The 63,721-nt window shown below is 36.9% G+C and overlaps 1 protein-coding gene across 2 annotated transcripts; it reads right to left on the bottom strand.

Moving 5' to 3' along the window:
- Positions 1-34,122: 34,122 nt before the first annotated feature.
- LOC147506505 (putative anion transporter 3, chloroplastic) lies at positions 34,123-36,389 on the bottom strand. Of its 2 annotated transcripts, XR_015220820.1 has the most exons (4): positions 36,096-36,389; positions 35,901-36,024; positions 35,665-35,802; positions 34,123-34,348 (listed from the first exon to the last, which is right to left on the bottom strand). XR_015220820.1 is itself a non-coding variant. In XM_086604264.1 (3 exons), exons 1-3 carry the CDS (start codon positions 36,189-36,191, stop codon positions 34,307-34,309), a joined length of 276 nt encoding a protein of 91 aa, XP_086460390.1. In that variant the 5' UTR covers positions 36,192-36,389; the 3' UTR covers positions 34,123-34,306. The 2 variants fall into 2 exon arrangements, 1 of the variants encoding a protein (XP_086460390.1); XM_086604264.1 differs by lacking the exon at positions 35,901-36,024.
- Positions 36,390-63,721: the final 27,332 nt, after the last annotated feature.

Here is a 63,721-nt window from a genome sequence, read left to right as displayed (position 1 = left end):
ATAATTAAGTATGATGTTGCATTAGTAAATGAGATATTTTGTGGTTAGAAATAACAACACTTTTGTCAATGTTGTACAGGAGAAAGTGACGTCACAAAAAAACCTATAGGCATTTGTTACCTTTAATTAGCTACCAACAACTAATAAACTTTCAAGGTTGTATTACATTGTCTTTACTAGTTGTACTCCCGTTCTACTAGACAAGTTACGACTTATGACCCTAAGATTTGGTACGTTAATTAGTAGGTTTATGTTTTTTGGTCTTATTGAATGTCTTTTATTTACTAAATTTGGTTTATTGAACTGTTCAACTAATGCTCAATGGACAGAGATGCTCGAATGACATTGATATTGAATACTTTTACATTGTCCTCTTTGTTTTACACCCTATAATCAGTGTGTGATGGCTAGTGTGCATTTTTCGCGAAAAGAAAAATAATAGCAATGCAAAATCATGAGGAGCGAAGTCTGTTATGAATAAGCAAGACCTATATATTCTTGTGGTGAGACAAAACTATATGGTCCAAGCACTAGTTCATTTTTAACCGATACAATGAAACCAAAAACAACATACTAATCCAAGTATAAAACCATATCTAGGCAAGGTAAAACAAACTCCTCTAAACAAAAGAAACAAACATTCAATCCATGTGCATTATATAATATCATAAAGGCTTGTATATAGTGCTCATTAAGCCTGCAAAACAAATAAAAAAAACCAAATTCTACCAATCCAAATAAGTCTCAAGAGACAAAACATCATGCAACTAATTATAAGTTTTCTCTTAAGTTTAGAAACTTAGTTTTGTAATATCGCTAAAGAAAGGCTACCACAAGCCTCCACCAGCCTCGAATGTTCAAAAGCTTTAATGGCCATGAAAATTTTCATTGTTTGAACCTTGAGTAGAATTCTTCAATTTGATTCGGTGGCTTTCCCTTGTAAAGACCAACAGTTTCACCGTGAATATTATACTTTTTGTGCTTCAAAATTTGCTAAAGTTTCAATGCATTTACAGTCCACTTTATGAAATTAAGTTCTTAGGATGTGATAGTTAATTTCTTAAATTTATTTATTAGGGGGCAGATTTATCTAGAGTACCACCATCGCTATTTAAATTTTAAACCGAGAATAGCTCAAAAGTTCTTGAATTTTATAACACTACATTACAAATAAAAGGGCTACACACATGGTCTATACTACGAATTGCACATGGTAAATTAGACCTACTAAGCACATGCACATTCTAACTTCACGATGGTTATTCTCTACCTTGCTACTCTTTTTTCTTTTTCTTTTTTATTTTTTTTTGTTTCTATATCTTTGGATTTTTTCTTTGGCACAACATGTATGTTATGAACTTGGTTTCCTAGCTTAAGATGCTTTTGTGGGCAAGTGTTGACTTGGTTTAAATTGTATTAGTTTGATTTAAATTGTTTTATTGTTAACTTGTAAGTGGCATGTAAATTGACATTGTATTGTAGACCGTTAGAGATGAATTCCATTGCATTAGAAATTAGAAAGGAGCTAGACATGAAACCCTCTTAACTGTGTGAATAAATAGGAATATTGATTTTGATGATGGAACCCTCTAATATGTAACTGCTCACTTAATGAATGTTTGGGCTCAAGGGTAAACCTTTCATCAATATCAACATTTCATTTTGAAGATATAAGAGGTTTCTGGCGACTGCTTTAACTTAACTTATGGGATTCTGGAGTCTTCAGATGTGTAGATGAGTATCATATAAACCATTTTTTAGAGAGACCAAAGATAAGCTTCCTTAAAAGGTCTATGTGATGTAATGTTTTCTTCTTCCGTTAATTTTAGAAGCTAAAGCGCTGGAATGTTTAAAGTAGATGGTGTATCTAACATAGCAGGTAAGGAGTCTGCCCAATCTCATCTTACTTGGTTAAGAAAAAGGAAAAGAACCATGAAGTTTCATAATATCAACGAAGTGAGCTTCTACGCTTTGCATTGCAATTAGTAGGCTCAACCCATCCATGACTGGTGCTAGTCATATAATATCACTGCAGCATCCAGAGTTTTTTATTTGTTGTGGTCTACATGTACTGTATAGGTGTAGTAGTCTGTTTCATTGTGCTTTCATTTATATATGTGTGCATTAAGTTGAACAATTCATATCAGAAATTACATTTATTTGGCCTGTACAAAGACACCTATCTTTGAAGACACATTTTTGGAATATAACTTGGGTTTTGTTTTCCTTAGGCTTGCTTTCAATATTTTGACCCCCCTTCAATTTTTATCAGCTTATATTATTGAAGCCTCACTTGTTTTATTGGCTTGTGAATTAGATGATGGGGCAAGTTAATCGAGAGAGGCTAGCAGAAAACCTTGGCGAGCTGCAGAGGAAAGAGGACACAAATGATAAATATGTAGTCTGCCTCAAAAGGGAAACACTGACTAGAAAGCCTTATGATAGAATTCAACCAATCCTAAAGAGGATGTCAAAGAAAAACCAATTCCTAAAGAGGATGTCAAAGAAGCTAATTCCTAAAGAGGATGTCAAAGAAGCTGTAAAGGAACAGAAAAACCAATTCTTTCTATGGATGCAATATCCTCAACTTTTTAGGAACTTAGTACCATTTAATGACTAAATGTTTTTGTTGATTTTATAGCATTTTATTCACAAATGCTATTATACAAAGGATAGCATGTTGATTCATAGCGTTTGCATAAATGCTATTGAATTGATTTCATAGCGTTTTTTTAGTGCTATCTATTGACTTTTTTCTAGTAGTGTACTAGAGAAATATATCAGACCTTGCCTTTAGTTAATCTACAACTACAAAAAAAAAAAACTCCAGACCTTTCTTAAATATAGCTATCAATTGTTCAAAAGTTCAATTCTAAAATATAGCTATCAATTGTTCAAAACTACTAAAGTTGCATTACAAGCAAACAAAAATTCAATTTTAATCTAAAAATATACAAGCTAGAGAACATGAAAAGGCTACCCGAAAGAAGTTTACAAACTTCAACCTATTTTCCTTGTTGCAAGTGCTTAAGTTGAGGACTGAACCAAGTTTTCAAACACACTCTATTACATTACCGTCCACTCTATTACATTAAGATGCATAGATCGAGGAATCAAGATAATTAGCCAAAAAAAAAAAAGACAAAAACTACCATGTTTTAGGAGTATAAACACTTGTATGCACACCTGCAAACTCATATATAATTGCAGAGTCCAAGGTCCGCATAATTATTTCTTGAATACACTTCATCTTTCTTAAGGACTTTTGAAGTTTTGAGTAGAGATGGGGTAATGTTAGGGTACCCGTAATGTTATCTTTACAAATTCAACAAGTTTCTTTTACAAAACTTAGCTAGAGTTGAATCTCGCACATCTTGAGACAGAGACCATGCATTTATTATTTTCCGTGAGGAAATCTAGGGAAACCATTTGTGACTTTAAATATAGGAATAAATATATGATAGCATACTAATGGGTACATCAGACCAATGTCCCCAAATGAAAACAACTGATCCATTTGACCAATTTCTAACCATATATACATGCTTCACCACATGACCAGAGTTGGAAGGTTAGCCATCAAGAGAAAATTTATGTAATGTATATTGTTTATGGCCCTGTATCACTTGATTTGGTCAACTTTTTATCTTCACATATTTTCGGTGGAGAGTTAATTAAGTTCTATCTATAATATGATGAGCATCAATGCTCTTCCAAGAAATGCAAAATATGAGATTACACTCTTTTAATGTTCTTCCTAATCTTTTATACCAATGGAGGTAATGGTATACACAATCCATCTGACTTCATGAAAAATAATTTATTCTTTAGACTCTTGTCCCATATGCAGAGGAAGTGAGTTTTGTTTTAGATTGTTTGTACTTTTATTATATCTTTTTCATGCTAAACCACCTATCATTTTGTGTACTTAACTGAATCTAGGATCAAGACTTTGAGGGAGAAAACTGGGTTAAATGAAATGGTCATGATCATCTCATCATGTTGAATTTCAGCAGAATCCCATTCTAATGGTGAAGTCACTTTCCGATGAAAGAGTGTATAAATTGCTTAACCAAAAAAAATCAATTTCATAAGTTGTAATTGCACAAGTATTGAGGATTCAAATAAAAAATAAAAAAGATGTGTCTTGACTCTTGAGGTTTCATAAGCTAGATACCATAGTAAAGTTCCCCGATTTCTAGCTCGCTCATCTACTCAATGCACTCCTGGACCTCGACAGCCTAAACTGAACATGAAACTTTCGGCAGTCATACATACATTGCATTCTCCCCATCACCCTTCACATGGACTTAAATTTTTTGAAAACCTCGGTATTTCTTGTTCTTTTCGTGTATTTAGTATTTGAATCACAGTGTTAACTAATGAGTAGGTGAAGAAAAAAAATACGTTGGAACTCTACTAAGACGGAGATGGAAAGGTGGGCCATAAGCCCGACTTCCCATCTTAGAGTATCATTTACCGTAATCCGCCCCCGCCGGACGAGATATAATGATTTGAAGCAAATACACCTCCAATCGAATCGGGAGGAGAGACCGATCCTATTGATTCGCATCTTTTGTGCCAAAAGGTTGTGAATGAGATCTCGAACGCAGGGCCTCCTACGTCTAAATCTGTTTTTTGGCGGAGAAGAGACTCAAGGAAATCTATTCTAAGCAAAGTGAAACCCCTATCGATGTCGTGATCCCGACAAAGCCTACACACAAACTTCCCTATCTCAAGTGCATCTCCGTGCGTGCAGTGCAGCCAACAAAAGAATAAAATTGCAGAGTCCAAGGTCCAAGGATTCATTTCATCGGTAAGGAGAGGGTGGTCGTAGATCAGGCTCAACCAACAAGAAAGAGAGGATCTCCTAAGCAAGGGCCTTTTTCTCGTGCCAAGCATAAGCTCGTGGTCTTCGCTGCCTTTGACGTTAAAAAAATAGCAACGAACAAGACGAATATCTTTGGTGGTATAGAAAGTGAAACATTCTTTCTTTTCGTTCGCCAGCGTGAAGAGTGAAAGTCAAGTTTAGAGAAAAGTAGTGAAAGCTCTTTTTCCTAAAAAAAAGTGGAGTAAAGGCTTATGCTTTGAAACTAAAAGATTTTAGCATGGAGGCCTACCGCGAAGCATGGGTGGCGAGGATCGGCCTTTTCATTTGGGTGAGGGTACCCTTCCCGAAAGCATTTCCTAAATGCAAGACGGATGACCAGCAGAATTGCATTCATTCATAGGTATCCTATCTCGGTTATAAAGAAAAATTATGATACATGAAGTATCCACTCATCCGAGCAGGATTCGAATTCTTTGCGGTGGGCGGGCGCAAGCACGCTTTAGAGTGCGATGTGAAATCTTTGGTGCCTATCATTGTCCATTAAGTGCCGACTCGGCTAAGCAAGAGGATTATTCAACTACTAACTGATGACAAGGGACTACTCTGCTTTTATCCACTACTGAACAGCTCTTTTTCGATAGAAAGCTTGACGACCCGCGTTCTTTAACCCGACCCGAATGGCATCACTTTGTTATAGAAGTTCCCCTTGGGCGTTCAGCCTTGGCCTGACTTTGGGCCGGGCCGCCGAGGCTGCAACCGGAGATAGCCCAAAATAGGGGGAGTACTTCGGATATCATGGAAGACATTTTGAGTAAAAGTTTATTCTTCCATCTCAAAGATAGTGCCTTTCTTGCCAGTGGGAAATCCCTTTGCGAGAAAGGTCGCCCCTCCATTTAATCCCATACAAGGGGTAAAAATCTATTCTGTTCTGCTGGAATTGAAGACTCGTTGGAAGAGGAGATTTGAGGTGTGAGTCAAGCAATCAAACGGATGCAAGCCAGGACAGGGCAATTGCCCAAGGTGCTTCAATCAAGTCTCTTTATTCTATGGATGGGAACAGCTCCGCAGAAACCCGACACCTCTTTGCACCGCTTATTGTCCGCTAGCTCTCTTAGCTCGACCACTGGACACCACACCACTCCTTCCTTCCTTCCGGCGGGAGAAGGGGGAGGGGCAGCGCCCTCGTTGTCGGACCGAACAAGAAACGGAGCTAGTCGTTGGAGGGAAGACGGGGCTCGTGGAGCAAAAAAAGGTAACAGGGGAACAATGAGTGGCGAAGAGCGCACTTGAATGCTATTCGAGCTGAACTAAGAACGCCTAGTTGCTTATTCAGAGTGAACTAGGATAAGCGCATTCTTCACACAAGATAGAAGGAAGCAAACAAAGCAAGCACAAAGAAAGCCGTTTTTTCTTAATTTAGTCAAAAAAGACTTTCACAGTCCGATAGGAGCTCATCAAACTGAACTTGTAGAGTGAGACACCGTGCTTTCGATATGGTTCATTTCAGTGCTTTTTTCTCGGTATGCTTCACCACGAGGGAGGGTTCACTTTCAAACACGTGGAACGGGTCGTAGTGGTCTCTGGATCTTCCATGACTCAATCGGGAGAGCGGTTTAGGGGACACGATCCGATCTGTCCGACGCTTCACTCACTTATCGTCTGCGAAAGTGTTATGTTATCGTTGGCTTTGGCTTCCCGGCGGTCTAATCCAAAGCGTAAAATCCTGATTCTCGCAATGTTTTTTTCATTAATTTACTCCGGATTCTTTCATTTCCTTGTAAAGATCATTTCCTTCACGAAAGCAGCTCGCTTCACCCGCCACTCCACCGAATAGTCCGATTTTTCCTCCACGCATCGGGCTCTCTTCGGTTCCTTCTCTGGTTCGGTGCAGAGTTCAACTCCATCAAACCTTAACTTACACTGTTCCTTCCTTCACTTTAGGTTTACCTAGAAGTCAAAGTCATGATCACCAAGAAATGGAGAAGATAAGGTCATACCAAGGGAAATTCTTTCTATAAGCCCTTTAAATCAATGATTTTATCACGAAGTTTGAGGCTTTGAAAGGAATGTATCCAAAGCCTAAACGCATAAAAGACGGGCCTATAGGATAGGCGTAAGTCGTTAACCAAGCACCAGAATGTACTTCTCTTTAAAGGCTCTCACACCATGCATATGGCCTGCCTTTGCTCTTACCATTGCCCTTTCACCTTCCAACAAGCAAAGCGGCAAAACCCGGTGTAACCAACTTGTTAACCTACCGGGCTGTCTATCGTAAACCCGCTTAATACACAAGCTCAAAGGGGATTGAGCTCGTGAACTATCTAGCAAATGGCTGGAATTTGTACTAATCCTAGAAAAAAGTCGGAATCAATGTGTTCCAATTCTGGCCTTGCAACCGACCATCCAATGGACCATGGACTAAACGGCCATCGCCGAAAGGACTATGTCCGTGGGACCGCCCTCTACCCACAAGGTACATCTGGCGCTATATGGGCAAATAGGTATCCACATCTTGCCCTTTTTTGCACCTTCCCGGGTGGTACACTCATTTAAACTTCTTCCTTAAGTTCTCCATTATAGAAAGCATTCGTCGACATCTAAGCGGTGGAGCTTCCACACCGCTTAGTTCTCGCTTCCATCACAAGAACAGATGACTATCGGCGGGGCCAAGCCAACTCAAAGGCTTAGCGAGCTTTTTAGTTGCCCGACCACTACATAAGCCGCTGGCGGAGAAAGCTCTTCGAGCTTCCCTTCATTTCGCTTCGGAGCCGCGACAAAGACATAGCTTTGGAAGTCGAGGGCCCGTACTACCTGCCTAACCCTTCGCTCCGAGGGACCGTAGATCGGAAAGCGCCTTCTAAACAGGTCGAGTAGACAATGCCAACAATGGAAAAGAAGACGAGAGCCAGCGAGGCTCGACTACGCTTCAGAGAAGGCTTTTAACCGCCTCCCCCTTAGTTCTTGCCATTCCTTTCCCATTTTTTCATTCATTTGCCTTGGCATCTCCTCTAATTCGATAGGGATTGAATACGGAGCTTGGCGGGAGATTTCTTTTTTCTTTTCTTCGTGCGTTAGTCGTAGCTTGCAAGGGGCTTCCACGTTGTAGCTCCTTTCCATGGCTTTAAGAATTCAACCTCTCTTGCCACCGGCTATAAGAACGAGAAAAGAAGAACCGCATCGCCCACCCCTTTCGATGGAAAGAAGCAGCTGCAAATGCTATCGCTGGTTCTTCCTTCCTATCCTATCCATCTATAAAAGTTGCTTGATTCGCCTTCACCGTAATCCTTGCTTTTACGAAAACGCCAGACGATCTATGCTCGTTTTGTAAGGCTCGCTTCGGACTACGCTAAGAATGAATCTTCAAACTACCAAGACTACGAAAACATGGCTCCTTCACCGAACCGCTAATGAACACTTTCGGCGAAAAGCACATCTCTCGTAAATTGGCTTTGACACCTATCAAAGAAGTGGATTGCACCAGCTCTTATAGATAAAAGACTGTCTTAGTGTATGTCCCACGACAAAAGGGACCGGAAGTAGTTGGAATCATCAACTTTATCGATCGAGAACCAATCCGAGGTTTCAACAACCGATTTTCTCAAATCTGACTACCCCTTTTCAAACGCCTTTATTAGGGAAGGAGCGCTTTAAAGCAAAAAGAGCTGTGTAATAGCGTTCCTTAGTGGATTTTAAACCCAATCGAAAAGAAACCTAACAATCTAAAGGAAAGAGATGCATATGCCTCTCCGGTTCCTAAAGGCGAAACCACGCCGATCTTTAGGTCATCCGGTGGCGTGATTGGTTTTGGTTTTTATATATGTCTGCTGCGGTATAAACTAGACAAGAAAAAGTTACTAACTGTTGGCTTTCAAATCACTAAACTTCATCAACTTTGCACAAACTAGACAGGTTTACATCGTTACTTACATGCATTATATAAAATCCTAATACAGTTGGAACAATCTACAAAACCAAAAATTTGATAATGAAAGCATCACAACGTTAGCCAAATTCTAGTCTCATTCTTTCAATCTGAAAACAAGATCTCATCAACATAGTAAAAAATTATATAATCTAAAATTTTGTTTAAGAGTTAAAGTAACTACATTACAGATTCAACACTTACATAACAATCACATATGAACACAATCTGACAATTTAATCAATGAATCATAAAATTAAACAAGAAAAACATAGAGAGAGATTGAAAGGTATACCATCATAAGAAGAGAAACAAGAGAGTTCCTGATTGTCAAGAAGAAGAGTTTCCATGGTAGAATAAACCATCTTGTTGAAAACAACAACAACAATGGTAGTACAAGTAGTAATGAAGAAGCCGCTCTCACTCTCCATTGCAAAGAAAAGGTTTCTACTTTCTAGTATACGAAAAAGAAAATGAAGGGGCAAAATTGGAAAGAACCGTGTTTGATAATTTCAAACGCATGTACATATCAAACACAATTGACAATCAAAGGGTCGATGCTAGTTGGGCAAAAATAAAAGTTTTCATTGGCATTATGTTAAAATATAAAGCAAAGCAATATATCTTACCTAATCGTAGAGAACCCCAATTCGAAAGCAGTTCTACTCGCTCCACAAATCACTGCAAAGAATACCAAAAATCCCACTTTTAAAGCTAAAACAATCAATCAAGACGAGAAAAAAAAAAAAAAATGATTTCAACTAGGGGGGGGAACAAAAAACGATTTCAACTAGGGGAACAAAAAACGAAGCTTTTGATTTTGTTGTAGCTTCAATGGCTTTTCAATTCTTTTTGTATAATTAGGTGATGAGCTTTTAAGACCGGGTGAGCCTTCGGATTATAAACAGAAAACTGCTACAATAAAATAATCAAAAAATAAAAACAAATATTTATTGAGAAATTGAAAAAAGCTGGGTCTACTAATAATGTCGCATAAGAGCCTGCGGCCAAGTTTCGTTTGGTGGAAACAGTTGGGTCTACTAAAAATATGACGATAAGAGCCTTTCGTGCTAGGTTTCACTTTTGAATGCATCAATGACCAAAGTCAGAACTGCGAAACTGCAGGATGAATGGTTGCTCCTTTTAGTCAGTTAAAATTGCATTTTTAAATTCAAATCCTACAATATACCCTTCCTAATTATTCCAACAATACTCCCATGAATCCATGAACTTGGAGGTGGGGGCAGAAGAGATCACCACGCCAAAAGGTTCATTGCCTATGCAAACTTACGGATATTCCAGTCTCAGAAACAGCAAGTTTATTATAATCATAAACATAAATTTCAGTCGGTAATTCCAACTTATAAAAATACTCACAGACTTCATACAAATTCATAAAAACCAAATCTTACCGATTAATCTTTCAAAATAGTGGAGGAGAGATAAGCTTTGAAGATGTGGAGAGAAAGAGAACGAGTTTTGGAGAAGGAGGAAAGAAGTTTCGGTGATGGAGAGAGACGGCAATCTAGGGTTTTAATATGTGTTTTTGTTTGATAGTATTTCTAATTCTGTTATGATTTGCAGCGGGAACATGAAAATTGTAGCGCGAAAAATATTTGCAGCCAAAAAGAATACATCCGCCCAAACCAAAGCCCATTGGCAACACCAAAAACGTCGTAAATTTAAGCAAACACTTTTGCAACGCTCAAGGCGTCGCTCTAGGTATTTCCCAAAATGAAAATTCTATTAAGACGGATGACCTTTAGCAACGCCGCCACGGTGTTGTAAAAGATGACTTGTTGCAGCAAATTTTAGCGTGGCAAAAAAGAGCGCGTTACAATGCGGACCTCTTTGGTATGGATTTTACTGAGCTCATTCAGACTAATCGCCCACATTATCTAGCTCTCTTAGGGGGAGCCAGAATCAAGTCAGACGTAGTTCACGATTTGGGATGAATGATTTGGTGTTGTCTCTTCTGGAGCACCTAGGGGAAAGATGGAGAGTGGAGAAGAAGCATAGAATTCTCCTCCTCTTTAGATCATGTCTTCTCTTGATTTTATAGTCCATCCACTTAATGTGGTATTGAATGAGCTTTAATGCAGATGTAATAAAGGGCATGGTTGTTGTTACAGAATTGTTGTAACGTCTGGATTTCCATCTTTGAGCATTACAAGACCTGGTTGTGGTCTTGGTATAAGTGACCTGGTTGCGGTCATGGTATGAGCGACCTGGCAAGTCTTGATATAGTGACGAGTTGTGCTGGACTCGTGTATAATATATGTTGGTTGTGTATATTAGTCCCTCACAAGTATCATATCTAAAGTTTATTTTTTCTGGAAACAATAAAACAATGACAACGAATTTGTGGACAGAGTTGTTCACAAACACCAGCTTCTCATTGGTCCAAATACTTTGTGGCCCAGATAAACAGTTTTTTTGGGCACGTAAACAGTTTTCCTAAGCAGCCTCTCCACCAATCAGGACATGAGGTCTTGTGAATATCATTACTAGTATTATTCACGCTCTATGAGCGTGTACTTATACGCATGAACGCTTATCAACCAAATTCTGTCAAAAACCGAAATATTATGTATCATATAAATTTATACTAGATTAATTTTCATATTTTTATATATACAACAAAAACTTTGTACATTATAGCATATTACATTATTATTATTACTTTATTTTGGCTCCCGAAAAAAAGTATTATATTATTTTTTAAACATGAAATAAAAGGATAGTTCACAAAAATTAAATAAATAAAAATGGAAACTAATAAAAAGATAGAAGAGGAAAAGGAAAAAAAAAAAAAAAAAAAAAAAAAAAAAAAAAAAAAAATAGAGTTTTAGGATTTGTAAAATTTATAGAAATAGAAATGGTAAAATAATTGGTTTTGTTAAAAAGTTAAATATGACATCAGCAAATGTGAAAGAAACATGTTGTGCGGAAATGTTGATATGGAGCCGTGGCAACAAATAGAACAACAATCTTAATTATATGTTTGACCCTACAATAGAACAATTATTACAATCTTATACTTTAGAAATTCATGATATAAAGTAAGGATAAAACCACCCAGAAAAAAGTGACCAAGAGTCACACATTTTTTATTATTTTTTCACTATTGTTATTGTAATACTGTAGGTAGAGGTGAGATTTTTAAATATTTACTAGCATTATGCATGTGCAGACGCACATGTGAGAGTAGCACGTTGTGATGCCAAAATCTTTTTATATGGAGCCCACGATTTTTTTGCAGGAAGCATGCAGCAACCAACTGTCCTTTTTTCGATTTCCTTTTATACCTTTACAATACAATACTTGTTACCGTATTGTGACAAAACAACTACTAAAATTTAATAATTTAAATAGAGAGAAAACCGTCCAAAAAAATGGACGAAGAGTTACACATAAACTATAATAAAATACTGTTGCGGGACTGTAGTTCAGGGTCAGGATTTTTAAATTAGTAAAAGATTTATAGTACTCTAGAAATTCATGATATAAAGTAAGGATAAAACTGTCCAAGAAAAAGTGACCAAGAGTCACACATTTTTTTTATTACTTTTTCACTATTGTAGTACTCTGTAGGTGGAAGTGGGATTTTTAAAATAGTAAAGATTGGGGATGTGTGGGAGTAGTTAATATGTTACAATCGCAATAGTTACTCGTTATCAAACTACCTTAGCTCAATGACTTCTGAAAATTATAAATTGGTAACATAATTATGTTGTCTTCATACTTAGTTCAACAAGAGATTGAATGTTGCATGGTTGTACCAATAGATTTGAGTTTTAAAGTGGCATCTATCCCAAGTCCAAGCCCAACTTTGTTAAATCAGATACGTAAGATCGATTGGGGGCAAAAGTTGTAGGCAAGGGATGAATTCAAGTGTAACTGGTGTATAGACCTGCTCACCTACCCTATTTTTCCCATTAAACCATGCTATCATTTTTGGTTTTGAGGACCTGTTCTTGCATTTTAAAACTCGATGGATACATTAAGTAGATTTCGGATGATACTCTTGGTTTAACATACGCTTGCGGTGAATGTGGGACTTTTTTCTATAACTTCGAGTATGCACAGAAACATCTAAGGAATGATCATCCGATCTTAATTAGGGATAAACTTTTGTTTGGTGGCAGACATTAGATGATTTTATGTTGTTAATTCTTTGTGTGTGCACCCAAGTAGGCTATGTTCATGACTTTCTCATGATTTTAAGGCTTAGAGCCTAGTATTGTTGTAGTGATGATTCTCCCTCTAATGATCATACGTACTCTTAGGGAGCTATGTAATTCTTTGAAGTTTAATCAACAGGTAGGCCGTAGGGATCTACCTCAACCCTTAAAAAAAAATTTAATACTGGATAAACGTATGATTTTATCCTATTGTAGAAACCCTATATATGGTTAGAGATACATTTTAATTGGAAAAAAAAATATTTAAAAAAAAATAAAAATAAAAATAAAACCCCACACACACACATTTCATATGTGTCTGTATAGATAGTTATTTACATATTTTACATTTAACACTTTTTATTTCTTCAATTGTTAGTGTAATAATAATCATATATGCATGTTAGATTTTCTTATGCGGAATTTGGTATATGAATAGAAGATAATATATATACATCATGCCAAAAATTTTGATTTTCTGCATTATACATAATTTCAAAAATAAATACAAAAACCCAAAAAATTCATAGTAGAGTAATTACGTAATTTACTAGTTACATAACCCATGTATTTCTCGTTCTATATCCAACAACCCACGCTCCAAACTTGTTTGGGGGGTGGAATATTTTCATCCTGAAGAACAAAATACAAGTGTATTGCTATTTTTGCTCATATTGCTATGGTTATCTCTTTTCTTATCTTTTCATACTTTGAGGACAAAACATATTTCTGTTTGGGGATGATATAGTAACATTTTGCAAAAATTGGGCATTTCTCATATTAGTATATTTCTTTCTTTCTTAAATTTTTTTTTTCAAAATGACCAAAAATATTTTTATGTTTAGTACTAAAAGTCTTGTTTCCTTTTTTGTGATGAATAAATAGTATAAAACTCTCATTATAGCAATAGAGTAAGGATTCGTTCTTCAAACTTAGACTAATATACGTACAATAGTTTCTGCATCTTTTCATGAATGACATGCATAAACATTTGATTGTATATAACAGTGAGTTTCCGAGACCAAAGTTAGAACAATTAAGTTCCATATCCTGTAAGAATCTTGCCAAAAGTCTCATCTGAATGATTATTGAGTGATGACACAAAGGATGTCTAAATAGAAAGACCACACGTCTACTTGCTTGAGCACCACTATAATACCCCCTATTTTTATATCTTATTTTTTTTTTAAATATATATAAAGTTAAATAATAATAATAATAATAATAATAATAATAATAATAATAATAATAATAATAATAATAATAATAATAATAATAATAAAAGAAAGGATAAAGATAAAAACGTGGGAAGGGGATGAGTAGTTGTTAGAAATAAGGGATGAGGGTTTCGGTGTTTTGGGGGTTTTGTTTAACCCTATTATTTATTTTGAAAAATAAATAGGAGAGAAGCAAAAACGAGATAGAAAAGGCGTAAATAGGAAAAAAGAGAGAGAAACAGAAGAGAGCCTGGCCTACTGCTTGATAATGCTTGAGAAAGGAAGGAATGAGATAACCTTATTAATGCGTAATCAATTTTTGAGTTCGGTACTTTCGGTTTCGGGTTCGTTTGCTACGTAAACTATGTTTGATATCACCAGGTGAGTATTCTAAACCTTATTTTTATATAATTGATTTATTACTATTGTTTAGATTAGTTGTGTATTTAATTCTCTATAATGGAACTTTGAGATCGAAATTATTTGTTTAATCAGAGACTTTCGGTATACTGAGTTACTGGCACCAAAAGTTTAGCCTTGATATATAGGTGTTGTTGTGTTGAGGAGTATTTGTATACGTTATTGAGTAAACCATGTGTTTATTAATTGATTGGTAGTATGATATAGGCCTCCAACTGTTTTGAAAGATGTAAAGTCATTGGATTCATGTTATAGGGTTTTGATTTTTAGAATTTCATAACTATTCTTGGTAATTTAAGCATAGAAAATTTTTTTATGATCTTTTAGATATGAATCCAACGCCTATTTACTGTAGACACACATATCTACAACTTTCATGTTTGGTAAAATTTCATATCTAGTCGTTTTACATACTGCAATTGAAGTTGAAGTCTGACATGAAAACTGGGACTGAAACTGAGCAGTCTGCAGTAATAAAATCTTATAAAATAAAACATTTACTCTTTTATGTTGATTCTAAAACCATTAGAATCTAGACTCACTGAGGTACAACCTCATACTTTGACCCGAGTTCATACTCGTGTCTAAGATTATGAAAAATGACTTCAATATATGATGATTGTTTGTGCACATATTCTGGACATGTTGCATTGTAGGACGCCAGATAGGACACTATACTTTGTAGATTTGTGTGAAACCAAAACCTTATGAAACCTTAGAGAGTATTTTATCTGACACAGTGAGCCTCACTTAATTTGGATGAGTGACAGAAAATATATGACCTTGAAAATTCTATGCGTCAGAAATTATATTCGTCGAAAAACAATTTTCTATATAGGGTTTAATCACAAATTGCATAAAGCTAGGGAGAGAGTTAGAGTTTTTGTAATACATGAAAAGGTGAGTTTTATGAGTCGTCTTTCTAACTCATTTGGCCTCATTCGATTCCTAGGCCCATGGAATTAATTATGGCGTCTGGAAGTTTGACTGGCAGAAAATAGTGCGATAGAAATCAGTTTTGGGCATCGTGGTTCGAGCCTAGTTTTCACATATTTAGAATGAGATTGAGTATTTTTGTAAAAATTATCAAGTAAGTTCTGTGTGTTAGATTTTCAATGCAAAAAACCTTAATGCATTTGGATACCTGTGGAAAGAGTTGTGTCATTCGGAAGATAGTCCGTTAGAAATCTAGTTTGTTGAAAATTGGGATTTTTATCGTTTTGACTTTTTTTTTTTTTTCTAGATGGGCTGAGGTTGGGACTTCAAGTTCTACATGAAAAAGTAATTATACATACCCTAGTTTCTAAATAATTAAGTTACATGTCATTTGGATGAATGTAGGAAAAACTATAGCATTTACAAGTTGACTAGAAAACCTACCATGTTATCCTTTATGTGCATGAATCTGTTTTTGGGAAATATGTCTAGTAATGAACTAAGAGTCTCTTAAACTTTTATTTGGTGTTTTATAGAGTATTTGTAGCCTACTTTTAGACTGTGGTTTAATTTGGAACTGACATGGTTCATAAGATTGTTTTTGGAGAATCAAAAGTAGATAAATACCCATTTTTGAGTTTTTGGATTTAAAGGTTCATAGTGTATCTCTGGGTATGAAACTTTACGTATATGATTGTGGGAGTATTTGAAACTTATTGTATGTGATTCTATATAGTATAAATTGTTGTTTTCTTTAAAGGTACATATAAGGATATTGATATTGATTGGTTAAGAGCTACGTAAGGCTTGATTCTAATCTTGAAAGATTGGATACGTAGGCAGCCTTATGTAAAGGTGCAGCCACCATATTATATATTAGTTTTAGTGACAACTATATATATATAATATTAGTATTAAATTGTGTATGTAATAGTGGTTGTTTAAAAAGATATTCATTGAATGTGTCATGAATGACCTATTGGTGTTATGATAGGTATTCTTTGAATGTGGCAGGAATGACCCAAGGTATTCATTGAATGTGCCATGAATGACCTGTAAATATTACGATGGGTATTCCTTAAATTTGGTGGGAATGACCCAAGGTATTCATTAAATTTGCCATTAATGACCTGTTGTTGTTACGATGGGTATTCCTTGAATGTGGTGGGAATGACCCAAGGTATTCATTGAATGTGCCATGAATGACCTATTGGTGTTACGATGGGTATTCCTTTAACATGATGGGAATGACCCAAAGTATTTATTGAATGTGCCATGAATGACATGTTAGTGTTATGAAAGGTATTCCTTGAATGTGGTGGCAATAACCCAAGGTATTTATTGAATGTATCATGAATGACCTGTTAGTGTTATGATAAGTGGTATTCCCCGAATATGATGGACAAACCATGTTTTATCAATTAGACTTCTGTCTTAAATGAAGTTTGATTATGAATGGAAATTTAATTGGCTAAAATAAATCCTGTTATTGTGATATGATGTATAACTCTATTTTGCAGGGTGGGGGTAGGATTTGTCAATCTTGTATGCAGGGGACGTAAATATCCTACCCTAAACTACCCTAAAACTACGTGCTAGCTTAAAGGTAAGGTGTATCAAAGAGGAATGGGGACAACTTTAGGAGCGGCAGGGAGTGAGATAAACTAAGTAACCTGTTTTGATCCGTGCCATCTTTTTTTACCAATAATAGCAAACAAAACACCCTTCGCCTAGTTCTTATCTTCTTCTTTCGTTTCCTTTTTCCATTAGTAGTAAAATCCTTCATTGTCGACAATGCGAAGTTTACTAGTGGAAACAAATTGTTTTCTTTACTCTGTTGGTGAAATCCTCCATCAGATACGTTTGAGAGTTCGCAGAAACAAGAAACAAAAGTTTTCAAGTCTCTAGCTTTCTTGATAGGAACAAATGGATGTGGTTCCATTTGGATTAGGGTCGGGTAGACATCAGATGAGGTTTCCTATAAGTGGTGAGGTGGAGTCAAGGCAAGGCAACAACAGCAACAATAATACGGTGGAGGCAAACAGAGTATCAAATGCTGATAAAGCTTGAGGGAGGTTGAAGCAATCGGTGGATGTTGCCTCTCTACCTGTTCCGACAAGAAAGGGTGACAACCCAGCGATCAAACTTCCATTAGCTTCGGTGGAGAGAGGAATTGATGCGTGCAAGTATGCTTTGATTGCGAGAATGGATAAATCCACTAACTTAGACACACTCAGAGCTGCAGTCAACAAGGAGTGGGACTTAACTGAGGCAGTAAAGATTGCACTGCTGGGAAAAGGTTACATCTTGTTCAAGTTCAATAATGAGGCAGACCACAACAAGATTTTCATTGGTGGCCCATGGAAGCTTCAAGGAAAAATGGTGAGATTCTACAGATGGATGCCTAACTTCAACTGCGAGACTCACAAACAAACTACTGGTTTTGTGTGGGTCAAATTCCCAGGGTTGCCTTTGATAGGGTTATATACTAAAAGCATTACTTTTGTATTAACTCTAATTTTTTATATTTTGAATGAGAATCATATGGGCAAATGTTATGCATATTATATATGTTATTAGTTATATGCATGTGTCTAATACTTTATGTTGTAGATGATATGGTGTGTGGTGACACACAGAAGATCATATCATCAGTACCTTATAAAGTATAAGTAAACGTTCATAAACTAGATGCATTTGGACAAACCATTGGTAAGGTTGTAGTATAATATGGTATTAGTCTATCTTGACTATAGGATTATATATACTAGTACACTTTGTGTGTATTGAACAGGACCAAGTGAGGTTATTTCTCTTTATACTGACTATATAAGAGAACAAACACCTCTATTATTATGGATGTTTGTCCTCTTAATCCGGATATAATAACGGGCACTTACGTGCATTGTGCATTGTACATTGCTTTAAATCATCAATGAGTGAGATTCATTTGTGAATCAACAAACTCAATGGATTGGGTAATGACATTGTATGTAAGGTGTGCTGTTGATTGTAGAAGGAATCCGTGACCCGCAGGAAGTCGAGTTGATGATGTCCCCTTGAGGAGCTCATAAGGATTGTCATGTAAACCCCGCAGTGGATTTATTCCGACATGACAATGAGGTTGAGTGGTACTACTCAAGGACTTAAGAAGTTGATTGATGTAGTTTTTAGTAACTTGACTTAATCAACGGGCATTAGATATCTTAAACACGGGGAGATCAACAAGCATATAATATGGAGCCCATAAGCGTAACACGTAATTTGGGATTGGGATTAGGGTAGTGCAACAATGGCCTTTAGTGGAATAAGCCATTTGTTGATTTGAATTTAACTTGGGCCGTGTGTTCTGGGCGAACATGGGAAGTCCAAGCCCGTCAAGAGGCCCAACCCTAATTTCTCCTCATGGTCCCTATTGTAGCCTATAAAAACAAACCCTTCTCTCCTGGCCGAATTCACTATTCATTTTGGTTGAAAAAGAGAGGCAAGAAAAGTAGATCTGAATTCGTTTCTAGCTTTGTGAGTGAGATAGGCCAAGAGAGAAAGAAGGGGGTTGGTAGATCGTTGCCCACACAACGTCCAATCTATTGATAGGAATACAACAGAAGATCAAGAGGTTGTTGATTTCATAGCTATTGGATTCTCGAGTTATCTTAGCTGATCTAAAGGGAAATTTCTAACCAAACCGCGGACACCCCTTTGTTTCACCAAGGCGTGGTGTTTCGCGGTTCGTAGTAAATAATTCAGCGAAACCATAACGGTTCCTACAGCCTTTTGAATACTGGGAGGTAGACATTTTGATGAGCTTGGGCAGAGGACTGGGGTGTCCTATTCGCGTGGATATGAATTCACTGCAAAGAAATAATGGTTACTATGCAAGTGTCTTGGTTGAAATAGACTTAGCAAATCTACTTCCAAAAACAAAATATCCATCGGGTTCTAGGAGCTTGGGGTGGAGTTCGGGCGGGATATTCAATATGGTTCTCTCCCAAAGTTTTGTAATCATTGTAAGATTGTTGGCCATATTATTGCCGAAAAGTGCACAAGTTAACAAGAATGCGGGAACATCTACCCAAAGCAAACACGCTGGAAACCCGACTAGTAACAGAGGGAAGGAACCAATGGAACAGGAAATGCAGAGAATTTCCAAGAGCCAAAAAAGGAGAGTAAAGAGGAGGAACCAAGAAAAAGAATGGAGGCCCAGAGGTGGAAGTGGGACGAAAGCTGGGACAAGTAATTCGCAAGAGAATTCTTCCCAAGAGTGCACTATTATATGGGGAGCAAATTGAGAGACCGAAAACTCCAAGAGGGGATGAGGATAATACCAGCCATGGTAGATCAAAGTGCAACAACAGAGGGGATGACAGAGACACAAGCTATTATACTGTTGAATGATAGTGTTGGGCCTCTAACTCCGAGAACGGAAGAAGATGATTTTACGCTGTTTAACATGGAAGCCAGCCGGTTTCATTTGTTGATGGGTATCCCGGAAACTAGAGAGAGCTCAGATGATGAGACATCTGACAGAGAAGTTGAATATTTCCATGATATAGTCAGGAATACTAGTGTCATAGAACGTGTTCCCATCACTCCAGAACCTGTGAGATCAGGCATGGTAACTAGGTCTGGGAAGCAGTGTGGAGGAGAAAATGGCAGAACCACAGAAAAGCAGAAAGGTTCTTCAGCAAAGAGTCATAGTGGCAAGAAGGCAAAGGGGCCGACCGAGAGGTTCCAAACACAAGAATTACCGATGATTACATTCATGGGATTTTGGAATGTCAGAGGTGTAAATGAAGTAGAGAAGGCTAGAGAAATGAAAAGTTTGAGAGTCGACAAGAAGCTCAAAGATGTTTTGTTTACTTGAAACTAAAGTTAGGAGAATAAATATGATTTCATTAGGAACATCTGTTGTCCTTTATAGGAGCATACAAACAATTATGGGAAGGATCCATCCGGGAAGAATATGGGTATGTTGGGATCCGTGATTTGGTTGAAGATAGTAATTTGAAAGAATATGATTAGTTTATACATTGTAAAGTTCGATTCAAGCTAACAAATGAAGAGTTTATCTTGACAAGTGGTATATGCTAGAAATGCAAAAAAACTCTCAGCGAAATTTATGGAGGGATCTACAGGACATTCAAGGCTCGGTCATTATTCCTTGGTGTGTCGAGGTGACTTTAACAACATCACAAAGGTCTGTAGAGAGAGTTGGTGGGGAGTCCTATGCAACCACGCAGCGTAAGAGTTTGTAGATTGTTTGCAACATGTTGGTCTATCGACTTGAATTACAATGGGTTTTTCTACACCTAGAACAACAAAGTAGAGGGTAGAGGAAGAATAATGACTAAGATAGACAGATGCTTAGTAAATAGTACATGGAACATGGAGTATCCAACCTCGAAGTGGAATTCCTACCGCGATGGTGTTTTTATCACTCTCCAATTGTCCTATATTGGATAGATATGAATAGTAAGGCTACACCTTTCAAATTCAAAAACTTTTGGCTCGACCAGAAAGAGTTTCATGACATTCTACAAGAGGTCTGGCAGGATAGAATTATCTCCAATCCTATGTATGTTCTTATGCAGAAATTAAAGACACTCAAAGAAAGAATTAAGCCGTTGGCAAGGAGAATTTTTTTAGATTTACATACTAGAGTGCAGCAAGCGAGGGAGGTACTGTATGATATATAAAGGCAGATACAAGCAAAGCCCATGGACCCTTTCTTGGGCCAAAAGGAGAAAGAAGGTCTACAACAGTACAACGAGCTGGCTAATATTAAGATATCCGATATCAGAAGCCAACAAGAAAATGAATGGATGTTAGAAGGAGATAAATGTATTGTCTTTTTTTTCAAGTCTCTAGAAGAAAAGAAAGCAAAGAGTGGGATATGGACTCTCCAAAAGTTCCAGGGGGTTACAATCACCGGACAAACTGAGGTCAATAGAACAATTGTTGAGTATTACAATGGGTTACTGGGATCTGATGTTGGGGAGATAAGTGGAGAGGATTTCTGCAATCAGCTACAAGTCACAGATGTTATCCCTAATAGTATGCAAGCCATTCTTGATGCTGAAGTCACACCTGAGGAAGTCAAGAACGCCCTGTTTAATATGAAGGAGAATAAAGCACCGGGACCGGATGGGTGTACTCCTATTTTCTTCAAGAGATGTTGGGATACTGTTGGTCATGATTTTTTATCTACTATTCTTAATGCTTTTAAATTCTACAAATTCCCTAGAGGTGTTAATGCTACTTTTTTATGTCTCATTCCAAAAGTTAGCAATCCCTCAAGGGTGGACGATTTTAGACCCATTGCGTTATGTAACACTGTTTATAAATGTATATCTAAAGTCATCTCAAACAGAATGTTACTAGTCATCAATGATTTAGTGCAGACTAATCAATCGTCTTTCTTTCCTGGCAGATCTATCCAAGACAATATACTCCTATCTCATGAATTACTCAGAGGGTATGACAGGAAGAATGGTACTCCCAGATGTACCATTAAACCGATATCGAAGAAGGCATATGACATGATCAGTTGGGACTCCATAAAGGCTATACTCAAGAAATTCCAGTTTCCGGCCAGTATGTGCAATTGGATTGATATGTGCATTTCAACTCCTTCTTATTCGATCATGATAAATGGAGCACCAGAAGGATATTTCTCGGGAGGGAGAGGTGTTCGACAGGGAGACCCCTTAGAGCATCTTTAGCAGAGCAACCAAAAAAACACCAAAATTTTGAACCAAAAAAACACCAAACCAAAAAAACACCAAGCAACTTTAGGAGCAACATCAAAAAAACACCAAGCAACTACGCGGTTTTACCAAAACCGCGCCATATAGCCCACGCGGTTTTGGCAAAATCGCGCCACTAAAGCCCAACTGACAGGCCCAAGCCCACGCGGTTTTGGCAAAACCGCGCGGTGTTTAGAACACCGCGTGCTACTTTTATATAAACAGCTCCAAAGCCGCGCTGTTCAGTCACTTTCACCTCTTCTCACAATTATAAAACCCTCTCCTTAGTTAAAAAAAACAAAAACCTACCTAAACTCTTAAAATTTGATATGGATCCTTTTGAACCTTTCAACGGTGATGATTGGTAGTAGTATGCATCGACATTGGCGATGAGGGAGGGAAGAACTTGAGGAAGTAGAAACGGTGGGGAGAAGAACCCGAGGATGTCGCTACCGACCGATAGACATCCCTATGTAATTTGGAGTATCGGATGAACGACTTCGATTGGCAATTTGCACCGGAGAAGCACTTGATATGGAAGTTGTGTCTTCTACACGTGATACAAAACACGGTCGAAAGTGCGATGGCTAATACTCGTAGGTAATTAATTAGTTTTGATTAAATATTTTGAATATTAATTAGTTGAGTTGGACCAATTAATTATTTATCTTATAATGATTTTTTTTTATAATATCAGCATGTTGTTAACTACCGAGTTAGATCGGCTTTACTTGGTGTTAGAGAGTGGTGGAAGGTTATTAGGAGTTTGGATGAGTTTGTACATATTAGAGATAGTATTTTGTATACACCTTTGGGTATTTTGATTGATACGGATTATGAGAAGGCTGATTCAGGCGTTGGTCATAGCTTTAGTAGAAAGATGGTGGAGTAGAACTCATACATTTCATTTTCCTTGTGCGGAGTTAGGGTTCACACCACTAGACTTCACTATGATTTCTGGGTTGAGTATCGGTATAGGCCAATCGATACCTTTTCATACAAATTATGAGAATATGGATAGTATGCTTATGAGTTTTTCTCGTTTGGGTGTGGATACTTATGATTCTTCTGGGATTAAGCTATCTCATATTAAGACTGCATATATGAAACCCCTCTTGCATCCTGATACACGAGCGGAGTTAGCTTTAACTGTTCTACCGGGTAGTGAGGGTGCTGATCAGTATGTTATGGCTTTTTTTATGTTTTTTATTGGGCATGTTTTGTTTCCCAATGGTCATTCTACGGTACGACTGGGATATTATGCTTATGTATCTGATTTGCATACTATGAGAGATTATGACCTTGGTAGCTCAAGATATGCCACATTGATATCGGCGTTAGATAAAGCTTCACGCATATCGAAGTAGAAGTCCTCAGATTGCAGGATTCACGGGACTTTTAGAGATTTGGTTTTATGAGTACTTTCGATGTCTTTGTCCTAACATAGACATGATTGCTGATACTCGCCCTAGATTTGCTAGTTGGTCAGGGCCTAACTTGACTCGTAACAGAGGGCAGATTAGGATTAATATCTGTATGGCTCGTGCTCAAATTGATATTAGATCATTGTCATCTATTGAGTGGAGACCTTGGTGTTTGTCTACTGCCTTTGACGATCCAGTTGTACAGCATGCTTGTGTGTTGTCACGTCACAGAGTTGTTTTGCCGCCGCACGCGGATCGCCAGTTTGGTAACTTGTGGCGACAGATGTTGGAGGCAGATGACTGGACGTTATGGAGTTCCATGTGCTCCCATGCCAGATGTTAGTGATGCAAAGTCGTGGGGTAGAATTCAAGTTCATGAAGTTCATGCCAGTGGTGGTCCTTGGCCAGATGCGTCTTCTTTTGTTGTTGAAAGCGCAGTCTGTTGATCAGTATTATAGATGGTGGAACCGTGTCTCCATGGGTCCGTTCTTGCCTCCCTGTTTGGTCGCTAGCAACTTCGAAGTTTTTGGGCTGGAAGGGATGAGGCGTGAGCTACGTGATTCCTCATCCGCCACCGTACCGTTTACAACCCACAACCTCGAATGCATATCAGCCCCGACTGGTTCCGCCAAGAATCCTCGGATGTTTGCGCGGTGTGGACTGATGGGGAGCCTACTTATATTTCCATTCCCGAGGTGCCTCATGCTCGTTTCTCCGAAAGTTAGAGCCGCGATATTGATCAAGATACCATGGTGAGTTTAATTGTTTTATTTATCTTCTTCATTATATATATAATATGTACTCACATCGTATTTTCTTGGATTTTCAGCCGAGGTTCGGGGAAAGATATGAGAACCGAGGTTCTTATGTTTGATGGGATGAGGACTGCCTGTATCATTATAGCCAAGAAAGAGAGGAGGCATATTCTCGGACATATTAGCAATCCCAGCGTGCGTATGATGAGACTTGGAAAACGTATGAGGATATGCAGCAAGTGTACACGCAGCAACATCAGGGATATGAGGAACTTCAGGCTAAAGTAGTTAGCCTCCGTGCAGACAGAGAAGATCATCATTCTCAGATTAGGAACTTAGAGGAGCAAACTTAAACGCCCAAATAGAGAGAGGAGAGGGATCGAGTGGTAAGGGGTAAGAAGAAGAGCTAAATAAATTTGATGTAATATGATAGGTTTTGGATTATTTTGGATATTATATGATTATATCATAATCATAGATTTTGACTGCATAATCATAATCATAGGTTTTAATTTCTTTAATTTTTTCAATTTTGAATTACAATTTTAATTTCTTCAATTGCACAATTGTTAATTTCTTAACTTCTATGCACAACTCATAATTTTTCAAGTTCTATGCACCATAGTTCTAATTTTCAGAAAAAATGCACGCGGTTTTAGCAAAACCGCGCCCATTGAAGCCTAAGCCCACGCGGTTTTGGCAAAACCACGTGAGTGATTTTGATCAGCACCAAACCTGGAACCAAATATTAGTCGATTTGGTGTTTGGTTTGGTGTTTTTTTGTGTTTTCATCAACATGTAGTTCTCCTAAAGTTGAAAAAACACCAAATTCTTAATTTTGAGAATTTGGTGTTTGATGCTAGGTTGATATCACTGCTAAAGATGCTCTTATCCCCGTACTTGTTTGTATTAGTAATGGAGATCCTCAGTTGTGTTCTGAAATAGAAGCTTTTGAACAAGGACATACTCTACCATCCAAAATGCAAGAAGGTACAGCTATCCTATCTGGCTTTTGCGGATGATGTACTCATGTTTTGTAAAGGAGAAACAGGATCGGTGCAATCGATTAAAGTGTGTCTGGAGGAATTTGGAAGGGCTACGGGGCTACAGATTAACAAACACAAGACAACTTTATTATTTGGAGGACTTAATGATCGGGATCGAGGGACCGGCAATGATTCCGGGATAGAACCGATAAAACCACCTAGTTAGATATTTGGGACTGCCTCTCATCTCTGCCAAGCTTGGTATCAGGGAGTGTCAGCCACTAGTGGAGAAGGTGATGGCTAAAATCACCAACTGGAAATCAAAGCTTCTCTCACATGCAGGTAGATTACAGCTGATTAATTCAGTTTTGCTATCTTTCCACACTTACTGGGATAGAACCTTCATTTTACCCAAGACAGTGCTCGAGCAAGTGGAAAGTATATGCGCTCAGTTCTTATGGAGGGGTACAAATGCACAGAGGGGATATCATCAAGCAAGTTGGAATTAAATGCACCACAACCAAAAAGAGGAGGGTGGTTTGGGAATAATAAATGTGCATAGATAGAATCTGGGTGCGTATTGTGGGCTGATTTTTAAATTAGTCACCAGAGAAGATACAATATGGGTGGACTGGACATGGCAACAACACATCAAGGCAAACTACTTTTGGTCTATGCAAGTGCCGAGAGATTGTTCGTGGACTTGGAGGAGTGTTTTGAATACCAGGAAAACAGCAAAAGAGCTTATAATATACACCATAGCAAATGGTGAGGATACCCTACTGTGGCATGATATCTGGTGTGCAAAATCACCATTGACCGAGGATGCAAAAGCCTTGGCAAAGTGGAATTTTCCGCTGGACACTAAGGTGTCCATTCTTATTTCAAATGGTGATTGGAATAAGATAGTCACAAATTTGCAGTCCCAATCCTTGAAGGCGAGCATCCTGACAGTGGACATTAATCGGAATATGATCAAGGATAAGATTGTTTGGATGCCACATCAAAGCGGACTATTCACTTCCCACAGTGCATACGAAGCTTTAACCCATAAAAGATAGCAGAAAATATGGCACAAATTGGTATGGGGAAAATGGGTATTGCCCCGTCACTCTTTCACCACCTGGTAATTATTTTCCAATAGCATCCCTACTCAAGACAGGTTGGTACAAAGAAAAATACTAAACTTCGTCGCGATGTTTGCCTCTTGCAAAATGTAGTAGTGAATTCTCATAACACCTCTTCTTTGAGTGTGCTTTTTCCAGAGAAGTAATCACGAGAGTGAAACAGCTGCTGGGCATCTCTCCGGATTCAAGAACATCAAACAGGGAGTGGACTTCGATACTTAGGATCTGTAGAGAAGAAGCAGTAGGAGAAGTCTACAAAATCTTTATTTGTGCAACTGTTGACAGCATATGGAAGGAATGGAATGCGCGCAGGTTTGAAGATCTCCAAAATAGCAAAGGCAGTATTTGAGAAGATGGAGAGAAAGGTAAGGAATTATGTGCAAGTTTTAAAGCCTACGATCCCAGAATGTAGTGCATCCAGGAATTTATGGCATCGTCTCAGAGTTAATATCCCTTTCAAGATCGCAAGAACAATAGGGTGCTACTGGGTACCACCTAGAGAGGGCCGAATAAAAGCAAATTCTGATGGATCCCTCAGTGCTAAGGGCCCAGCCCATGGCGGTGTGCTGAGAGATGGAGAAGGCAGGGTTTTAGTAGCTTTCACAGGCAAAGGAGGATTGGAATCGGTCCTATTCCAAGAACTTAAAGCAATAGACATTTGTCTACAAAGATGTCTTATGGAAGGATACCAAGAAGTGGAGGTTGAAGCTGATTCATTAAGGGCTGTCAACATTATCAACAAAGGAGAAAAGCCACCGTGGTATTGTTTGGATATCATCGAAGCAATAGAGGGGAAAAAACAACATTTTAGATATATCTCCTTCTCACATGTTTATAGAGAAGTGAATAGAGCAGCGGATTATTTAGCTTCAATAGGACAGGATTGTAGTAATTTTGTTATGCATTTTGTCCCACCATTAGATCATATGTTACAAAGTATTGTAAATGATGATGCGAGCAGGCAAACGTATGTAAGGAAAAGTTAATCAATACAGGTGGGGGTCTGCCTAACCACAACTTAATTTAAAAAAAAAAAAAAATGTATCAAACTCATATTTAATTAAGTTATCATATGTGTATTTAATAAGTGGAATGTAAGTGGTATTTATATTATGAGTTAATTTGGAAAATGGGAATGATGAGTATTGTTATATGAGTTTCTTGGAAATATATATTGGGATTGAAATGTTACTTGAAAAAAAAACTACATGCCGTTTTGAAAAAACGGAACTAACTTGTCTTTTAAATTGAAATGATTGTAATATTTTTATTTGTGAATGAAGTGTTGTTCATTTTCATTTCATTTTTTTTTTTATATCGTGTTTGATAATAGGGTATTAGATTTTTGTTTCATCCTGGGTTTCCAGATCATTGAATATCATTGTTTTTTTTTATTGTCTGGAAATTTTAGGGTGTGACAACCACGTCATATCCTATAAGAGAATTTAGGCTCTTTTTGGATCGATATAGCCAAATAAATGTTAAGAACCCAAAAAGATACGTCTTCCTCTAGTTACCCCTTTTTTTTAGCCTTCAAAAACTTCTAAAAGCCTTTTTATTCTTCGCCATCAATCCTTCTTCACCCTACAACACACAATAAAAAGCTTACCCAAATTTGACGAGTTGAGAATTAGATGGGTATCAGAAAAAGAGAAGAGAAGACCTTGTACAAAAACATAACAGTTAGTTGCTTCGAAAAGAAAAGGAAGACCTTTAAAAAACCAAAACTCCAAAAAAATCAAAGGAGTCAAAAATCGAATCTTCCAAAAGTTCAAAATCAAAAGGAGTCAATATCAAAAGAAACAAAAGCAAAGTTAGAACTCCCAAAAATCAAAATCATATGGAGTTACAAAGCCAAAGGGCTAAAAAATGAATCACAATTCGAAAGCAAAAAACAAAATAAGGTTCTTCTCTAGTTATAAGTATCTTGAAGACCCGATTTCTCATCTTATCAGATTTTGTTTTCCCTTCCATTTTTCTTTCTAAACCATCAACCAAGCCATGCAAGTCCTAATAAAATACCTCTAGCTCGAGTGGCAATTGTAAGCAGCAATTGTGATCAATCGACCCCGATTTCCCTTAGATGTTATTCATGTATGTGAGGAATATAATATCCACTGCATTTGAGAGAACAAAACTTGAGTGAATCTATCAGAGAGTTTGTGCTTTAACATATCCTTGTGAAAACCTTATGAACACTAATTTAAGAGATCTAATTATCTATGCCTAAACATAAACAACTAAATTTGTGTTTATATCAATATTCCTACTCTCAATTAATCATGCAATATATAGAGCAAGGATTCGTTTCATACTTAATCAACTAGGCGTATATTAAACTCTACTAATCAAACACAAGAAAACATGGTGAGAGCAATGATTGTGGATTGAACTAATGGTGTGATTTATGGGTTGCAAATTATACTTAATTAAACTAAAACAAATAAATATAGGATCTAAAAATATGGAGAAGAATAGAAAGAGTTCGAAATCCACTTAACGATTTCCTAACATGCTAGCATAGAGTTGTTTTGAAACCCTAATCTTTATGTTCTCACACAAGGTTCAAACATAAATGTTAGGTCTTGAATGATCCTTAATTACTTATGGTATCTCTAGTCATATAATAATTAGTATGAGAGGAAGTTTGAACTCATTCTCATGGTGGATTGACTATCCTCTAGCTTAGGTTAGTTATACTCATGTCTAAGTAGAGAAACCTAGATTTGAAGCTTTATAACAACTACTCTACACCAACATATATCAAGTCCTCATCAAAGCTTCAATCAAACCCCTCTAATGGAGGTTTAGCTATGAATAAATAGACTATCATGTAATAAAGAATGAAAATAAGACATAATGTAAAGAAGCAATTGAATATTGAACTGAATAATAATAACTTGAAGGTATATTTTAATGGAGTTTTAGGCCAATAACATAAACCCTAAATTATTCTAAACTAATGGGGGAAAAGATAGGAGAGAGTATTAAGTTTAGCCTTAATCCTCTTTATAAATGAGAGATTAGGTTTACATTTTCGTGCATAGGACTTGGAGGTTAGACTTTGGGCCTATAAAGTGAGTCCAAACACTACTACAGAAAAGCTCATATACCACTGTTATTTACAGTGGTAAAAAGCCTTTAGCCACTGTTTTCATACCGTGGTAACAACCACCGTGACAAATATTTCTAACAAAACCGTGGGGAAAAGTACCTCTTATATACCACGGTTTTGAGTAAAACAGTGGTATTAGGATTTACAAACCGTAGTTAATAGTCCGAAAAAAGTTTGGTCTTATATTTACAAACCGTGGGAAATAGTGATGATATATACGACGGTTGGATACAAACCGTAGGTTATATAAACTGATTATACCTCGGTTCTTATCAAACCGTGGTGTATAGTCATTACAAACCGTGGGTTATATAAATTGCTTATACCTCGGTTCTTATCAAACCGTGGTTTATTTTTTTTTTTTTTTTTTTTTTAAAACCCCTAATTATTTTATTCTAATTATATTCATTCAACCAGCAACCTGCCCATTTTCACCATATATATCCACACTGGATTTAAAAACACAGTGCTCAAATAAACAATTCATAGTGCAACACAAACAAAAGAAATAAATTTACACATCCAACACAAAGACATTGAATTGCTAAAAGAATTTTGAACTTTTTTGAGTCATCAATAATGAAAGAAACATCCAAATTTACTTATTATATCAAAATAATAATGACCTAACTTGTTGCATCAATAAAAAAAACAATCTATTTGTTCTATCTAAAATATCAAAAAAAAAAATGGTGAGACCAAGCACCACACCTTAATTGGAAAGGGTCAAAACCTAGCTAAGACTTGACGCTTGGCTCGAACGCTCCATTATGCTGGATGAATCTAAGAATTTCAAGTCGAACAACATCAAGTTCCTCTTGTGTGTATGTATCTTTGAGGGATATATTTGTCATCTGCACGATCAAAGATAAAAAAGTATATAATAACTAAATAATGAAGAGTAACACAAAATAGAGAATGGTAGTGTATGACGAAATATACCTTATTTTCAAAAGAATTATCTGAACAAGCTTCCATTATTTCTCTCATAAACTTCATTACGTAATACCCACACTCTTTACTACCAGGTTGGTACGGACCCTAAGTACAAACATGGAAAATATTCATAAGCATATATTTTTCCAAACACACAGTATGTATGCATAAGAATTTGTTTATTACCATAATCTTCTCCCACTTCACTGGACCTTTACTTCCTTTCCCTTCAAGTTTTTCTATTTTCATGACCGCACTTCAAAATAAGATCAATGTAAAACCTAATGAGCAAGTAAAAGATAAGCACGTAATGATCTAATTATTTCATATACATACACAATCATGACAAACCTGTTAAAATAGATATCCATATCATTAGATGGTAGATTATGCATCGAATCCAACCAATTAAAAGTCATCCGCGATAAATTAATAGCAATCAAAACTCAATGTCCACTACAAAAAGGTCAGAGGCATGTGTGGTTAAAAAAGAAAAATTAGACATTAAAACTATAATATACATTCCAATGAAAATGATAAAACATGGATAGTATTAAAAATATAAGACAATATCCTTACCCTAGATTATAAGGGATAAGAACAACTCTTTTTCCACTTGTATTCTGCAAGCTCTCCACAATAATTTGAGTTTTCTCATTCCCATTAGCTCTTGTGAAAGATAAAGGGTTTACAAATCCGACGACATCACAACAACTCACAAATTTGTCATAAAGAATCCTAGAGAAAGAAAAATAAAGAAATCATAATTACTAAAACTAAATATGAATATCTAAGATTTACGATAGCACCAACAATGAAATTTTGTAGATATTCTAACCTCATGTATACCACCAAAATAGCAGCATCTAACCAACCCATGTTACATACATCCATTATATCGCTTTTCTCCATAATGAAACTACCCATATTATCTCCAAACAATTCTCCTCCTACTGGAAAATGTATCAAACCTTGGTCCCCTGGAAGCGCCATATTGAGGAATCCCACAAATGAATCTATTGCACCTTGATTATGACTATCACTAGTTTGATTTTTACTTCCCTAAATTAAAAATTCAGAACAACCAATTATTAAAAGAGAAGTCAAATTCAGAAATCGATCATATAACTTCAAATTAAAGAATCTTGTTATTTACCTCAATGTCGTCTTTATAATAGACATGGTCCTTTGGCCAAGGAACTTGTGTGCCAAGAGCATCTGCGACATATCTAACCTCCTCATCCACTTGTATAGTGATAGAAATTTAGTCGGTCTATTTAATTAGACTAATCTAACCCTAGTTAAACCGCAAGCGCACAGCTATCGTTGAAAATAGTTGCGGCAAACGGGTCGATCCCATAGGGATTGCTACTTCGGACAAACGGGTATTAAAATTATACTTAACTAATTCGAACAATATTCTTTTATGGAAGTTTGAATTACTATTAACTAAAATTAACTAATTACTACGAAAGCAATAAATTAAATGGATTAACTATTAACGAAGAAAACACTAAGGCATTCGAATCCACCCTAGACCGTTGTAGGTTATCCTAGTCAAATCAGTTTATAGTTCTCTTTTAATTACGAGTAGCATGAGGGAAAGGTAACCCTTGCTTGCTCGAAGATGTGATCATGAAGCTCTTATATTTATTAGATTGATTGGATTTCAGCAAACGAAAATATAAATCCCTAGCAAGAGTTGTCTTTTTATAGCACAACTCTTCACAGATTTATTTAAACGATAAACGTAGTGCATTGATATTAATAAGAGAATAATCTAACTATTAATTAGTCGAGACATGAAAACATGCAAGATATAATTAATGAAAGTAATCCTATTACTATCTAAAGAAATCAATCAAGTTTAATCTTTAAGTTCCGAGAACAGTAAACTAATTAAACATAAAAAACCTACGCAAGTCTAGGGCTTCATCTAAGCCCTAGCTAATAGTTTAGCTACACATAATAATCAAACTGAAAATAAAGTAAAGGTTAGGAGAACTCATGTCGACAGTGAAATCTCCTTGGCTTTCCTTCGTCTCGTTCTCAATTTCCGTGCGTATCCAATTCTCGCTCTTCGGCTCTCCGGTGTTATGTTTTGTCTTCTGTGTTGTGGAGCGCCCCTCTCTACTGTTTCTCTCCTCTATATATAATGGATTGGTTAGGGCAGTGTTTTATTTCGATTGGAATTCGAAGTCGGTGGCGAGAGGTTCGGTTGGGCGATTTTATCGGAAAATCGCGAAGTCGGTCTCCTGTTTGTAAAGAAAGATGGATAGAAGGTGGTGATCGGGTGGTCCAGTTGTATGGTGGGTTATAGTGGTGTGGGATTTAGGTTGTGTGGGCGCGTGTTCAATTTGGTCGGCCGAAATTTGAGGGGAACTTTGTTCCTGTTCGTGAGAGATGGAATGGAGAAGGAACTAATGTTCCTGTTCGTGAGCAAAGGGTGGAGACCGATCAGGTGCTCCAGATGCTATAATGAGGTGAGGTTTTAATGTTTGGTTCGATGGGCTTTGGTGTATATGGGCTGGTCTTGATAGTGCTAAGAATTGGCTTGGTACACATGGTCCGATCTTAAGCTATTGGACCCAGACTAAACTTTAGGCCCAAATTCCATTTTCTTTTATTTCCTTTGTATTTACTTAATTGGGCCCAATATTCCAAACCCAACCAAAGGCCCATCCAGCGATCCAAATGCAATGAACCGCTATCCAAATGTGATCCAAATCCAATAATAACCCATGTCACCCTCTTTCGGGACATTTCCAATGAACTGAACACCCAATGTTAGGAGCTCACGCACTGATATCTTAAATCTTGCTAGTTTCGGCACTTTTAATCAACTCAAATCCAATTCTGCAAAAATCATAAAAAATACGCTAACTAAATCAAACGAATAAATTAAACGAACTAACTAATATAAAATTGAGCGTAAATATATAGCATTTACGTGCTTATCATATAGGAAGAGCAAGTCGGCCAGCTTCTTCAGAAACAAGCAATACAACCGCAACACGAACATTATTGAGTCCCCACTACACCATAACAGCTTATTTGTAACGGATGTACATCCGTTACTAAAAATATTAGTAACGGTTATTTTCCGTCGACACAAAAGCGTGACAAATATTAGTAACGGATATTAGTAACGGTTATAAAGTGTAAGCAAATTTACCAACGGTTAACAAATGTTACTAAAATTAATTTCAGCAACACTTATCAACCGTTAGTAAATTATTAGTAACAATTATTAATTTTGTTCTTAATTCATTTCCAACAAATAAAAGTGTTAGCAATTTTCATTTCTAACGGATACGTAACCGTTACTTATGATTCCATTAGTAACGGATACGCAACCGTTGCTAAATTTGGAAACATCTGAAAAAAAAAATTAAATATTCTAGCCCCAATCATTCCTGCCACCTACTTCTAGAATACATATATCCCACATATTATACACAACCTATCCATCCCACTAAAAACTTAAACATACACTTGGGTACAATAGCGAGAAAGAAAACACTTAAACCAAACATACTCCATAATTCATTCATAAGTCGCAAGTCGTAACTTTGATTACATTGTATTCAACAATGAGATAATAACCAAAAATACAATAACAATCAATAAACTCATTAAGTCTTTTGTAAACAAAATACATAGATAGAATAAGTCATAATAGCTCTAAAACGAAACCTTTTGATCTCTCATATTGTCCTTCCTCTAGCAATCATAAAAGTCATCGACACCTGCAACCAGACCAATGGCACCAAAACGAAATTAAGAAAATAAAGAGAATCAATAGTAAGTAAAATTTGTGTAAGTTAGATTCATAAAAACAAGACGTTAAGAAACTATAAAATATGCGTAATAGGTTGTAGCTCCCCAAAACCGATCTCTTACCCAAGATCGGTATTTCACCCCTGAACGCTAATCAACATCATCATTTCTAACAAATAGATGCATTCTAATGTGGATTTATTATTAAAGACAATAAAGAAATAATAAATTCTTACAAAACAACTTAAGCTCTCTTGTTACTTATTTTAAGCTCCCACCCTCTCTCTTAGTCTCTCATCCTCTCTCTTATGATAGGCTATTTAAGCTCTCTTGTTACTTATTTTTTTCTCTTTTCAATTCAGTTCGAGATGGAGGAGTTTTTCCCATAAGATCTATAAAACAAAGTAAGAGGTATTGATTGATGACAGTAATTCCCCTTGAAAGCTGAGTTGGTAGGTGGTAAACAAAGCAAGTGATCATAAATCCACTCAGACAACCTCTTTTAATGAACCGAGGAGTGTCAAGAATGGGAAAACCAAAAAAAAAAAAAAAAAATAGTACTAATTCAATCAAAGTAACAAATAAAAACCGACAACTTTATTTCCTTCATACTCACCACTCTTTAACGTCAACTCCTTTCTTTTGTTCTTCCTTAAATCAAGATACTCTTTTAACATCAATGCTTCCAAAGATATTTATATATTTATATATATATATATATATATATATATATATATATATATATATATATATATATATATATATATATATTGCAAGGTCAAAATGCCAAGCCAAATTAAAGCCGTAAAACAATGAATCCAAGATCAAAGACATAGTAGACAAAACAAAAGGCTAACAAGCAACATAGCAAAGAAGGCATTAATTGAATCTAACCATATTGCAACAAATGTACCAACCTGTATTTGTGATTCCATTTGCCATGAGAACAGCCAAGAATTGCAAAATTTGTTTTAGTATATTATCCTACAATTGTAAGCATGTATGTTCTAAAGTATAAAGTTTGGTGGAATGTTTAAATAAACAGACAATGAAGAAATCCAACACACTGAGGAGCTATATCCTGATAATAAGAAAGCCAACATATAATAGTAGCTAGTACAGACTTCAAGCCATTTGTCTCAAAAAAACACACACCAACTTTATGATAATTAAGTAAAATGCAAGGTGTATCAAGGAAGTCAGAAAGTGGACGTGGTCAAGAACACATTACACACGGTCGAATACCGTGTTGTACAAAACTAAGTAGATGAAGATGATAACTTACTTGCATGCTGAGGAGAAAACCAGCCTGGTTGAATGAGCTAAAACTCAGGGCTGCAGTATAAAGCACAGCTGCCCAGGCAGGTGTCTTCACATAATTTAAGCAAAGCAGTGTCAGTCTAGGTCCAATGAAACCAATTGACTGCCAAATATAGAAAGTTTGTTAAGTTTAATTATGTTAAATATAGGGGTGAAAGTCATGAAACACAAGGTGAAGCAAAAAACATTGTTGTGTTGTACCTGACTTTAAACTCATTGCTTATAAGTATTTAGTTCCAATAGACTCGCTTTTTATCAGATATCGATTGTTGAGACTTCAAGTTTAACTTCCTTCATAGACCCAGACTTCAATACGCCTAGTAACCTACAGTTGGAAGGAACTGATCTAGACATGTTTGTTTGCTAAAGTAATTAAATACTTGCATAGGAAGTTACCTGCATGATTGTCCGCACAAAAGTGATCGGTTGATGACCTTTCTTGATCAAGGCATCCGAGGCAACACCTGCAATGTAACCCAAAATGGCCATCATCCCCCACGGGATGGCACTAAACTAGGCAGCTTGTTTTAAGTTCACATTGAACACCTGTTTAGCAATACAAGGGACTTCCATCAGTACTTACAGAATCATCCAGATTGTTGTAGAACTTGATTGCTTCTCTAGATTAGTATTATCAAATCACACTTCTAAAATATCCAATAAGCATAAGAGCGCTTGATAGGAGTTGAAATATTGAAGACTTCTGAGAAAACCGAAACGATGGTAGTTGTATTAGTATTCCCCCTCTTCATGTGTCCTTCACAATGGTGATCTTTGGGGTAGCACCAATTCCCATACCTATTACCAAAACAACATTATATTTCATGTGATCTTTGGTTGGTGCACCATAGGGGGCATCTAATATTACCCAACATAAAGAAATTAAAATATTTTTCAGATTCACAAATTTGGCATTACACCATTCTAGACTAAGTGTATCTATTCTAGACTAAGTGTATGTCACATACCTTAGGCTGCTCCCTCCTTGCATCTAATCTGCTCTCGAGGAAGTCCGCTTTCCGGATAGTAGATGGCGTGATTGACACACCTAAAGTAAACTAAGCGGTCAAAAATGCGCCTTAGCCTTTTCTCAAGCTCTAGGCTCACCCCTACAACCTTACTACTATGCAACTAAAGATGACTTGTCAAAGAAAGTTGCATATTTCTTCTACAGATTCATATGCAGATAACTTCCAAGCCTAGAAAGAGGACGACCCATCTAGTAAAGAAACAGAGGACGTTAAATGCTTGAATGAACCTAAAACACAGCCCTAATCCATTGTAATAATTTGAGTGTAGTAAAAGTAGCAAAACAAAAGTACGAAATATTCAATGAGTGAACCGTAAGCCCAAATGAAATACTACACATACTCATAATAAAGAATAAATGTGGGGATAGAGTCTCTTACTTAAACAATGGAGCAATTGTACTTGGCAAAAGTCGGATCAACGCCGCTTGATTAGTAGGGTCAAGATACTCTTGGATGATTCTTTGGATACCTCCCGGGGAGATGTGTATGCAAGTCTTGCCGTGATTTCACCAAGAACTCTTTTGGATCTTTAATTTCCTTAATAGGATCCTCATCTTTTTTTTTTCAAAGATTGTGAAGCGGGACAAAAGTGGCAGTATACCCCACAGCCTCCCCTATATCCGGCATTTCGGCTCCTCAACAAGCTGTTTCTTGTTCTCGTCCGGAAAGAAGAGTGACAATACTATCCAAAGATTCGCCACAAATAGTTGCAGCTGAAGCATCCAAGAGAAGTGGGACTCACAAATAAGTTTGGTTGAAGCAACCGAAGTCAACTTCAACTCAGTGGATCCTGTGATCAGCCTAAGAGTAGGTATCCAGAAAGTCTCAAGAATAGTAACAAACAAATTACAATTTGGATGAACTGAATTAATGGAATCCACAAGCCTAGTTGGCCCGTGCTTGATGAGAAAAAGTGAAATAAATATCACAAAAGAGTTATGAAACTTCATCAGGCGGTGATTTTGTAGTCGTATAAAGAGTGCATGTAGTTCGGATGTAAAGAGTGCATGTAGTCGTGTAAAGAGTGCATGTAGTTCAGATGAATGGGTGGTCTACTGAGCTCAACAAGCTGGGCTAGGAGCTGGAATGCATATGGCCAAAACTCGGTTACCTCCTTTGCCAAGATATCCTAGATGATGGGGAAAAGGCTTGCCTCAAAAGCCGATATCAGAGAGACGTCCTTCTCACATGCCCGCCTGACGAGGCCTGCCACGCTTCAAACAGATAATGGTTGAAGACGGGATCAAAGTAATGGCAAAATGTTTAGGGATCTGGTTCCAAAACATTGTGAAGAATTTAAGAGCCCCAGCCTTGAGCATGGGGAAACCATTCACATCTTGACTTTGCAATATCTCTTTGTCAATCAAGCAAACCCAAAAGAGAACAACTAAAGATGCCATACTAACAGTTTCTTTCCCATATATCTAAATAATAGTTACCTTCAGCAGAAGAGGTAAGAGGCTCAACTGTCGTTGTTATTGATTCCAATTCTTCAGCTTGATTGATACCTGTGTCCATATCTTCCTCGAGTTTTGTGACCTGAAAATTTCCATAAATCCCAATATATAACTAAAAGTTATACGAACCTCAAAAATAATATGTATCCATAATTGTTTCCATAGTTTGAAAAGGTAATGAACAATATTATGAGCTTTATATATTTCAGATTTCATCTCCACAAAAAAAAAAAAAAAAAAAAAAAAAAAAAAAAAGAGAGAGAGAGAGAGAGAGAGAGAAGAGAGAGAGAGAGAGAAAACGTTGATGTCCAAACATAACCAAGTTATCCTTTTGATTTCCTTAATGAGCATTTAGACTCTAAGAGCTCTGATGTAGGACACGAGAACGTAATGCATGCAACAATTGTTGCATCAATAAGACTTCAACACTACTATACCTGAGATGTACAAAACATGATAAACCATTGGTGATCTATCTCAAGCACTTGTTTTACCCAAATAATCTGAAAAATTCCTAAAATGTCCAACATTTCGATAAGAGACAATCTAATTTAATAAAAGAGCTTCTTAAATGCAGATTGATAACAATACATGCATTAAAAGAATCAAAGAACAGATTTTCAAATGTTGAAGCTTAAATTAAGCTCATACATTCATCATAACTTGAAATTAGGAAACAAATTAAAAAATTGGAATTTAAAGACGGAATCGAAGCAGCATAACACTTGATAGAAACAGTAATATGCGACAAGCATTGATCGGCTCATACCTCTGAGAATAAGAAATGGAGATTATCGTGCTTCGATTGGGGTTTAAACCTTCCTCCAAAATTTCATTGGCTACAACACTCACGTTTAAGCTTATACTTACTTGAACATGGAAAACAAAATTTGCAAGATAATTCAACTTGTATTAAGCTCAACAACTAACCACGTGTGGGGTGTAAGCTGTTGTTCACCATTCCAAACTTACCAAAATATTTGAACAGGTCAACTGTATGGGGCACTTGAGAAATAAAGCTTTAGTCCAAGGACACCTAGCATCTTCATTATCTAATATGTACACGCATGGAAAACAAATCCTCCCATCTTATATCATAAATAGGAACAATCTAAGTGATTCATCTTTCTCTTAATCCATGTCTAATCTTCAACTTCAAATGCACCGATTCACTTACCAATGATAAAAATATGCTAGCAAGAAAGAACCTTCTCGGTTTACAATATAAATGGTTTGACAAATCTTTATAAGTTAGCCTCGTGTGAAACACGGTCGAAGAAAATGGGGCTGGTGGCATCATCTTTTGACACTATATTTGGTAGTGCAACCATATGCCAATACTTAATAATAGCTCCCAAAATAATCAATAAACGCGTCTTTATAAGTTAACCTCTCAGTAAGAAACACATTAAGTATCGGTTGGTTATGTTGAACTCCGACCCATAGAATCAGACTTCAAAGCAATCCATTTCGAAGGGCTTGCCTTGTAAGTTGACATGTACGTCTTAATGAACTTATCACTTGGAAGCTTGCACGCAAGTCAAATATCATATCCAAAACCAGCATCCATTTGGTTAAAAAACAACGACCATTCTAATATGAAATTATTTCAATTTACAGACGCTTACTCATGAATTAGGCTACATGTTTGCCCATTACCTTACGGTATTGATGCTACATGGAACATCGACTTAGCTAGGCTCATCTCTCAGACATAGAGCATGAGTTAAACTGTTAAACTTAGACATCTCTGTGGTGGCCTTAATGAGTTATTTCAAGGTGTCAACACATGATTTCTAATATAGGTAGTCCGTAGTCCTTCCCATCTATGAGGCGGACATATAAGGTAAATATAATGCCTATTGCCTAGGGAGTGTCGTCGGACTTCGATATTATACATAACATCACGTTAAGAAATTAATTTGTTTAGCTTGAAAAGAAAGGCTAACATTCCTTACAAGTTCTATATCAATATTAATCACTTCATACAATCACCTTATCATCATCAAATCAAATTCAAGATAACGTAAAGTTTCACCTAGAAGAAATCTACTCCAATATTTTTATTATTTTTTGTTTGTGAACAATTGTTTGTATGTTTAACACAAGCACAAATCTCTTGAGAGAATCAGAAAATATCTCAAAAGAGTACAAAATCTTCAATACTATTGAATGAATCTCAATTTATTTACACTAAATATGGAAACAGAGATCCACCCAAATCCAGAAAACTCACCTACCACAACCGACAAGGTTACAACAACAGATAACAGAAAACTAGCTAACAACAGTTAACCAATACGTACCCAAAGTCGTCAAAATGCATCTAAAGAACAACTTAAGCAATAATGAACAAAACCCAGATCACAAATCAATCCAAAACAGTATATTTTGATAAAAAGAGTATATTTTTTATCCTATTTCATTGATTCACACAAGCCCAAGATCATGAAACAATAAAAAAAAGTTGATATTTGAAGTAAAAGTGAAGACCTTATCTGTTAGCACACTAATTGAAGTTAATATAATCTTAAAATTATAATAAATAACCGAAATTAAGGCCGGTTAAAAAGCACAACAAACAACAATTGAATGAACATAACACACACTTTTGTGCTTAGCAAAAAAAATTGAAACCCGGATTATTTGTTACCTTAGTTAAAGCAAGTTTTTCTTCCATAGATCGAAAGATGAATTGATAAAGGTTTGTCCTTTTCGGTACAAAACCAACTAACTTCAAAACACCACCCAGTCGACCAAAAAAAAAAACAATTCTATTTCATAACTGATGAGATTGATAGAGAGGAAAAAGAAAAAAAAAAAGAAGAAAGACCTCATCTGGCAGTGGCAGCGAGAACCAGCGCCAACACTTCACCCTTTTTTCTCGTTTTAATTTGTTTACTCTTTCCTTACATAGAAGGGTAGCATACTCTTTTATTTTGTGCTTTTCTTAATTGATATCAATTTTTCAGTTTACTTTTTAACGTTGGTCACACTTATGCATCCGTTAGTTAATATCTCGATAAACGTCACAAAATAATTCGGATAATTTACTAACGATTAAGTAACTTTGCAACGGAACCCTAACTGTTATTAATTTACTAACGGATGAGTATGTGTTACAAACCAGAAATTGCATTTGTTAGAAATTCCTTGTTATGGTGTAGTGCCCAAAGGGTAACCGTGAATTTCTTTTCGTTTATTTCCCTCGTATACCAAGCCTTCAGCAACAATATTTGTTCGGCCAACCGCAACCAAATAACATTCTTTTTCCTATATAAATGTCTAAGTATCATAATAAGCACACAACATTATATTTTAATAACATATTATGTGTAAACTACAATTTACCTCCCCTAGACCAAATGTTTTACCCCGTGTTTTCTTATTTGCCTTGTTCACATGATCAAATTGAGCCAAATTACACTCTAGGCCCTACAATTGAAGTATAAATCTTAGAACCATTTTAAAATTATATATATAATGTGTAAAACACTACTTACCTCTCCTGGACCAGATGTTGGACCCTTAAATGATGTTTGACCCCGTGTTTTATTCTTATTTACCTTGTTCGCACGATCAGATTGAGCCAAATTACACTCTAGGCCCTACAATTGAAGTATAAATCTTAGAACCACGCAACATTATTAAAATTATATATATCACGTGTAAAATGCTACTTGCCTGTCCTAGACCAGATGTTGGCCTCGAAAATGGTGTTTGACCTTCTTGTGTTTTCTTATTTGCTTTGTTACCATGATTTGCTTTGGGCTTTGATGGAGGTTGGGCTGCCTTCCCATTTTTTTTCAGCTATTAGTCAGAAAAATAAAATTTGTAGTTAGAAGGTCGGAATGCATAAAATGGTTGGGTCAAACTGTTATTGCACAATGATAAATGTAAAAATAGTAAAATCCTAATATTAATGTTAACAACACTAATACGTAATCCTACCGTTCTTACGTTTAAATCAATACTTCTTACTCTCAAGTCATAATCATGCAATATAATGAGTAAGGATTCGTTCCACTCTTAAACCCTCAAGACTTAAATTGAATTCAACTAATCAAACCCAAAAGGAACAATAGTGAGAGTAATGATTTGATGTGAATTTTCTATTCTACCATTCCCAACAATTGAATCTAAACAAGACATAATATAAAGATTTGAACTTTATTTGTTTAAACTCAATTTGAAACTACTCATGCAATAATTAAATTAAACTAATAATGAAAAATAAGTAAATCTAAGGATTTAAGCTAATAAATAAATGAAAATGAAACTAGATTATGGAGAACTAATTAACTTTATTTATCTAATAGAACAATAAGAACAAGATATGATTGAATGAATAACAACTATTTTATTTATCTAATGAATGATATTCAATGATTTAAATAACTAAGCTAAAACAAATAATGAAACTAATTAATGGAATGAAAACTAAGTAATTAACTAATCTAGATCTAACTTTTTCTAACCCTAAACTCCATTAACATTAGCTTCCTAACCTAACTGCCATTAACAAAGAGTCAAGCTTTTGTTTTTATACTTCCAGATCCAAAAATCGTGCATGGGCTTGGAGCCATGTTTTGGGCCGGAAAATCGGGCCCAAAACCCAATTTCTTTAGTCCAAAATGGGCTCTTCAGCTGTAGTTGGCTTCGACAGATGTTTCGTCCACTTCTACTCCTCTGATTGGGCCAAGGCTTGGACCATTGGAAATCTCTTTTCGAGCCGGTCGTTTTGACATAAGCTACTCCCAATTCTGAGATCTGAGTCCAAAGATACGGCCTTCGGAAGTTTGGCGACTTGTCTTGTGCAATCATTTTATTAACTTTTTAGCTTTTGACCGGGCTTTATAAAGGCTCTGTCTCCTTGAATCTTGGCCTTTATTCACAGAACTCCTTAGCAACCGACCTTTGCTCCTTTATCTCGCTAAAGTGGCACATTTCTGCATATAATAGACTTTGAAGCCTGAAATGCATAAAAACACGTAATCAGTATTAACTCTTAATTATTACTCACATAATTGGTCTAAAAGTATGATTGTTAAGGGGTTAAAACTACAGTTTTGGGCTCTTATCAAACCACCCCCAAACAGCATTTTGCTTGTCCTCAAGCAAAGATGAGAAATTAGAATAAGTGACCAAAAATGGAGTTCTATCTGCCTCACCGTTTGAGTGCGATTGCATTGACCATATGCAACAAGGCCTTAAACCACTAGGAATTCCCTAGTGGACGAAGTTATATCCTCGCGTGAGAGTTTTCAGTGAAGGTACTCACAAACTTCATCTATACTACAACGACTAAGAAATAAAACTATTGTTTCCTCATTCATGTCTCAACTATCTATACATCTCACTAGCAATTGAATAAGAATAACCAAGTCAAAAACCTAAACTAATATATGCATAATAATCAATCATCTATGATACAAATATATATACTATGAGTAATACTATGAAATGCCTAGCAGGTTCATTTCTGAAAACTTCGAATAGCATCTTTAAGTAGGTCCTCACATAAATGTCAAGACAAAACCACTCGATTTTTCTGCTCAAGTTTTCATTTACTATTAATGCAGTGGGCACACTTTTACCTTACAATCTCAATGACAACAAGGAAGTTGGAGTCGATCAAACACATCTGCCACTTACTATCACACTAACCTATTCCTAATTGAGCTAGAGGTCTTTATTAGGTGTCATGGGATTAGGATATGGTTTAAGAAGGAAGGAAATGGATATTCAAAAGGACAAGTCCGAGATAATAGAGTCTTCATATTATGTAACTTAGAGAAAACCTTGTTATTTTCTTTTTGCTTCTATACTTTGTTTCCATCCTTAGCCATATTTTTTCTTTTTCTTTTCTTTGGCTTTTGACTCCCTTTTATTCTATTTTTGGAGTTTTTATTTATTTCTATTTTTTTTTTCTTTTCCTTGGATGGAAACTTCTTTTCTTTTTTTTCAAGCAACTAACTAATTTTTGTTTACACATTTTTCTCTTCTTCTTTCTTCACTCATTCTATTCTCGGACTTATTCTAGATTAGGTAAGTTGAATTTTTTTATTTTGTTTTGTTTTGTAACAGGGGTAAAGAAATTGTGGTTTATGGAAGGCTAAAGAAAGGCTCGAGGGGCTTACTAGCGGAAAATAATTCATAGGTTTGAATTTTTTTTGGCTATATCGATCCAAAGAGGGCCTAAATTCTCGCTTAGGATATGGCATAGTGATCAAGAAAGTGGATGTGTGATTTCTCTATCCGGATTTTACTTCTCCCTTGTGTCATTTCTCAAATGTTTATTTCTTCATATAAGGCTTTAGGCTATATTCTCACAGGATTTGTAGAATGAGTACTCTAGCCTAGATTTGAGAAACTTACTACTAACAATCATAGATACTCATGTAATATATTTATAGATAGATGCAAAGATTATTACCTACATATTAACCTAAGTTTCTAACAATTATTCTCGATGCAAAAGCTACATTGAGACTTCTAGATTGTTAAGAGCATAGAGAAAGAAAACAATACCAATATTCCTAAGTGTATAGCATAAACTTATTTATTTATATTTTTGAAATTTTTAACTTGAAAACAAATGCATATTATACATATCTATATCCTAATAGATGCCTTAATTACACGTATTTCTATGCCCCCCAAAACAAGAAGCATGCTTTGTCCTCAAAGCATTTAAATAAAGAGGGTAGAAAAATACCATGGAAATGCGTGAAATTCTGGAACATCTGCAAAACAAGGTTAGAACATACTAATATAGGAAATAAAAAAACTGACACAACTCTATAAGAGTTCCACCCATTATGGGGTTAACAGAATTAAATTGCTTGGGACATAAGCGGACACTAATCAAACTAAAAACTTACCTCCACTCCGTTTACTTCGTCATCCTCCTCTTCTATAAAGAAGTGAGGTTCCTTCAGATCCTGCCATGCCATTATAATTTGCCAAGTTTGCCGCCATTTATCATCTACGGATCCTAACCGTTAAAAGCCACTTGGTCGGATGGGGTGTAAGGTGCAACGATGAGGTTGTATCCTCCACCCTTGCCAAGTCATTGCACGGAAAGATCGAATAATAGAATTGGTGGGTCTCACAATGTCGACCCTAACCCGGTCCGTGAAAGCGGACACAAAAATAGGAAGAAACATAGTATAATATCGACAAACTAATATTGGCATAAGAAGATACTTATGCCTCATGCTATGGGCTCGTGCTAAACTAGACATTAAGGTCTTAGGAAGGTCATATAGCGGCGTTCCTCAGCTAAAGCAAAGGAAAACATCGCCAAAGTGGCATCAGCAGAAGAAAAATGCCACTCTCCTAATATGTTTAGCATGATAAAGAACATTAACGTATCACATTAAAGGGACAAGCTACCAAGGGCTACGTTATATGTCCCTTGGTCCTCTACACGGAAAATGCGGACCCATAAGCCTCATGCAAAAAGTCATAAGTGTAGACATGCATATTATCTACCCAATAGCATCATGGGTCTTGTATTTCATTGGGCATGGCAAGTCCAAGAACAAATGCTAGCAAGAACCATAAGCGGTTCCGGCCTACGTGTGTGATCACCTCATGAAACCAAGCACCATAAGTAGTGCTTTGAAACAAATCTTTGAAAGACTGTTCGGTATTATTGTAGGAGATGTCATCTCAAAACTACGCCTGGAACATTTGGAAATCACCGGGAACAACCCCAGAAAACTGGAAATTTCCGGTCTATGGAAGTCGTATGAGAGTGCGCTCAAGATTTTGGAATTCCAGTGTTTGAGCGAAGTCGCTTCACCTTGGATACGAAAGTCGCGCTCTCTGTACAAAAATTCTGAAAAATGTGTAGGGCGCGAGTGCGCTCCTCTGGGGCGCAGGCGCGCTCCGAGGTGCTGATTTGTGAAAATGGTGAAGAACAACGGGAAACGTGGGAGTGAAAGGTGAGAGATGGAAGTTAGGTGTAGTGTGGGTTGTGAGTCTAGAATGAATGAAGTTTTTTATAGGTTTTGAATTGTTAAAACGAATCGGTAGGTTGCCAAAAAAAGCTTTAAGGCAATTTCGAAAACAATAAAATTTCGAACCAAAACGGAAACAACTCATATTCTTGATTCTATAACAACCCTAATATCTTTTATACTGGATTTAGACTAGTAACTTCTAAACTCTCTTAGATTTCATCATACCACCACATCTAATCATAGGTATGCCAATTACGACAATATTCTCAACCTTCACTCCAAAACAAACTCTAAAATGGAGGATCTTCTACAAATCATGATAGAATAAATAATACCACCCCCCCAAACAATTTGGGAAGGTGGGATTAACAATAAAATCCATGCACAATTTGAAAAGAACAACATTATATTAAAATTGAAATTCAAACAACATTTAACTACCAAATTCAAAGTTAACTACAGAATTTAACAAAGTAACATCCTATATATTAAAAATAATAAAATACAACATCAAAACAACAAACAAAGAGAAATCTAGCTACTCTTAAAGGGAGCGAGGTGGGGATAAGAATAGGAAGTTTAGTGATCAAGCATGGAAAAACCAAACACCCCACCCCCAAACAAATTTTTGAAAACAGGTTTGTAAAAATTTGTTTTAAAACGTGGGTCTTTTAAAGTCTGATTCCCTAGACTTAAAGTGATATATATGTATTTACATGCAGTTTCCCATATATCAATAATCTAAAAAGTTGTGGGTCTTTCCACAAATAATTAACATGGAATGCACCATCAAACAGAATTAAGCACCAAGATTTCCTATGACGTAGCTTAGTGGAATGAGAGTAAAGCCTTATAGATCTAAAACCTAATCGAAAGCATACAGGTTTCTTCTTTGTCCTCCTAACGAAAGGGATGTCAAGTAAATGAACGTGAGAAAATTGATGGTTATGGAAGATACGTAGGATGTGGATAATTTTGAGAAGGAAAAAATGGAAAAAATGAAAAAGTGTCAGGTGGCTTGTCCTTGGGTGTTACTTCTTCACTAGTTGGTTTTAGATAGTTATGAAGCATAGGAGAAATGCCAAGGTCAAGTACAAACTCAATGGTTCTTTGAAAAGGTAGAGGGCGAGGGACATGCGTGATGGAAGGTGAATGAGTGACATGAGGATGTGAGGTGGGTGAATGGTGTTCAACTAGTGTTCTTAGGTCTATATCATCAGAGGCCTTGAGATATGCAAGACATTCCTCAATAGGTGGGTAAGAAGAATCACTTTGGGATAGAGGGCTAAAAAATTCTTCTTCCGTCATGGCGTCAAGAGATGAATGGATGTCAATAGGAGAGAACTCGCGAGGCGGCAAAGAAGGGTTGCAAAAGAGTCGAAGGAAATCCTCCTTGATGTTATCTATGTCTAGGGAGTAGAATTTGTGATCCTTGTCTTCTTCCATAAGAGGGGTATCTACTAGTGTGGGGACTAAAGTGTCAGCCGCACTAATGTGAGGTACAAAACTCTCAATGGACTTCACTTCCCCTTCTACAGGCAAACCTAGTTGTCCCTGTGTTTGATTAAACATGTTAACTTCTACAGAAAGATTTCCAAAAGTAAGAGTCATTGAGCCATCCCGACAATTAATTTGGGCATTGGCGGTTGCCAAGAAAGGACGCCCTAAGATGATGGGAATGGAATCATGAGCAACCGTGTCAAGAATAACAAAGTCAATTTTGGATAGTAAAAATCCTAAACTTTAACGAGAATATTTTCAACTACACCCTTGGGATACTTAATAGAACGATCGGCTAACTGCAAAGTCATTTTGGTTGGTTGAAGTTTTGTTAGACCTAGTTGTTTATATAAATAAAAAGGGAGTAAGTTAACACTAAGCCCCGTGTCTAATAAAGCGGTTGTTATGAAGGTATCACCTAAGGTGCATTGTCTGATAGAGGGCGACCAGGGGTCCTTGTACTTAACAATTCCGTTATGTTCGGATAAAGAGGGATATTGTTCGATTAAGAATGTTTAGGTAGGGGTATGTTGGTTTTCCTCTTCTTGGTGCACAACTCTTTTTAGAAACTTTAGCGTGTCGGGTAGACTTTTTATAGCTTCTAGAAAAGGTAGGTTTATAGTCAAATTTTTAAACACTTCCCTAATCTCATCAAAAATTCTCGTCCTTTTAAACACAACTAGTCTTTGGGGATATGGTGCTTTATCGCTATTTTTAGCGAAGGGATAAAAGTTTTATTAGTCTTTGCTTTATCTTTAGCCGTTTTCCAACTAGGTGTCCATCTTGGAACCTCTACAGGTGTAGGGTCTTCACTTTCTATTATTGGGTCTTGTAATGTTTTCCCTTTTGGTTGTGGTTTAACCGGGGTACTTCTACGGTTGTAGGGTCTTGAGTTTCTATTATAGTATTTGGTATGGCATCATTTTTAGTTTTTGGGATAATCTTTAGGCATAGTCACTTGGTTATCAACTACCCGAAGCGAAGGGGTAGTGACTGCCTATAGGTCCCCTTGGTTTATATTACCATTCAAGAAAATCTTTTTATTTCAAAGGCGGTGTTTGTTGACTTAGGATTAAACCTTTCGCTTGACTTGGAAACACGCCCGGTTTGGTTATTATTTTGGTTTGAAGACATGTCAATAACCTTTTGGCACAAAGACGCATCATTTGCATCGTTTGTTTCATCATATTAGAGTTTTGATCATCTTGATTTTTCATCAAGTTGGAGTTTTGTTGCATAATTTGATTTTGTTTCTCCAACAAGGTCACTACTACTTTGTGCGTAGATGGTTGTATTGGAATTAAAGCTTGTTGGCGTTCATGTCTTGATGTTGATAGTTCGGGTTATGGGTACTAAACCTCTATTCGGTCACCTAAGTTCCCTTGTCCTTGATGTTGAGTTAACTGGTTGAAGTGTGATGGTTGTGGTGGTGTTTGTGCATAGACAAGAGGACAATAGAAGTCGGAATGCTCAAGACTACAAATGGACATTACAACGAAAGTAGAGTTAAAGTTCATGACTGGAGTGGGTTGTTGTTGAGCGAGAGATGGCATCTACCTTTTTAGTGAGGGAATCGATAAGAGTTTTAAGCTCGGGATCATGTTTAACCTCAAGAGAAGAAGGAGAGGAGCCGGGAGGAATCGTTTCCTCCCCAATTGTTGTTCTTCTTAGATTGATCTTCTAAGAATTTATAAGCCTCCAAGGCTCCTTTACTAAGAAAGCTACCCCAGTCATGATATCTAGAACCTCCTTATGATAATGTGAAAGCCCCTTGAAGAAAGAACGAACAAAGCGTGTCTTTCGCAAGATTATGATCGCGGGCATTCAATGAGAAGATGAAACGATTCAGTGCCTCGAAAAGGATTCATGAGGATTAAGGCTGAAGAAATGAATCTTGTGAAGTATTTCATCTGTCTTTAGTGGTGGGTAAAATTGTTCCATGAACAATTGAACAAGTTGAGCCCATGAGTCCACGAGTTTGGCGTTTGGGCGGTTAACCAAGAAAGCAATACTAGGGTGAAAGGAAACATCCTAAGTTTAACTTGATCCGGACTTACGCTAGGATGATGGAATGTAGTGAGAACTTGGCCTATCCTACGCGTGTGTTGGAAAGGTGGTCTAAACCATTAACAAGTTAAATATTTTGAGGAAAATCCCCACTAGGTCTCAAGAAATGCCAATGCAAGTGTAGTGTTGAAATTCTAGAAGGCGTGTTGTATTTATTTCTATGAAAAACAAGCCTGATTATACTAGAATTCAATGAATTGAGCGTTTGAATAGCGTCTTGTATCGCGATCTCGGTGTATTTAACAAGTTAGAAACACTGAAAGTAACTTGAAAGACATAAAAATTTGCATTTACCTATGAAAATTGGGCTGTTCACACTGAATTTTCCCTTGAGGGCGCGAGTGCCCTCTGTTTGGGCGCGGGTGCCCTCTGTTTTGTCGAAAGTCCAGTGTTTTGGGCGCAGTCGCGCTCGGTTTGGGTGCGGGTCGCGCTCCAGAGTTTTCAAGTTTTAGGCCTTTTATCATACTTCAAAAAATCTGAAATTTTTACAGTAATTTTCTAAGACGTCTATCAAGTAGCCTGTAAAATTTCAGATCAATCGGAGCTGTGAAATTCCCTCTACAGCCCTTCAAAGTTTGCAAAGCGGTTTTCGGACACAATACAAACAACCGAATGGTTAACCCATCAAAACAAATCCAAAAATTGCCAAATTTTTACTGGAGACTCCTGACAGATCCTAATTGTTCCTGTTAAAAATTTAGAGCAATTGGAGTTCTACAACCTCTCCTTATTGGCTGGTGTTCCAGATATTAAGTGTTTGCAACACTGCAGAAACACACTGGAAACACTCTACTAAGGTCAAAACAAATCAAAAACTCATCAAATTTTTACTACAAACTACTGACTTAGGATAGATACTCCTGTAAAAATTATAGAATTTTTAGAACTTAACCTTACTCATCTGTTTTCAAGAACATTAAAACTGAAATGCAGCACTGTAAATATCGTATTTTTTTTTCACAGGGTAAACCAACTTTGTCTGAAAATATTCCAGTAAATCAACAACACATTAAATATTATGTATGAAAATTTTCAGAATTTTAGAAAATTTAAAAATACCTTCACCGCAGTGTTTTTCTCTGTGAATCCAAGCCCCTATGCCTGAAACAATGAGCAGTTCCGAAAATTCAAGAAATAAGAATGAAAAATTAAAAGGGTGGGTGGGTAGAGATGGGGGATTGCCCTTGGATTCAAGCAATTGAATTCTTGTCTAGAACGAGATTAAGAAATTTGATAAAAGTGATTTTAGTAGAATCCTAATAATGATGTCTACGTTTAAATCAATACTTCTTACTCTCAAGTCATAATCATGCAATATAATGAGTAAGGACTTTCAAGACTTAAATTGAATTCAACTAATCAAACCAAAAAGGAACAATAGTGAGAGTAATGATTTGATGTGAATTTTCTATTCTACCATTCCCAACAATTGAATCTAAACAAGACATAATATAAAGATTTGAACTTTATTTGTTTAAACTCAATTTGAAACTTCATGCAATAATTGAATTAAACTAATAATGACAAATAAATAAATCTAAGGATTTAAGCTAATAAATAAAGAAAATGAAACTAGATTTTAATTAAATCCTTTTTATCACAATAGAACAATAAGAACAAGATATGATTCATATTCAATGATTTAAACATTAAAATAATAATAATAAAATGATTAACTAACGCCATTAACAAAAACTTACAATCTTTTCAGCCACTTTTCGAGGCGGAGTTTTTACGGAGTTCAATATATTTTTCCTTTTTGGGTAAGCTTGGCCTTTATTCACAGAACTTGCAACCCGACCTTTTGCTAAAGGCCATTTTTCGATTTTTCCATTAAAAGGATGGTCCCAACTCTTTTTTCTATGATTACAAAATAATCAGTTTTGGGCTCTTATCACACAAACACTAGATCTTGACGATGAATGATGCATAAAATGGCGAGGTTACCAAAAAAAAATAAAAAAACATTCACGGTAGTAACTTACTTCTTTAAGCATTTTTTACTAGTCTACCGGATTGATGTTTTTAATAATGACACTTTATTCTTTGTTTGAAGAGATGCATGTCTTCAAAAACTCTTGGTTGAAGGTTTATCATACCCAAACAAATTAAGTTAAGATGTATCAAGTGCCTACATGTATAAATGTTGATTAACAAGCAAATCAAATCACAACAAGAATTCATGTCTAACATTAAAACAAACAATTGTATCTTTTTCAATATATTTTCCTTTTTTTGAGTAAGCTCTTTCCATATTGAACCCGATTTTTCCCAATTGTTCTCTAATATCAATGCAAATCCCGTCTTGCCCGTGTATAAATGTTGGTGTGGTTATATACTTTGCTGTTATATGCTTTTCTTTGTGAATTAAGAATTAAGTTTGCTAATTTCCTGGAAAACATGGAATTAGTCGTCTTTAGGAATAAAAAACAATATATGGGTTTAATGTGATTGGATGTCTTTAATAGTCAAGGAATTAATTATCACAGCACACGTCAAAGACAATTTGGGGAGGTCACATTCCTATTAACAACCTAGGTTGGCACACAATCCTAGACTATCAAAGGGGCTGCCTGAGTTCAGATGTGCAAAAACACCGCTTGTAGATGGCATCCTATGACAGCAGCAATTTGGGGAGGTCACATTCCTATTAACAGACAAGTAAAGAATTTTTAGAGGACCAACTATTTAAAGGTGCTTACTGTGGTAGATTTGTGCATACAGTGATTGCCATGTTGTTAGGGCCTATATTGACAACATTCATTGTGTTGACTGGAGAACAAAAGAGTGAATGAGACATTTCGAGGCTTAGTCACATGATTTTCATGACTTAATGTTGGCAGCATATGCATTTTCATGACTTAATGTTGGCAGGAAGTCACTACTTAGCTCCTAACTCTCCTCTGCCTAGGTCCAACTCTCACTCGTCATAATGATTTTCATGACTTAATGTTGGCAGGAAGTCACTACTTAGCACTAGCAGCAGAAGGTTCTATTTACACAGCAGTAGTAGCTACCCTACAAGGAATGCATATATAAAGATAGTAGTCAGTATCTATAGCTCCAACTCTAGCTCGTCACTCAAGCTCTGACAAGACCTCAGCTTTAGCTCTGTTATCCTTGTTCCGAACATTTCCTGAAAGTCGACTACAAGTTATAAATCAGAGGGGGAAGGCAGGTGAAGTCCTTTCCTCTGAAATTGGCAATGCCCTGGATTTCATCAGAACTGGAAGGAGAATCAAAGGTAAGCCAAAGCTTTCTGCATAACGTCACTACTCGTTCCCTATAAGCCATAGCTCCTCACTCTTCACTGACGTAACTATAGCTCCTAACTCTCCTCTGCCTAGCTCCAACTCTCACTCATCATAATAGTTTCATTTCGTTCTCTGTTGTAAACAAAATTTAGTGAGCTTACACTTGGGGCCCTGTAGCTAATTAAAGCTTAGAATATAATGGAAGAGCGACTTCAGGGAAAAACATTACTGGAAGCAGCTGTAAACAGATGAGACCTACTAAAGTTCTAATTTTCTGGAAAATATTTTGTACAACTTATATTTAACAACAGTTAACAACACGAGTAATTCATGACTGATTCCAGGATGGAAGAGCGGTTTTTAGGGAAAATAATTTACTGAAAAGTGGTCGTAGACCAAATTAAACCTAAAATGTTCTCTATGAAAGGGAAATACTTACCCATGTAATTTAACAGTTAACTGACAGAGCCCTTAATAGCTAGGCATATCTGCACCTAGAGCTGAGATGATTTGGCCCAGACAGGACCATAAATTCTTGAATTCCATCGGGCAAACATGAAAAAAGAGGTCTTAAAGGGCAATAAAGTTTCCAGTTGGCTATCCAAGGGTAGGATGCACACCGCCACGACAGACTTAAGGATACTAAGAAGACTTGATGTTCAGAACAGACTTAAGGATACTAAGAAGACTTGATGTTCAGAACAGACTTGATACTAAGAAGACTTCACTGGGTAATATCAGTCAAATTCTTACAAGAAACTACCATTGAAACAAATTCCATATCAACCAATGTTTCATTATAAGACAAGTCCAACTTCTTGAGTCCTTTCAGGTTCTGCCCCAAAGTGGTTAACAATCCGGGTTCTCTCTCAACGACATCGCAGTTTATTAATGCCAATTCTTCTAGTGCAACACTCACTGTGGAGCCAATTGTCTTAAGGCCTTCACCTGTTACTAGACAACAACTTTGTAGCCTAAGACTTATAAGTCCCCTTATATTCTCTGCAACAGCTAATAGGTGATTGTTTTCAAGGTCTAAAGGTAATCGAAGGTCGAGTTTTTGAATATTCGATCTGCTTCGACTAATAAACTGATGAAGACCTTCTCTACTACCACCATCATAAAGTAATAGTGAATTAAGAGAACTGCAATGTTCAACTAATAGTAATAAAATTCTATCAACAATAGTCCTATAAGTTCTAATTTCCAATTCTTGTAGAGCTTTTAAACACTTTATAAAGGATGTAAATGAATTACCATCTCCAATACCTTTCACGACTTCTCAATTCCAACCTTTTGAGCTTAGTGCAACTTCTCCACAACCAGCCCAACCAAACCAATCCCGACCCCAAGTCCCGATACACTAAGACACTCTAAAGGCAACTCCGATGATTTATGTGAAACACTAGACACCCCACTTCATATTCTTCATCAAATTCCAATCCAAATTCCTCTTCTCCATCAAAGTCAAATTCCCTGTTTCAACTTTGTTTTGAAACTTAGTAAAAAGAGTATTTTAAGAGAAGGGAAAGAAATAAGCCAAGAGAAAGAAAGAGGTAAAGAACAAGAGATTGTAAGAGAAGTAAGATGTTTACAACAAGAAGATAGAGAAAGAAGAGCAGAATAATAATAGAGGCGGATTCACATGCAGCAGTCAAAGCTTTTAATGGGAATGCCATTCCATGGACACTAAGAGCTAGATAAATGCAAGCAACTAGGAACATACAGATTTGGAAGTTATTTACTCGGCTTTTCTATAACTTTGCCCCTGTTCTGTTCTCCATTTTGATTGTCCATAAAATTACGGGCAAATCATTGTCACTTAAGTAGTACCATCCCTTCCACATCAACAAGAGCCTCTACTACCTTTACAAAGACACTCTTTCTCTTTGGTCCATCTGGCCTGAAAGAGTGAAGGCCATTACGAACAGCTCCGAAGGGATCATCGCCCGCTTGTCCTGAAGGCTAACATCATCAACCCTGACTCACGAGGCTTAATTGTTCTTCGAACGATAAGTAGCTCTAGACCCTGACCCAAGAAGTTGTAATCAATCCAACTTTTAGCTGATGTCATAGTAGAAGAATTGGAGTTTCTCCTTCATTCATGATGTCAACATTCGTACAACAGCCATTCTAAAACCTGAAAAGCTAAGTTTATTTGCATCTTCAATAGGAATTTCTGTTGTAGAACCACCTACCAAGTCCCTCAACTACCCCTGTTCTAGTACCATAAAATATTCCAAATATGTCGTATACGGTCGACTCGACCTCGTTACATCGGTTTCTCCTTAATAGACATAGGTTCCTGCAGCGAACTCTTATAGATGTCGGGCTGTTTTCTTTCTCCTATAGCTAACGAACAAGCAAGGGATGAGCGGGATACCGCGAAAGCCGTATAGTGTTAGCGCTTTAGTTTTCTTGCTGCATACGTTTTCTTGGTCACTAGTGCGCTCATCCCTTGCTTGTTGGGACCAATTGTTCAATCAATCAATATGTGGTTACAGCACTAGCATCTGTGGAGAATTCCGCTGACAATGCCTAAGGTCGAGCAACTTATAGTTGAACTTACTCAATGAAGCACTGACCCGTTACCGGCTTAGCTAGGTTACCTACACTTAGTCTGGTTGCCACTGTAGCTTAGACCGGGCTAGTGGAATTGCTTTTCCTATCTTTTTTGTCGAGCTGCTCCTTGATAAACAAGTGAAAGTCTTCCTCCTACGCTTGCCTATCTTGTTTATTAATCGGTCGTGCACTGAGCAAAGATACTTTTGTTAGGCACGGCTGTTTGGCTTGATCAAACCGACCAATGGGAAAAGAAGATGACTTATAACAGGGGTATGGCCTACTCATAGTGATATATGGTGCTCCCTTCACGATCTCCCTATATTCTCTGTCTCTAATTGAGGGTTCCTCTCTACTTCCTCCTATTGAGATTCTAATAGGTACCGGTTCATCGCTTGTCCCCAAAGGTAGGCCATGGACAAGAAGCAAATGTAGAGCAAGTGGCGCCCGTGTGTTACCTCCTCCTAAAATCGGTCGATAATAGATATCATTGAGCTCCTCAATTGTCTCACTAAGTAAATTGAATCTTGAATAGTCAGGTGGAGGCGAATCTTGTTTCTCCGGGTCATTCCGCCGGTGGTTTTATTGATCTCTTGCCATTTGCTAGAACGACTGGGCTCTCTAATGTTGTTGAAGGTTTCATTTTAAGCATCAAGATTGGGTAGGTGTCATAGCATCTCGCTCCAACCGAGCAGGAGTGGGGAACTTTATGAACTATATCTAGATCTTCCTTCCGCTCTGCCCCCTTCCATCCCTCCTTCTTAAGGAACGAACGCGGGTGCTCTTTCTTGGCTTTTATGGAGGCTTTAACAATTTATGGACTGGTCATAGCACTTTTCTTTGCAAATCCTTTGTTTCAACCTATAGAAATGTTTACCCTCCACATCTACCCACACTTTAGAGTAGAATTCAATTTCTTCTTTGCTTTGGCTGGTTTATAAGCTACGAATTCCCCCTTGCACCCCTCCCAGAACCCCAGGTTATTGGTTCTTAGAGAAAGAGAAGGCAACTTAGTAAGAAGCTTCTCTCCCCGCCAAGAACCCATTCCCCCCGTTTAGCTTAACCGTCGCAGTCAGGTACCTTCTAGCTTGCCAACTCTAACTCGCGACCGTTTCCCGCTAAGAGTCGGATGAAGCGGATGATAGCGAGATCGTAAGTCCCACCCCATAGGGTAAGACAGCCAATGCCTTACTACTGCCCGTGATCTCCTTCTTGTACTGAGTGCATTTCAAGATAACTCATATTGATAACTTTCCCAGAATCCTAGGCTCCACTCAAAATGGTTACTGGACAAGAGCAGGGTTGGCGAGTCCCTCAAAACATAGCCGAACCAGAGGTTTTGTGTAGTGAATATATCTTTCACGCGTTTCCTATTCGTTCTTCCTTGAGTTCATTCACTCAAGAGGAGAGCAGCGGCTCATTGGGATTTTATGGCTGAACGCGTGTGAGATCGTATTTGATCGAGAACAAGTTCTCGTGTATCGATCTTGACACCTTTGAACGGACTTCCCTTTAGCTGCAGCTACAAACAACTCCTTACTTGCTACCAACTCCTTAATGCCCGGACTCGCTCCTTCTTGACCGGACTTCGCTTTTATTTGAAGCTACAAACTAGGGACTTGGAACTTGCTAGAGAAACTTCGAACTGAAGTGGCTTCACCGCAGATAACAAATGGGGACTACTTGCCCTAGCCACTAGGTATTAGGATACCTTTACGGACTCTTCTAAGACACTTGGCTTCACGGGAGTTGACTCTTTGCATTCGGCCGGACGGATAGCGACTAACTCATAGATACGAGATACCATACACTAACTAACAGAGCTCTTAGCTCTAGCTTCCTTAGAGGCTAGCCACCTTCACTTCCTCTGCTAAGAAGACCTTTAGCTTACTCATAGGTGGGGAAGGGAGTGTTGCTTATGAGTTACTTGCTTTAGGGGCAGCTTCCGCCGAAGAGAAAAACTCGTTCCTAGCTTGCCGTTTACAAGTCGTTCAAGACTTATGAGAAACGGTATGCTTTCTTTCTTGAACGATTTCCGGAATATTTAGCCCCGTATTCTTTCTTGAGCGACTCCGAAATAGTAGGTCGGATACGGAATCTATTATATTTGGAACGAAGAGACAGAATATAAAAACTACTAATCATTAGTATGAAAATGAGAATGAAAAAAGCAAAAATGAATACCAAATTACTAAAGAGACTACCAAATTACTATGACTAAAGAGACTACCAAATTACTATGAATATCTAGCAAGCGTCTAGACTCGTGAGACTCGCCCCCAGACTATGACTAAAGAGACTACCAAATTACTACCCACACCCGCACCCGGTAGAAAATCTAGCAGAAAGTAAGAGCACATGGGCTGAGGTTTTAGAGAAGAAGGCAGTAGGAAGTATCAGAAGATAGAATGCTTGTTAACCATAAATGAATACAGTTATCCAAAACCAATCAAACTAACAAAAATAAGTTATCCTAACCTGAAATTTTGGTGTCAGCCTTGACTTCACAAATCTTTCCTAATTTTCCTATCTAATATTTTTCTCGTGTTTTTTAGGCGGCTTCAAAAGCTTTTCAGGTTGGTCTTTGTAGGGAGTGATATAGTACCTAGTCAACCGACTCTTGAATTCTTTCCATTTCTCACCAACATCTGAGACAACACCCTTCTTTTCGTCTTCTGTCAAGTTGAATTTGGCCTTTAAAAAAAGAATAAGCTATAAAGTTACAATAACCTAAGACTAATTAGACAATTAATAGTACAACTGGAGCTATTTGCCTTTATAGTATCCCATAACAAGTCTCTCACTTCATCTCCGACAGCATGCCAATTTTCATAATCAACAATAGAGATTCGGGACTCCGCTAACAAACCTGAGTAGCTTGCCAAATCCTTTCCACCTTCCCCTATACGTTGACCATCTTCATTGTATTTAACATTCAATAGTTCACCCTCTCTCATTTTTGTTATCCTTTTGCATTGAACTGCTCCTCTTCCTGTCCTTTCTATACTTGAATCTTGTGTATTGTTAACTTCCATTGGTGTATCGGAAGTCTCGTCAACTCCCATATCTGAATCAGAATCAAAATTCTCTCCTGGATCTATGCTGATTTCCTATATACTGAGTATAGACATGAAGACTTTAACCAATAACAACATATGAAATAAGCTAGGTATCAATAACTTGGACAATATTAATTAAACAATAATAAGACAAATGATCATCCATAACATGAATTAAAGTATTAAGGCAAATATAAATATCAAAGTAGGTATGAATTCACATTTAGTAACAATATTCAATAGTCAAATAATAAAGGAACAAACTTGTTCAAACATCCCCATAGAAAGAAAAAAATCATAACATGCTTTAACTTAATCGTTAGAGGTAGGATTCGACATAAGTCCCTCACAATCTACACGCAAGATAAGATGATCTTGATGCACCTGAAACTAAGGAAGTCGACATCTGGAAAGACTTTACTACTTGTATGATCTAGCTCATCCTCATTGCCTTCCTCAAGGTAGTCTCTTTCAGGAGTCCTCAAAGCTATTGACCATTTTGGATCGAGTTGGTCAGGTACATAAAAGACTTGCTTGGCCTGAGAGGCCATCACAAAAGGGTCTTCCTTATGTCCAATTCTACCAAGGTCAACAGAAGTGAAACCCAAATCGTCTACTTTGATGCCATTTATGTTGTCAACCCAGTCACACTTAAATACTAGGACTTTGAGTACCAGATAGTCGAGCAGCCATATCTCAGTTATAACACCGTAGTAACCCATTTTTGAAATAACGGGGTTCTTATCCTTGGCACTAGAAATTTGTACTGTTGTCGCCATTAAACCCACACCAATATTTTGGTTTACTAGTGAAGCTTCATGATCCTTCGTATGAAAATGGTATCCACCAATAACATAGCCTGAACACTTTAGAACGTCTCGACGAGGTCCTTGAGCTATAACTTTCAGGGTGTTTGAAAGTTTGTTACCGGTAACTGTTGCCTCCTCCTTAACCTGATTATCCAAGTTATCCAAGAATCTTAGTCGAATTTAGCAAAGTTGTATTAGATGTAAAATAATTTCAGATAATCTTACCCTTTGACGAATCCAATAAATGAATGTGCGAGTGTGCTCATCTTGATACCATTTGGCTGACTTACGAGGATAAGTAAGCTTTATGTGTTCCATATGCTTCCTATCAAGTTAAGAAAAAAGCTTGGTCACCATTATCTGTCTAGGTGAAATAAGGAAAAACAAAATCCTATACTAACATTACTTTCGATATAAGGTTGAACGTCATTAGTGTTTGCCAAAACACATTGATGAGCTTGCTCCCAAGTTTCTCGTCGACTTCAACAACATTCATACTACCAAGAGGCTTTCCCTTAGAAATTGTATTTTCTTTCTCCGTATCATTAGTATCCATGTTTCTAACTGATGGGACTCCCAACGCATTCAGTCCGGATAAGTACTCGCTAAGAAACTAAGAAACTCAATAGCTTCTTCAAGGGATATAATTTTCAGCAATGCATCCTATTCGACGATTTCGATCGATTTGGATATATGCCCTATGTGGGGAAATATTACATTTAGTATTTTCATGAACCTAATATTCACAAAAAAGTAACAAAAAAAGAGAAAATACAAACAAACAAACAAACAAACAATCAAATTGATGAAGCAGTTGTTTTTTTGAATTATTGAAAGTAGTTAATTCAATTTTAACTGTGTACTTGCTTCCCTCTCAAATTGATACATCCAACCCGGCTATATTTAAAGAAAAGAATTGCGCCCACAAAGCTCAACCTCCCTTATAAGATGAATAGATAGAACCTAATATTCAAAAAGAATACAAACACAAACAAACAATCAAAAACGATGGTGGAAAGTACATTTCGTCAAAAGTAGAGACATAAAGTGAGGACCAAATTGTCTTGAATTTCCTTTAATTTGGACACATCCACTACTTTGGTGCAAAGAGAGTTGAAAAAGAAACACAAAGTGATGGTATACCTCCGTGCTTTGGCAACACGATCGTATTGCCACGGGGAAGAAGTTGTTGCATCAATATGTGACAGTCATGAGACTTGAGACCATACACTTTTAGATCTTGCATCGACGCGGTGTCTAAAATGTGAAGAATATCCATCGGCACTTTGAGTTCACGTAAAGTGTTGCAAACTGTTACTTTCAGCTCTAGATAGCATTATGACATCTTTGGTGGAAGATAAGTCCTATTTCCCATTTTCTCTGGTGCTAGTTCCTTCCTCATGTCCATTTCTAAGAGGTCTAGGCGACTTTTGAGGTCATCTTTTGTCTTGTACTTAATGTTAAGTAGTGTGCCGATGATGCTATCACAAATATTTTTCTCAATATGCATGACATCCAAGTTGTGTTTTCAAGCAAGAATTCCCAATATTCAAGCTCAAAAAATATGGATCTCTTCTTCCAATATTTACCACTTTCATTCTCATCGAAGTGCTAGAATTTTGCTTCTCTCGTGTTTGTGACTTTTCATTGGATGCCTTTGACTTCTTTCTTGATGTTTTTGGCTTTGGAATCACCAGCTTTGGTTTCCCCATCTAACTTTCATCCCTTTGAGCTTCTCGAAATCACCTCTCCAGTTAAGTGCGGATGTGATCTTAACTCTTTTTGACCATTAAATGCCTTCCTTTGCCTTCGATAACGATGATTTTTTGGAAGGAACTTTCTATGGGACTAATATATGTTTTTATTTGAGTGTTTCAATCTTGTAGAATCAGTTTTCTCACCACATATTGGACAAGCAAGATATCCCTTGACACTACACCCAGCTAAATTTCCAAGAGTAGGAAAATCATTGATCGTCCACAGTAGAACAGCCCTTAATGTAAAAGATTCTTGCTTGTAGGCATCATAAACCTCCACACCATGATTCCAAAGAGCCTGTAAATCTTCAATTAAAGGTCTAAGGTAAACATCAATATCATTACCAGGTTGCCGAGGACCTGATATCAACATTGTCAGCATTAGAAATTTTCTCTTCATACATAACCATGGCGGAAGATTGTAAGTGATCAACATAACCGGCCAGCAACTATGCCTAGAGCTGAGATTACTATGTGGATTGATCCCATCTGTCGAAAGAGCAAGTCGCAGATTTCTTGGATCTTCAGAGAACTCTGGCCACCTTTTATCAACCTCTTTCCATGCTGGAGAATCTGCTGGATGACGCATTTGACCATCAACTTCTACTCTTCTATATGCATGCCATACCAAATCCTTTGATGTCTGAGCAGATTGAAACATCTTTGCAAACCTTGGGAGAGGCGGAAAGTACCACAAAACTTTTTCGAGCGCTTTTACCCTTCTTTTTCCCTCGATATCTTGACATTCCACAAGTTGGACAACTAGTTAAATCCTTGTACTCATCTCCTCAAAAAGTATGCAATCATTGGGACATGCATGTATTTTTTGAACTTCCATTCCAAATGTAGACAAAATATTTCTAGCTTTGGTCATGGATTGTGGCACCGTTATTATCAACATTTTTCCCAACACCTTCAATAGCTTGGTAAAACTTCGTGTCGACCACCCACTATTGGCTTTCAAGTTGAACAATTCCACAAAGGATGATAACTTTGTATAGCTTTTGCAACCTTTGTACAAAGGTTTCTCAGGATCTTCAAGCAATTTACAAAGCTTTTCGGATTCCCCGTGAAACTCTCATATGCATCATTAACCATTCTAACCGTGTCCCCAAAATCACATGGGGTTTCCATATCAAAGTCTTGACATGGAGGTTCATGCGTGTCGACGCCGGGACTTTCCACTGTGAGGCTTTTCCCCATGCCATATCCACGCTCGTAACTTTTTCAAAACCAACATGAAACAGATGATCCCCGATATCGTCCAAACTCGATGCAAGTGGTTCCCACAATTAAGGCATGGGCATCTTATGAAATTAAGATTGCGGGCGTGATGACATTTTATAAAATACTTGACCCTTCCTCGTATTCCGAAAAGTCTATCCATAGTCATCCAAGGCTTATCCATACTCAATGTCAAAATTCAATACACAAGTACTACATACACATGAAAAAAAAAAAGTGATTAAGCAAGATAAAATCATGCAATTCATAGATTTTGGCTCAACGGTGGTTGAAGCAAATACAAACATACAATATAACCTTGTACTAATCAACCTAAAGTGTGCAAAAAAGTGTAGCGTGGGAATGGATTTAAAGCGTATGAATGGGGAAAGTCCTACTTTCCTTACATGTGCCCGGCCAGCCATCTAGATACTTGGTAGACTAAAATGAAATAGTTAAGTGTCGCATTAAGATTAGGGTCTTGATACTAGAAATTCCTAGCAATCATAATATTCAGTACCCTAACTTTGCAAAAGAAACACACACACAATCAACAAATTGAAAGCTAGTAATTTTTTTACCGTTGAGTACGTGTTTATCTATTTGTCAGCTCAAATCACGATCAGACTTTCTCGCCCAATATATCAATCAACAATAAGCAAACTTGCAAACTAATAGTAAAACAACGGGCATAAGAGCTTCTAAAATCAGTTTATGTAACGAATCCATCTCCATCTCTTACTCATTCAGTCAAACACCTTAAGCCACTAACAAAAACCGTAAACATGAACTGCCAAGCCACTATACCAGCAACTACATGCCATCACTAGGCCAATATATCAATTAACAATAAGCAAACTTGCAAACTAAAAATAAAACAGCAGACATAACTTTCTAAAACCAGTTTATGTACGAGAACAATCTCCATATCTTATTCTTTTAGTCAAACACCTTAAGCCACTAAGAAAAATTGTAACTGCCAGGCCACTATATAGGCAACTACATGCCATCACCAGGCCATTACAAGTTTTACTAGGCTACTAAAAGGCAAGTATTTGGTGAGAGCTAAAACCTTGCTAAACCTTTCATTGGACCACGTTTTGACGCATTGAGACAGTGCTATGGGATTTCATATAATTTTGGGACCTCACATGAAATTCAATGAAAAATATCCCCAAGCAGTTCAGTGAATTATAATTTGAGGAATGCAAAAACCTGATCAATGCACCTACTATATTGGGGGAAGAAAAGCACTAAACACACGGCAAGCAGTGTGATACAAAATCTATTCGAATGATTCACTCAAATCCTTCTGGAGTTCTGACAAACAGT

Source organism: Coptis chinensis, chromosome 4, assembly GCF_015680905.1.
Source record: "Coptis chinensis isolate HL-2020 chromosome 4, ASM1568090v1, whole genome shotgun sequence".
NCBI classification, from domain to species: domain Eukaryota; kingdom Viridiplantae; phylum Streptophyta; class Magnoliopsida; order Ranunculales; family Ranunculaceae; genus Coptis; species Coptis chinensis.
Note: the sequence above shows the minus strand (reverse complement) of the source record. Positions and strands in the feature narration are given on the sequence as shown.

Bases quoted from the DNA above. Each gene is read 5' to 3' on its own strand.
- LOC147506505 (XM_086604264.1), bottom strand. From the start codon at position 36,191: ATGATGGCCATTTTGGGTTACATTGCAGGTGTTGCCTCGGATGCCTTG. The intron at 35,803-36,095 runs GTAACTTCCTAT...TATATTTGGCAG, and splicing joins TTGTGCGGACAATCATGCAG to TCAATTGGTTTCATTGGACC. The intron at 34,349-35,664 runs GTAAGTTATCAT...GTCTGGTTGCAG, and splicing joins GTTTTCTCCTCAGCATGCAA to GTGTCGATGACTTTTATGAT.